This window comes from Monomorium pharaonis, chromosome 5 (assembly GCF_013373865.1).
Source record: "Monomorium pharaonis isolate MP-MQ-018 chromosome 5, ASM1337386v2, whole genome shotgun sequence".
Taxonomy (NCBI): domain Eukaryota; kingdom Metazoa; phylum Arthropoda; class Insecta; order Hymenoptera; family Formicidae; genus Monomorium; species Monomorium pharaonis.
The window spans coordinates 29,548,909-29,620,997 of record NC_050471.1 but is presented as its reverse complement, the minus strand read 5'-3'; the positions used below and the strand labels follow the sequence as shown (position 1 = coordinate 29,620,997).

Genomic DNA, 72,089 nt, shown 5'->3' with positions numbered 1-72,089 from the left:
ATATTAATGTTATGTTATATTTACATGTATCTATCGACAAATTGTTCATTTCTTCGGCGTGAAATACATGGGTAATTCTTCAGTTGGTCGCAAAATAAGAGAGCTGCCGTGCTGAATCGCGTCCATCGTTTTTACGCTTTTTACCTTCCACTTTCTGAGAATAGCAATCAGCACGATTTTCAGTTCAAGTAGAGCAAATCTCTGGCCTATGCAATTTCTCGGTCCAGCGCTGAACGGAACGTAGGCGTACGGATTCCTATGCTTTGAATTTTCCGGAAGAAAGCGATTTGGATCAAACTTCATTGGTTCAGGCCAAATCTCCGAATTTCGATGTGCTAATATAATTGGCATTGCGACATTGACACCTTTTGGAATCGTATATTTATCTAAAATAAAAGAGATAAATTAATTGTAAACTATATTTGTGTATTTATATATATAAAACACTGACTATTCTTGTCGACATAAATATTTTTATGAATATTAAACTTTTAAATATTTTAAGTGATTGTATATACATATGTACATATACATACATATATATATATATATATATATATATATATATATTACATATATAATGTTAAGTTTTATACAATAAATAAATCAGGATTAGTCAATTCTTATTTTTTGTCGCTAAAAATGAAATACGCAAATAAAATTGTTCTATTATATCATATTTTTGAATACGGTGTAAGAAATGGCTAAAATATAATGTCTTCTAGCAAGCGACACAGTGTAATACAATGAATTACTTCATTTTTGTTTAACATTGACAAACAACAAAAAAATAAATTACTGTGTTATATTATATTTTCTTAAAACGACCATAGTTAAAAAATATTGTATAATGTGATATAACAATCCCTTTTATCAGTTTATTTTTATAATATTTTTATTTTTAGAAAAAAAAAATACTCTACAAAAACATTTCCCGTATTATTACAATTAATTGCTTTACAAATTTACATGTATCCGTCCGTAATAAAAAAGGCCGGAAACACGAGAAGTTCGCTCGTGGTCGAGCGGTATTGCTGCTTTTCTGCGATGCTAATTGGTTCTCTTACTTGACTCACTACATGTTGTGAGAGTTGTAATTTGACGGTTTAGCTAATACAGGCGCGTGCGAAGCACGCACTGCATGCTAGTCCACTTTCCACTACATCCACTTTGTAAAAAGGAGATGTTACCATTATTGCTGCTTTTCCGCGATGCTGATTGGTTCTCTCACTGCGCTTACTTTGTGTTGCGAGAGTAATTGTCATTGCAATTGAATTTTGACAGCCGTTAAACACTGTCAAATTTGTATAGATTATCTATACAATTATCGTTGCAGTTTATTTTCAAAAAATAAAAAATAAAAAGTCAAATAGCGCACGCGAAGCGTTTATTCTATGGCTGCGTTCCAAAATTTACTGCCAGTACTAAAAGTTCATGTTACGTATACTATACGTTTTCAATGCTGGCAGTAAATTTCGGAACGCAGCCTATGATGTCTAGGTTCTATAAATTCTGTATAGAAAATTTTATAAAATGTTTTTATATTAAAATAAATGAAGCTATATTTTACCAAATTTTACATCTTCTTCCAGTTCTCTCGTGATTATATGTACACTTGGAAAAATCCGAAGCGTCTCCTTTATAACTCTGTCGAGATATTTTAATTGCGACAGCTCCTTCACACTGGCTGGTTTTTCCGAATCTCCAAAAACCTCTTTGAGTTCTTCGTGAACCTTTTCCTGATGCTCGAGATTATTGCCCAACAGAAAAAGTGTCCAAGTCATCGCAACCGCAGTTGTGTCGTATCCCTGTTATTATTCTCATATTATTTTACATGTACAATGTATAGATTATCGACTTAAATATTAATAAGAAAGAATTTTAACAAAAATTGGAAAATTTTTATTTGAATTTCAAACATCTCACCTCAAACATAAACGTGTCAACTTGCGCTCTTAATTCATCATCGGTCAAAGGAGCGTCATCTTTCGCATTCTGATCTAATAATAAATCTAGGAACGCTTTCCTTTTCCGGTTACCTGATACAGCAAATTCTATTAAATAAGCAAAAAAAGGAAGAAATATGTAAAAATATGTAAAATTATAATTTACAATAATACCTATATCAAATTCATCATTCTCATTTTCAACCTCTGCTGTATGATTGTTTTGCAATCGTCGTTCAGCCTTTCTCTTACTTATCACCTAGAATTTAATCCAGTATTACGGTCAAAGGAGGATGTTAAAAAAGGTCGATTTTCCGATTACAAAAGGAATCTAAAATTTGAGTTCCATAGATATTTATGAGCCGTATAAAAGAAATGGAAATGACAGTCTTTTTTTCGGGAGATCTGTGGAAAGTGTCGAAAATCTATCAAATTGATTGAAAATTGCGTCTATTCGGAGACAAGTCGAGTCTGTGGCATGGAAGAATTTTCAGTCATACCAGCTTCTGGTTAAATACTTATCCAATAGTTTTTGAGATCGCTAATAATGTTTCAATATCGGGATCCCGAAATTCAAAATGACAGATTTAATATGGCGTGGCAGAATATCAAACATCGTCACGAATACCACACTCAGCCGAACTCAGAGACACGAATGAAGACGTAGTCGTTGGTGTCTCCATTTTTTAAACTTTTGCTGTTAAAAAATTTTTTCATTTTGTTTTTAACTTTTTTGTTTTTATAATAATTATATGTTTTTATAATAATTATAAAAACAAAAAAAATAAAAACAAAATAAAAAAATTTTTAACAAAAAGAGTTTAAAAAATGGAGACAACTACCACGTCCTCGTTCGTGTCTTTGGGTTCGGTTGAGTGTGGTATTCGTAACGATATTTGATATTCTGCCACGCCATATTAAATCTGTCATTTTGAATTTCGGGATCCCGATATTGAAACATTATTAGCGATCTCAAAAACTATTGGATAAGTATTTAACCAGAAACTGGTATGGCTGAAAATTCTTCCATGCCACAGACTCGACTTGTCTCCGAATAGACGCAATTTTCAATCAATTTGATAGATTTTCGACACTTTCCACAGATCTCCCGAAAAAAGACTGTCATTTCCACTTCTTATACGGCTCATAGATATCCATGAAACTCAAATTTTAGGTTCCTTTTGTAGTCGGAAAATCGACTTTTAATTTTTAACATCCTCCTTTTTATTATATTTATTGTAGATATTTAAATTCTTTAACCAAAATAATATGAAAAATTTATAAAAATGCTGACATTATTTTAAATTTCTTTCTTTCTTCTACCTCTGTCGTAAATCCATGCAATGTATCAAGGGCTGATTTGAACTGCTTTCCTGAAGGCATTAAATAATACAACCAATTAATCCAGCACCACGGTTGAAGTAGTCGGTCCATTATTGACTTGGATGCTCTAAAAGTATTAAAATACGATTGGCATTTAATTTACTAACTTATTAACTAATTATACAGGGTGTCTGGTATTTTTTTATGGGATGTTTATGAGCAGGTAGAGCGCATGAAACTGAACAGAAAAGTCCTTACCGTTTTTCCATTTTCACAATAGTTAACAAGTTAGTGACTTGTAAAATTTTTTTGTATTAGCCCGGCCTACCGGCAAATGCAAGCGTGCTGAGCGCCCGGCTGCGGCGGCCGCTCCTCACCAGCGCTTGAACCTTGTGATTGCTAGGTGCGCGGAGGGAGTTGTTACAACAAGCGACAATGGCTACGCACAAGCGACGCGTAACGCTAAATTCTCCCTTCGAGTTATGATAGTTCCTTACGTTTTTTAATGAAAATAAAATGTTTTAACGACAAAAAGTATGTGTATACGTGTACATACATGTGTACAAAAAATATCAGTTTTAATGCTTAAAGAAGTGATTACTAAATTTATTTTTTTAATAAATAACAATTATTTTTAATAAAAAATATTTTTTTGATGATAGTCTTAAACGTCGTAAACGGTCATTATAAATTTTAAAAGAAGCTGTTATTATATGCTCGAAACAAAATTTATGCTTCTTCAAAAAACATTAGAAAATTTTATCGATTAAAATGGAAATGACAACCAAATAAAATGTTTGTTGCAACTTTATATTCTTAATTAAAAATTAAATAACTAGGATATTTATATTTTTAATAAAATTAATCCTTGTACATAACATACGCGAGCTAAAGAATAATCACTTTGTGACAGGAAAATGATTATGCCTAAGTTCCGCGATTTTATATCACTATTACTATTTACGCTGATTACTATACACGTACACGTAAAAAAATATGATTCTAGTTCTCTTAAAAAAATCAATTATTCACTTTTAATTTTATTTTTTTAAAATAATTATTTTATCTTTAATGATTGAAAAGAGTATTCTGTTGATAATAAACACCACACTTCACATAAAACAAATAATATTTAACATTTTCGCGTATATTCACACACATACACACACACACACACACACACAAATTACACACAAATTACAAACCAATTCTTGAATTAAGGAATAATCATTTTCCTGTCACAAAGTGATTATTCTTTAGCTCGTGTATGTATGTATCCCCCTCTCCCCACACACACACACACACACACACACACACACACACACACACACACACACACATTACACACTAAAATTTTCTTAAATTAAATAAATATTGTTTATAAGTTTTCAAACATTTAATAAATTCATATATTCGTAAATTTACACGGAGAAAATTTTGTAGTAAAATTATGTATGATTTTATTATTTATGATAGTAACCACGAACTGTAAGAAGAAATTTCAGATAATTATATCATATAAGTAGTTATATCATATAAATATTGTCGTAATTTGATGAAAAACATAATAAAAATTTTCATAATTCCTCCTTGGCCCGCGTTTACTACTTACCATAGTAATTTTTACCATAAAGTTTTTTCCGTGTATTATAAGTCTATCACAAGGATTAATTTTATTAAAAATATAAATATCCTAGTTATTTAATTTTTAATTAAGAATATAAAGTTGAAACAAATATTTTATTTGCTTGTCATTTCCATTTTAATAGATAAATTTTTCTAATGTTTTTTGAAGAAGCATAAATTTTGTTTCGAGCATATAATAACAGCTTCTTTTAAAATTTATAATGACCGTTTACTACGTTTAAGACTACCATCAAAAAAATATTTTTTATTAAAAATAATCGTTATTTATTAAAAAAATAAATTTAGTAATCACTTCTTTAAACATTAGAACTGATATTTTTTGTACACATGTATGTACACGTACACACATACTTTTTGTCGTTAGAAAATTTTATTTTCATTAAAAATGTAAGGAACTATCATAATTCAAAGGGAGAATTTAGCGTTACGCGTCGCTTGTGCGTAGCCATTGTCGCTTGTAACAACTCCCCCCGCGCGCCTAGCAATCTCAAGTTTCAAGCGCTAGGAAGGTGCGGCCGCTGCGGCCGGGCGCTCAGCGCGCTTGCATTTGCCGGTAGGCCGGGCTAATACAGAAAATTTTACAAGTCACTAAGTTGTTGACTATTGCGAAAATGAAAAAACGGTAAAGACTTTTCTGTTCAGTTTCATGCGCTCTACCTGCTCATAAAAATCCCATAAAAAAATACCAGACACCCTGTATAAGTATCCTATAATGTAATTAAAATATAACCCTGAAATGTCATTAAAGTTAATAATCAATTTGTTAATACTATTATGTAAGAAAATATTGGTTATTTTAATAACAATAACAATAAAAATTTGGAAACCAACATTCGTGTTGCTGATGCATATGCGGTTGTGCCTTCTTGAGCATGTAAGTTCACACCCATTGCTGTTTCTGCAAAATAATTATCCACATAGCACGGAATATTATGGTAATATCACAGTAATATTGTTCTTCCATTACAATATTACAGTGAAATATAGTATAAATACTGCAGAAATATTACAAAAATATTACTAGAATCCCAGACAACACGCTTGTCAGAATGAAAACTTTAAGAGAACTTTTTTAAGAAAACATTTAGATATCTTGGAAATGATGTCAAAATGATAACATTTACCAGAGACGTCTACTAAGAGAGGTTTTTAAGATATCACATTAAAGAGTCTTACTTAAGTTTCTTGAAAATGTTATCCTTATGACATCAGTTAAATGATATCAGCTTGATATCTCATAAAAGATATCACAATGCTGTCCGATTTTTGAGCCGTCCATGTGCGTTGTAGTTGACTCATAAATTAGATAACATTATAATATCTTGAATGAGAAATCCATTTGATATTATTTAAAAATTATCATAAAGATAATGTTTTCAAAAATAACGGTTTGCCTACAATTACTGTGCACAAAAAATGCACAAAATTTAAATTTATCATGTACTAAACAAAAACAGAATAATAAAAACCATCTAATTAACCATTTGAACGCTTCAAACTATTAATGCTAAAAATAGATCACAATTTCCATCAATTAAATTATTAAGGCTATGGAAAAAGATAAATTTAATAATATGAAATTAATAAGTAAATAAATTAATGCTATTTATTTCTAATGTTTTGCAACATTTAATTGCTTTTATAAAAAATAATATAATTGCGTCAGTTTATAACATATTGGTATTATATGTATAAGACAATAACGAGTACCCATATCGATAAGTCAAATTGGCGTAGCAGATAGAGTACAAGGTTCGTCATCCTAAGGTTCCGGGTTCAAACCTACCAGCGGCAAATAAGAATAAAATAAAATAATTTAATTTAAATTTAATTAATCAATAAAAATTTTTCCTAAATTTAGTATGTTACTGTTGATAAAAATAATGTAAAAAAAATAAATTTTTATTTTATTTTTTTATCTTTAGTTGCAGTTTAAATATATCCGATTTAAGAAATCTGTTAAAATAAACTTTGGTTTTCTTGAATACAGAGTTAAACTTTATTATATCCTTTATTGATATATATTATAGTAATGGCAGTCTTGCTGTATACACGTTTTACTTGTTTAATAAACAGAAAGAAAAATACTTGGAATTAATATCAGTTCAGTCGAGCGACTTGAAAAAAAACGTTATACAAAGCGTGGCTTTAGCCATAAGCACAAGAAGAAAGGATCGATATAATCGAGACATCGATGCGTCACGCTAGTGACTTATATATCGCCATCTTAACCGCGAAATATGAATTTTTACATTATATCCAACACTTCCCCTTAAAAATTAAAAAAAAAACTTTATAATGATGAAACTAAGAACTGAATACATTTAAGGTGCTTGCTCGCAGGCAGAGCCTTCGTGAAAATGTCTGCTATCATATTCTGCGTACATAAATATTTCAAATCAATTAAGTTGTCTTTTAACGCCTCACGCACAAAATGATGCTTAATGTCAATATGTTTTGTTCTTCCATGAAATACAGGATTTCTTGCTAGCTTTTGGGCACTTGCGCTATCGTTGAAAAGCGTTGTATCCGAAAATTCCTTCAATCCAAGCTCGAGTAGGAATTTCCTCAAGTAGATTGCCTCTTTGGTAGCCTCTGTTGATCCCATATACTCAGCTTCTGCGGATGAGAGTGCAACTGTTCTTTGTTTTCTAGATTCCCACGATATGAGGGCTTGGCTGAAAAAGAAAACAAAACCTGTATATGAACGTCTATCGTTTATACAGCTTCCCCAGTCTGCATCTACATAGCCTTTAAGATTCTCCCGACTTGGTTTGTATACAAGAGATCTATTACTGCTCCCTTTAAGATAACGCAAAATGCGTTTTGCTGCTGTCCAATGCTCTTGTCCGTATTCATTGTTGAACTGACTTAGGAAGCTTATTGCATAAGCAATATCCGGACGGGTAGTTACAGCCAAGTACATCAGACATCCGATTAACTCTCTATATGGCATGTTGTCTTCTTCTTCTTGACGTTCGTTTGGTATTATTAACTTTAGGTTTGATTCCATTGGAGTGTTAACAGGATTGGCTTCTGTCATGTTAAATCTTTCAAGTAGATTCTTGATATAGTTCTTCTGGCTCATGATTATGCTGTCATCCTTTCTTGAGAATTCGATACCAAGACAGTATTTAATTTCTCCTAAGTCCTTGATGTCAAATACTTGGTTTAGGTAGTGTTTAAACTTCTGTATCTTTTTTAAATTTGCTGAAATTATTATTATGTCATCTACATATATTATTATTAAGAAGATGTCTTCCCCTTGACCTTTGTAATAGACACAGGAATCTCCGTTTGATGCCGTTGTACCATACTTTGTTAATTCCGAATTGAGTCTTGCATGCCATTCACGACCAGCTTGCTTTAATCCATATAAAGCTTTTTGCAAATGACATACTTTGTTTCCAGTTCTTAATTGCTTCAGCATCTCGATAGCTTTAAGTTTAATATTGCTTTTATGGTTCTCAATACTTATTAACTTTTCTAGAGTTCTTTCCAAGAATTCTGGTACCTCCATATAAACTTCTTCCTTGATGGTACTATTTAAGTATGCAGTTGTAATATCGCACTGATGAATATGCATCTTGTAATGTGCTGCAATTGCCATTGCTAATCGAATCGAACTCAGTCTGGCGACAGGGGCAAAGGTTTCGTCAAAATCTACACCTGGCCGCTGATTGAATCCACGCGCCACAATCCTTGCCTTTCGTTTCTGTAGACATCCGTCAGATTGATATTTATATGTTAGTATTATACGGCTTCCAATAATATTCTTGTTATCCGGTCGATGGATCAACTTCCACACATTATTCTTTAAGATAGATCTTAATTCAGTCGCTATAGCAATATACCATTCGTTTTCTTCTGGCCCTGAAATGGCTTTTCTTATTGAGACTTCCGCAAACATACTAACTTCTGGAGCCGCCGCAGATCTTGAAGTATTATATTCCTTTCTCGGTCGACCTTTTGATCCTGTTCTGATAATTTTGGGACGACCTGGACCTCTTCTTATATGCACGTCAGGAGTTTCTTGACCTATAGCCTCTACTTCATCGTCATCGGATTGGTCCGTTGCCTCAGATTCTTCTTGAATTGAGTCTGATTCCGTTTCAATTACGTGTGGTTCTTCTTTATTTGTGTTTCGAAGAACGACTTTGATGTCATTTTGATTAACTTGAATTGTGTCATTGCCTTTCGTAGTTTCTTCCTGAGTACAATCATGTTTATTTAAAAACTTGACATCTCTACTAGTTATTATTTTATCTGTAGTCGGATCTAGTAGACGATAACCTTTTGCATCCTCGGCATAACACATAAACTTTAATTCTCTTGCCTTAACATCTAGCTTTCTTCTCATCTCCTTTGGGATGTGTGCAAAAACTCTAGATCCAAATATGGCCATATTCTTTAGATTTGGAGTAGTATTGCTCCATCTTTGCATTGGTGTAGTACCAGTTGCCTTAGTAACCAAACGGTTTTGTAAATAGTTCGCTGTATTAATGGCCTCACCCCAATATTTGTTGGGCAACCCAGCATCCATTAGTAAACATCTGGCCATTTCAAGTAGGGATCGATTTTTCCGTTCAGCCGTACCGTTTTGTTCAGGAGCGTAAGTAACGGTATATTGTGCCTCAATGCCTTCCTTCTTGAATAATGCTTGGAGTCGGTGATTGACATATTCCCTTCCTTTATCCGATCTGATTACTTTTGGTACGATATTGAACTTAGTTTTCATTGACTGTATGTATTCTTCAATTTTGTCAGGAACTTCAGATTTATTTGCCATCAAATAAATAACCGTGTAGCGACTGTAATCATCAATCATTGTCAGTATATACCTTTTCTTACCTGGCGTCATTGTTTGCATAGGGCCGCAAACATCTGTATGAACCAGATCCATAATCGTTTTAGATTGATGTGTTGATTTCTTTGGAAACGTATCCCGGGTCATCTTTCCTTTTAAACAAGTTTCGCAGACTTCTTTGATTCCACAATCTCTGATATGAATTCCTTCGACAGTTCCTTTACTTGACATTTCCTTTATTGCTTCAACATCCCTGTGACCTAATTTCCGATGCCATTGATGTTGACAGTCTTCATTGTGTCCTTTAGTGACAGCTAGAACTTTATTAGCATTCTTTAATTCATATAAATTTCCATTTAATTCAGCCACAGCAATAACGGTGTTTGCGTGTACTATATAACATTTGTCCTCTTTAAAATTGACTTGGATTTGTTTTTCTGTTAGTCTTTTTACTGATATTAAACTTTCTTTTAGACTAGGAACAAAAAGTACATCTTTGACAGTAATATTAGTACATTTTCCTTTATCATCTTGACAAATTATATTTCCTTCACCAATGCCGTGAATCTCAACATAATCACCATTAGCTAATTTTAAATTTTCATTGTTGTAACTGCGAAGGCTTTTAAAAAAACTTTTATCACTGGTCATGTGACTGGTTGCGCCAGAGTTAATATACCAAGCTTTATGATTTGCTGCATTATTATTATTTATACCAAAACAAATATCAGGATCCTTATTTTCATTTGAAACTGTATTTACCTTTTCTTTATTACTTTTCCATTTCTTATATTTGACGCAGTCCTTTTTCATATGGCCTCGCTTCCCAGCAAACACAAAGTTACATGTAACGTGCTTGTTAGTTGTAATTTCCCACTCAATAATATAATTGCAATATAACACACGTGTTATATTACAATTACATTGTTGAGTGGGAAATTACAACTAACAGGTACGTTACATGTAACTTGGTGTTTGGTGGGTTTTTACAAAAGAAACAACTGACCTCTTGAGATGTTTGTTGCATCTGCTTTTGTTGCACCGTTGACTTCTTATTAAATACCTTAAGTGCTTTGTCCTCATATTTTTCTTCATGATGCCTGGCATCTTTACGCCTGCTATCCTCGTCTAGAAGTTTTCCTTTTACTAACTGCAGCGTGAGTTCATCTTCCGATCTGGTTTCCAATGCTGTAACAAGTGTGCTGTACGAGTCAGGTAAACTACTTAAGAGCATCGCAATTATTAATTTATCTTTGAGGATTTCTCCTAGTGCAGCCAATTCATCCACTATATTCAGCATATGATTAACGTGAGCTTCCATATCACCATTTTCTGCAAGCTTCATACTGCACAACTTTTTTAATAAATAAACCTGATTCGTGAGCGAAGCTTTTTGATGATAGTCCTGTAGCGCTTTCCATGCTTCCTTAGCTGATGCAGCATCCTTTATGTGTCGCAATTGATCGTCTTCGACCAACAAACCGATAGTGGCCCTTGCTTGCCTATCGTTCTTTAACCATGCTGTGTCAGGAGCTGAAGGCCTAGCCTCGTTAACTGTCTGCCACATGTCGTCTCTTATTAACAGTAATTCCATCTTATGTTTCCATACCTGATAATTTCTGTTATTTAATTTCGTAATTGAGAAACGTGTTTCTGCCATTGTTACGGGTGAACTGGGCCCATAACCTGTTAAAATAAACTTTGGTTTTCTTGAATACAGAGTTAAACTTTATTATATCCTTTATTGATATATATTATAGTAATGGCAGTCTTGCTGTATACACGTTTTACTTGTTTAATAAACAGAAAGAAAAATACTTGGAATTAATATCAGTTCAGTCGAGCGACTTAAAAAAAAACGTTATACAAAGCGTGGCTTTAGCCATAAGCACAAGAAGAAAGGATCGATATAATCGAGACATCGATGCGTCACGCTAGTGACTTATATATCGCCATCTTAACCGCGAAATATGAATTTTTACATTATATCCAACAAAATCTTTTAGAGATCCAATTTAAGAAATTTTTTAGATATCCGATTTCAGAAATCTTTTAGATATCAGTTTTATGATATCTTTCTGTTCTCAAAAAACGGCGCATTGGTTAACATTCTGACATCATTATGTTATCTTTTAGAAGTCTCTTTATGTTATCATTTTCAGAAACAAGATATTTTTTAGAGATCTTTTTGACAACATATTGTTCACTGGGATATTAAAATGTCTGCCGAAATGGATCACAGTAATATAATGGTGATATATCACGAATGTATTACTGTAATATTTACGTAGTATTTTTGTAATATTATATTTTTATTTTTTATTTTCCTATATTTTTTTATATATTTATAATTTTCAAAAAATATTTATAAATTATATAATAATACGTATTTATAAAATAATAAAGTAATGACGTCTTAATGTTAATGATTACGTTTACACATTATCCTTAATCGGATTTAGTATTATCGGTTGTTAGCCTAGCACACATCTTTCAGAAAGCTTTGTTATGAGTGACACACTCATAACTGTAACGGTTCACCTTTCCCGATCGCCTCGGACAGGCTCGCCAGATGCCAGGATTCGGGAGAAGGGGGAAAACCAACTTACGTATACCGATATCAAATTAACAGTCCTTTATTATAAAGCTTATGCTATGTACATACTTAGTCTACGGGTAATATTATGCTAGGCCTTAACCTACGGAGAGATATTTACGAGATATATACAGGCTAGTCTAACGGTATCCGGATGGGAGCGCGCTTATGCACAGCATCGTAGTACGCGGTCGCGGTCGCGAGGTTTGCGGATTGCAGGAAACCGAAAGCCGGCGTGCGCCAGGCGGCAGAGCGGTCTGATGACCAACCCTGTCGACGAGGAATGGTCCTCGATCGTTTTTTTTTTTTTTTTTTTTTTTTTTTTTTTTTTTTTGACGTTTTCCTATGTGATGAACCACAGTACCAGGAACAAAGCCTTTAACCTGTATTTAAAATAAGCTGTATTAGGTGTTGATCTTCAGTTTATTTTATTGAACGTGCGGTTTTAGTCCAGAATATAAGTTATGGGAAAAAACTTGCAAAAAACCCTAAGCGGTCCTCAATCCGGATCGAGCTCGGCTTTTATACCCGTCGGGGCGATCCCCACGCGTTCCCAGCAGCGTGGTGGGATCGGTTTCCGACGGGGATATTAGACTTTCGGGAGGGGCGTCCGTGGACGCCGAGTCTCATATAGTGGGGCGGGTGGTCGGCCCCGGGACTTAGTGACAATCATCACATAACGATAAAAAAGGTATCAGTAGCACGATGACGTAAGTCGGTCAGCTGCAGCAGTCAGCATCGAGCGCATCGCGCGAGGTTTTGCGCAATCCGCTCGACAATTAGCGCAATGCTCCTTAGACAGCACTTGCTGTCTAAGCAATAATTTGGAATACTGACCGATTTACGCCCTCACGCAATCCTCCCCTTCTTTCGATTCAACTACTGAATTATCGGATATATGTATAAACCGGCGAAAGAAGGTGAGGAACGGGTCAATCCGAAATAGACAAACTAAGATAACACACGACACTCTGCTTTGCGGGATCGTGTATCACCGATATAAATCATTGTAAATACACAACCACGACACTCTGCCTTGCGGGGTCGCGATCTATTCACTGTAAACGAATACTATAATAAAAGTGTTTAAGACAAATAACAGTGTAAGTGACCAAATACCTCCCTCGCGAGATCTGTGGCAGCGATTCCCAATCGTACTCACAACGAGGGGTACAACAGCTTTTTGAAAGATATCTTGTAAATTAATATTGAAATATAACAATGTAATCATTTAGAAATATTTGTGAAACATTTCATTAAAATCATTTCCGACTTTTTCAGAGAAGTATTTCAGAAATATTTTGTATGTAATGTCTAAAATATATTATTGAAAGTTTTCAAAAATGTTATATTTAAAAGCTTTGTGGAAAATATCTTGAAAATTAATATTGAAATATAACGTTGTGTGCATTCAGAAATATTTGTAAAACATTTCATCAAAATTATTTCCGAATTCTTCAGTAAAATATTTCAGAAGTATTTGTATGTATAATATTTAAAATATCATTAAAAGAGAGAGAGAGAAAGAGAGAGAGAGAGAGAGAGAGAGAGAGAGTTTAAAAAAATTTTATATTTAATATGACAATCGACATTGAAATAATTCTGAATGTCATTAAAATATTTAATACAAATATTTCTTATTTGATTTCTAAAGTAAAATATAAAAAAGTTTCTAAAATATTATTAACATAACTACTTTTGCTTTACATTATTAATCTTTTTTCTCGCGTCGACGTGAGCTGAGTACAGCCCCATACAGCACATCTTTCAAAAAACTTTCTGATAGATATTTGGCAGTGTGGGAATTCATTGTTGTGTGGCAACTCATTGTCAGTAAAAAACTGTAAAATTTTATCTTATAATAATTTATAAAAATATAAATTAATTAAACATGTTTTATTCTTCTGACAACATCTATTGAAATGATCTATAACAAATTTGTGGATGCATAAACATAAAGTATTCGTGGATCATCACTACGCGTTAGGTTGCATGCGATCATCGAAGTCAAACAATATCGACCATGGCAGACACTTGGATGGGTGACCGTTTTTACATAACACTGGAAGATTTCAGGAAGTTTTCAGAAAGCTATCATTGAAATATAAAATATATCAAGATAATATTTCGGACATGTTTTGAATATATTTCAGACACATAAAGTGTCCACTTTTATGTCAGAAATGTATCTGAAATATTTCTGAAAAGTTTCAAAAATATATTTCCGATATATTTTTGAAGATTTAAAAAATATTTCAGATATATTTCTGATATTACATGAAAGCGGACATTTCATGTATCTGAAACATATCTGAAACATATCTGAAATGTTTTTTTGAAATATTTCAAATTATATTAACAGCTTTCTGAAAGATTTTTGAAATCTTTCAATGCTGTGTGGGCTGGCTAATCATAGCTATTTTATTTTTTTTTAAATGTAATTTGAAATCTAAGCACTATCGATGTCGTTAAACCTGATTAAGGTAACGTGTAAACGTATTCATTAATGACAATTTAACATTAGGATGAGTTTAAAAATAGCTGAAGTAAGCTTTAAGCCGTAAGAAATTAATCAATCACAATCAATTATTTTTCTCGTTTTTGTCTGTGATTTATCAATTTCTTATGACTTAACTTAAAGCATACTAGTTATTATACTACTTATCATAAATCCTCACTTAATTTAATGTGAGTGATATCAATTCTACCATATTGCTATTTAAAATGTAATATTGCTACAATATAACCTAATATTTTAATGTTATTTATAAACGTGTAATATGTCAATAATATTTTTGTAATATTTTACTGTAATATTGTTGATATATTACAATTTTGTTGTGATATTACTATAATATTCCGTGTTATGTGGGTACTTAATTAGTGTATTTAAATAAATGTATATATTTACATCTTTTTAATTTTTCATAAAAATGACTAATAAAATTAAAGTTGTAATGTGTAAAATGTATTGTATTAATAAATATCTTTTCGAAAAATGTTATATAAATTGAAAAAAATATAATAATTACCGCAAATAATATCAAGAGCAGCATTGACAATAAGGGGAAAAATATCAAAGGCTTTCCCAGAATCTTTCTCTATTTTTCTTGCGATACACTTTGTTAAGATCTCTGCTTTTTCAGAGAGGACTATAGCAAATTGATCTAATATACTAAAATGAAACGTTGGCCCAATCAGTTTTCTATCGTGGGTCCATTGTTTTCCTAAAGCAACATTAAAATGTAACATGCCTATGTTATAAAGATAAAAACAACTACAAAATTGATTTAAAAACATGTAGTATTGTTATCTTTTTAATTTTTAAAGCAAAAGAAGTTTTCTGTTTTTTCTGTTTATTGGCAATGGATGTTAAGGGAATCCTAAAGCTGTCTATTTTATCGACATTTTGTTCAACCATTTAGTTTTGAATTGAATTTACAGAATTGAAAATTCTTTTACACGTTTAAAGTACGTACACAAATAAACCCGAGGACGATTAAATCAAGACCAAAAATGCAAAAAATTTTTAAAGTTTATTTGTTCATAAAAATATTTGCTTCAAATTCGAATTATGTAGCTTATATACGTACAAATAAATAATACACCTCAGTTCGGAATAGATTGAGGAATAAGACTATATTCGTAAAATTACAATTACAAGCCATAAAAATAAGTTATTTATTGGATCAAATTTTGTTCATTTAAGCGCATTTACTAAGATTTTCTTCATCTGTAGTGAAAGCGCTTAAATGGACAAAATTTGATCCAATGAATAACTTATTTTTACGGCTTGTAATCGTAATTTGACGAATATAGTATTATTCTTCAACCTAGTCCGAACTACGGTGTACCATTCATTTATAAGCTACATAACTTGTATTTTGAAACAAATATTCCTATAAACAAATAAACTTTACAATTTTTCATTTAAACACTTTCACTACAAATTTCTACAGATTACTACAAAAAAATATTTAGATACCTACAATGATTGAAGTATATTTTCAGGGTTACGTTACAAATACGAAATACAAATACACATGTATATCTGTCAGACAAAAAGACCCGGGAAAAATGTTTTATATAAAAACATGTATAAAGATATATAAAGTATTCCCATGTTTATACTAGTTTTCTTTCTTTTGTAAAATTTCTATTTGATGTAAAAAAATAATAGACATACTGAAAAGATAAACTAATTTAAAAAATAATTTTAAAAAAACCAATGCAAAAATTATTTTTTAAATTAGTTTCTGTCTTTTAAAAATAACTATTATTTTTTTTTATCAAACAGAAATTTTACAAAAAAGGAAACTAGTATAAACATATATAAACATATTTTATATATATTTATATATGTTTTTATTTGAAACATTTTTTCTCGGGGAATAAAACTGTTTTTATAATGTTACAACTTATCCAATTAATCTATTATCTATTATCTATTATAAGTTAAAGTAAAGGAAATAATACTTTTACTAAAATTTTAGATGCATAAGAAATGTATAATAAGATAAACGGTTTAATTTTATTATGCATTCACCTGTAGAAGTCAAAAGTCCGTTGCCCAACCATTCTTTTATAATATTATAAGGGATCCCTTTTGTGATATTTACGGTACTCGAAAGAATAACCTGTAAATGTTTGAAAGAAACGTAATAATATTTAAAAAAAGATATAACATATTTTTAATGACAATTTATATAGTATATTAAAGGAGATCTTTGTTTATAGAGCTCAAAAAATCGAAAAAATTTTTTTCATCTTAATCGATAGTAATACTTTTCAAGAATATACAGTGGAAAAATTGTAGATCAAAATCTCATAAATTATAGAAGTTACAGTTCAGAGACTACGAGCGCATGGAGCAGGTAGCCGAAAACTCTACGATAGAACACGCTGGGAGTGACCTCTCCCTCCTTTTTTGCCTTTTTAAAATTCTCGTTTGCATTTTGTGTGTTTTCTCCTAAGCCCTTTTCTAACAAATCATCTCTCGATAAGTTTTGATAAATAGAAGTGGTGTGCTACGAAACATTTGAATTTGGGTGCAAAAATTATAAAAATCCTTGCTTTCATTGCTATTTTGCATCTTCAATGAAAGATACTTTTCTATACTAAAGATGTTGAATGAATTAAATATAAAAATTGGACAGAACACAAATTTTTTTGCTGAATCATATGATATCGCGAGAGAAGAGCGTCGCAGCTTATGCAGCACTAGGGAGGCTCGAGCAGCTCGCAAAATGGAATTAATTCTGCAAAATCAGTTTCATAAAAAAGCGGAGGGAACATTATATGTCCTTGGAATGCCTGATTAGCTTCAAATTGCTTGTAAGTTTTAAAAAACTACTACTTTTCTTTGACAAAAACTTTAAACGCGTTTTACTCGAATTCGTATTTTTCAACTTGGCGTGCGTGATAAAAAAAATTACTTGACGGATCGAGTTGAATCAAATTTATTTCAAAAAATTATTAAATTTTCTTCTAGATACACCTAAAAAATTAATAAAAGTAAGTGTTTTACATAATTTTTTACTAATAAAAATTGAAATATTGAGGCAAAAAATAATTTTATTTCAAGGACTTAAAAATTTCTTAAATTTTTAACATTTATTTAATTTTTTATTAAGGTTTATTTAGAAAGTGTTGGCATAAAGTTTGACATGTTTTTTGATTATTTGTTTTAGACCAAAATTAAAGCCGCTATCATGTACGCCAACAGATATGTCCAGCAATAAGGCGTTTCCAGATAGCACATAAAATTCAAAAAGAACTCAATTGTATGTCACCAATTATGAATTCTTTTTGAGATGCAAAAAGAATTCTTCTTACAAAAAGAATTCTTTTTGCATTTCAAAAAGAATTCATAATTGGTAACATACAATTGAGTTCTTTTTGAACTCTCTGTGCTATCTGGGTTAGGAACATCGGTTAATAAAATCAATTAAAAAAGCCTTTTTTTATTATATATACAATTTTTTGTGTAGTTAAAATATTAAGTAAAACACACTAAAAGTTTAAAATATTTATTCATTATCAAAAAAAAATTTATTAATTATAAATTGTTTTAAAAAATTGAAAAAAAAATTGTTTTTTTAAGCTTCTAAACGAGAATCCTCCCTTAAACGAAAGTCATTGAAATACCTCTTCGTTTAAGAAGAATTATGTCAATAGTGACAATTTCTTCTAATTGTAACAGAAACATAAAAAATATTTTATTAACGAATTAAAATTAGTATTTACCTCTAAATATTCTGGTTTGTACACGATAACAAAAGGCGTGCTTCCAATCTACTGTACAAATATTCCTTCTTTAGACTTCTCCATAAATTTTATAAACCATGTTATGCGTTCTAACAATTAGATGTATTAATGTTTATATTATTTTAATTAATATGCAAATTTATAAATAGCAAACTTTTGTATTCCACGTGTGCGAATACACAAATAACACTTGTAATAAAAGAGTGATACTAAAATTATACGTATACAATTCCGTACCATACTCCGACAGTGTCAGTTGCTCAAATGTCATTCCAATAAGAGGATATCCGCCGGTATGGGGAATATTTTTAAGTTTCTGTCGAAGAACATACTCATGATGAACTATCGACGAAACTGCGTAAATCACAATAATGCAAAGAGTGTATAGTGCCAAAAAGATGAAATCCATTCTCGTGATCTGTGAACACTTCAAATAATTTAAGTTACCAAATACATAAACACATTATTAATTTTGGTAAAATGGTATTAATATTATAAATATTATACCAAGAAAATTGCATCAATATAGCGTTTTTCGGTGTGTCACTGTATTCTCAATATTTATTAAAAATATTTTTCAAAGATACTTTCGCAATTACGATAAAGTCATACACAGAGAATATATTTTATATCAATAAACTTATTAATAGAATTAAGCAGTCGATAAAAATAATGAGAAATTTTTGCCAGTTATTTCAAGACTATGGTTTTTAATAAATATTTTACATTAAATAATTTAGCAATAAATATTTTATGTAACGTACTTACATTTATAGCTTTATTGTTTAACGCACATATACATACAAATGTAACTTATCAATCTCTATACTTGCTTAATAAAATCTTTCCAAAAATTAAAGTTTTTACTTTGTCTATATCAAATTTTTTTTAGTTTGTATAGATTAATTTTTATTTATCATAAATATTATAAAAATAAAATTGCCTGTCTGGACAATGGAACACATTCAAAAATTGCCTTTCAAATAAACCACTAGTATTTTTGTATGTACCTAATAGAATTCTCTTTCACCGAATCTACTAATTATCATTCTTTTATTTTATTGGCAATTAATGTTTTTAAATATTTTAATAATTCTTAGGAAGTATATCTATTGGTTATACTTATCGTCTCTATATATAGTCAAAAACGTTAGTATTTTTATGACACTTCAATATTTATCACGACGATTATCACCAAGATTATATTAAAAAATATTATTTAAAAAATTACAGAAAAGATTGTAGAGCTTATTGCCTTCTTCCATTCAAAATTCAATCGCGGAATAAGAGTACAATGTCCGCGGACTCTCCTTTTATACCTCTTCTTTATTTCATGACACTCAATTCTACAATGATAAACACTCACGCAACGATTGGACAATTAAACACTTAATATCATCTGAGATCTCCAGTATCTCTCAAGTTTTATAAATATTGTGCTATAAATAACGCTTCTATAACTGATGAGAATAAAAGCTTCTTTTAAACATTGCATTAAAAAATGCGATAATGCTTATGCTTAAGATATTATAAGAATTGAGTAGTAATTTAGTTAAAATGTTGAAAGTTATTAATGAAGTTAAAAAGTTAATAACTTTTAATTTAATTTAATTAATTATAAATTATTTAATTTTTAACTTTAACTAGTTATTTTTGAAACGTATAAACTTTAACTTATAAACTTTTTTCCTAAATTAATAATTTTATCTGGACAAAAAAAAAATAAAAATTTATTTCTGCATAAAAACAATATTATTTGTTAATTCATATAATTAATATTATAATTAAATTTATAAATAAAATATTAAATATACTGGCGCAAAAAAACGAGACAAAATTTTTGACTGAATTTTTAATCTTCAAAGTAATGCAACTTTGCGAAAAATCATCCAAATTACATGTACTTTTTTTTAATTAAAGGGAAAAGATTCTACTTTGAGAATCCCTAGGCGGAAATTTGATTTATTAAGTGTGAACCTTTTGTATCGCATGAAAACCAAACAGGTTTTTAAATTGTAAAATGCGTCAACGATGCGTATCAACTTCACATACAACGACGACTCACAAGATTATGTAAATGATGATCATGCGAGAAAAGAATCAGTGTACGATAGAATAACGTCTGCTGCAACCAGGTCAACGAAGTAAGTGCTCATCACAATTTTTTTGTCACGGTATACCTGTCAATATACCAGTTTCCCCTTTGCGACAATACGATATTTCATTTTTCAATGTCTCTTTGGTTTAGTTATTATCTCTTAATCTTTGACCCTTCATAACTCGAACACTGGCCATTTTCAGACCTAACGCTTATGAGGACTTTTGATCAGGATGTCATGAACTACCATATAAATCAGTTTCAGCCAATTTGATTGTACTCTCTTTTGCATTTGTTTTGTGCGGAGTTCTTTGTTATCACTTTTTACAAGTTTCTTATTAAAATCTAATATTAATCCAGATTCTTTCAGAAAAGTTTATTTTTTTCTAAGCAATTATAAAAAAGCATGTCGATACGATGTTTTTTGTTGATTGCACACGAGTTTGAAATTTGCACTGCATTCTAGAGTATTTTAGCGAATAAGTACGGTATTTTTTTTGAGTATCAATATGATATTGCACATTGATTTTATTTGTGTTTAACTCAATCATACTGCCGTCATCAGAGTGACCCGATGTACACCATGTGGAGTTGACGATCGGATTTTACACATCATATGAAAAGGGCCGATTTTTTAAATAACACCACGTACGTGGAGATTGACGGTCGGATTTTGCATATCATGTAGCTCTGAAATTCATCAGTGGAAATTTACATCACTTACTAATTTGAATATAACGGATAGCTGACGCGCCAATTTTACTGGAGTCAACGGAAGATTCACCATTTTAGCAGTCTATTCAGATCACATATAAATATACACATACTCAAACATAAAAAATAAAAATTCAAATTTTATTGAAAAAATCGACCCTTTTCATATGATGTGTAAAATCCAATCGTCAACTCCACATGGTACACATCGGGTCATTTTGATGACAGCGGTATGATTGAGTTAAACACGAATAAAATCAATGTGCAATATCATATTGATATTCAAAATTCATGATATTCAACAAATACCGTATTTATTCGCTAAAATATTCTAAAATGCAGTGCAAATTTCAAACTCGTGTACAATCAACAAAAAACATTGTATCGACTTTTTTTTTAATTGCTTAGAAAAGAATAAACTTTAAGAATCTGGATTAATGTTAGCAAGATTTTAACGAGAAACTTGTGAAATATGATAACAAAATTTTATTTCTTTAATTAAAAAAAACATGTTTGGTTTTTATGCGATACAAAAGGTTTACACTTAACAAATCAAACTTTCGCCTAGGGATTTTCAAAGTAGAGTCTTTGCCCTTTAATTTAAAAAAAGTACATGTAAGTGAAAAATTGACGAAAATACGACAGATAATTAAAAAATTCTTTTTTGCAATTTTTTTTAAACTTTATTTTGTTTAAATTAATTTTTACAAAATAAAACCGTATTCTTCTAAGAATAACATATACAAACAATAGACCGACTTTATGCCCTCATTATATAATGTACTATTAAAATGTGCGGACGACTAGTCACAGAACTTATTTACCATTTTATTAATTTTAAAGTAAATAAGAAGGGTAAAGAAGAATAATGTTACATGGTAGTATATATACATATATTATTTATTATTCGTTACAAGTACGTATACGTATATTATTTATTATACGTTACAAATGATTATATTATTAATATTATTATTTATTATTATATAATCCTTGCCTTTCGGCTTTAGGTGGCCTCCGGTTACATCTACCATATTATCCTCTAATAATAATATTAAAATTCATTACAAAATAAAGAAAATTGACGCTTTGCACTTGAAAACATAATGACAATATAATGCATAACACAACATAATAAAATGTAACATGGTAAAACATAAAGAAATCTAATGGTTTATCGACTTAAAAACATAAAGCCTCGTAGACTCAAAACTCAAAACTTGAAATTAAAAAAACATTACTCTCAATATTTGTCACCAATTTGGAAACTAAACTGATCTATTCTCTCTATTCCCTACATCTTTTAGCCCTGCAGCTTCTTCTCTCTCTCACTTCCAATAAACGATTATAATTTTATTAATTTTTAAAAGTCCATTTATAACTTCCTTTAATATAAGTTTACTTTTGTGGAAAATGATGTGTGTGCGTGCGTGCGTGCGTGCGTGTGCGTGCGTGCGCGCGCGCGTGTGTCTGTGCGTGTGTGTGTGTGTGTGTGCTGTGTGTGCGTGTTTTAATTAAAATTCTTGCTTTTTTTAAAATATTTATATTGTATGTATTATAAACTATTTTTCTTAAAAATAATTATAAAAAGCTTTTAAAAAAAATATTTAAAAGGATTTAAAAAGTAAGGTTAATATCGAGCTTTACAATGAGTTTTAAATCATTAAAAAGATGCTCGTGGTATATAGTGCAATCATCTGACACGTTTTTTAAAATACTTTTACATACCTTCAAATAATAATTAGTTTATTAAAAAAAAGTAAATATAAATACATTAATATTCCATAGTAACTATAAACAATTAAAATTACTATAAAATATAATGTATTTATACTTATTTCTTTTTAATAAACAAATAATTATTTAAAGATATGTAAAAATATTTTAAAAACTGTTTCAGATGATTGCACTATACAATGAGTACATTTTTAATGATTTAAAACTCATTTTGAAGCTCGATAATATAAACTTTTTTTTTTAATACTTCTAAACATTTTTTAAAATAGCTTTTTATAATTATTTTTAAGAAAAAAAGTTTATAATATATAAGATAAAAATGATTCTTTGCTTTGCCAGTGAACAATTAAAATTAAAAGTAGTATTAGATCAACCTTACTGGCCAAATTTATTCAAAAATCAATAGTCACAATTACGACGTTTCAACCCTCGATTTGTGTCCTTATCAAGTGTGAGATGTTACGATAAATTACTGTGACGCACGCAAGTTTTATGGCATGTGCTCAAGTATGTCACAATTAGCGTGTGCCAAATTGAACAAGTTTAGAATCACAAATATTGATATTTTAATATTTGTGAATCTAAACTTGTTCAATTTGGCACACGCTAATTGTGACATACTTAAGCACATGCCATAAAACTTGCGTGCGTCACAGTAATTTATCGTAACATCTCACACTTGATAAGGACACAAATCGAGGGTTGAAACGTCGTAACTGTGGCTATTGATTTTTGAATAAATTTGGCCAATGAGATTGACTTAATACTACTTTTAATTTTATAATATATGCAATATAAATATTTTTTAATGTTTAGAATCTTAATAATAACAAATGTTTCATAAATTATAGCACAAAATTAGAAACAGTAGTACCCAGTTAATCGCAGGAGACACTTTTTCATCTTTCAATGTCATAAATAATTACCTCAAATAATAAAGGGTGATTCTCCGTTAATTGCAGCCGACACCTTTTTGTTTCTCAATATTGTCACACGAGTACCATCGACGTAATGTACTTGAATTACATTTTGAGTTACCTTAAATATTATACTTTTTTATTAATCTTAAAACTTTTGATAAATCTGACTTACTACAATAAAATATAAATTAATGCAACTTCTTAAAAATATCTTATGCAAACCATAATCTTCATCCGTCATTTGTATATTCAACGGTTGTTTAGGTTTTAACAATGTTATAAGAGAATTAATGGGAGGCAATGTAGAAGGATTGTAGTGTCGAATAGCGGATGAATGTTTGTAAACTGTGGCACACAGCGTCTTCAAATTTGCTGGGGACAGTGACGTATTCATAACTAAAAACGATCTTTCGAAAATATCGTATCGCTCCTCCCAGGTATTGCAATTTTCCAGTTCCATTATAATCTATGAAATTATACATTTTTTTAAATATAAAAATTTACATTAAATCAAAGACACATAAATTACAAAATTTTAAAACAGCAAAGTAATATTAATAATAATTACCACAGAAAATACAAAAATATATCGCAAATGTACAATAAATTTTAACTTATATAATTGAGAAAACATTTATGCCTTTGTACTAGATCCTAGTGAATAAAGTTCTATAATATTAATCAAAACAGCAAACTGGAGATCCACATCGTTAAAATTTGTTGTAGAATATTTGAATATCATTCGCATTTGTTCAGGAGCACCGTCGATAAGAACCAAACGACCTTTAAAATTCAAGTCTTCCAATCTTCTTGTTAACTCAATTGCGATAATAGATCCGAAGGAGTATTCTACCATTACAAAGTCTTTTCTGTCTTTTAGTTTGGATAATACATGCTATGGGAATATTAAAGTAATTATTAAAATATTTTTTAAACTTTATGTCTTTTAAAATAAAATTATAAAAACTTTACAGAGAATATGAAATTACTCGTACGATTGCTTATATTGATAATGCGATCAGTTGTGTCCATGATGTCTGTAGCATCGATGTTATTTGTGTTATAATGCAAAGACGTTGCAGAAAATTTAATATCTGCAGCTAAATGACGAAATACCGTTCCACAACCGTCGATTCCCGGGATAAGAAACACTTCAGTCGTAGTATTCTGATTTTTAGTCGAGAGATTGCAACAGATCTCTGAAACAAAATCTTCGTCTTTTACAATACCAACTGGCAATTTTATCACATAGGCCTCTTTATCTGCATTAAGATTATTCTCATGCTGCTTATCATAATTATTGACGTTTGTATTGGATATCTTATTAAGTTTTGCAAATGTGAGATTAGCTATCTCGTGTGGAGTAAGAAAAATGTCAAAGTCTCGTTCCAAAGTTTGTTTGATTTCAACAGCCATCATGGAGTCCATTCCAAGTTCAGCCAGAGACGTATTTTAATTTACAACGTTCATGTCTTTTATATCTGTAATATAAATAAAAAGTTATTTTGACTTGAACTGTAATGTACTACCAGTAATTAGTTACGTAAAATAAAAGGAAATAAAAGATATATAGTAAGTATGTAAAAACAAAAAGTAAATATGAATTTACCTAAAATATCGACGATAACTTCCGTCGGAGTTCCATGTTCAATAGATCCCGTTTTCTTTTCTGCCACTACCATACTGCTAACAATAGGCTGGCTTTGAAGTAAAAACTTATCAAGTTCATTGAGGCAACATGAATTTTTTGTTGTAAAGTACCACCAATAATCAATTCCTTCTCATCCTTCTGCATGTCAGCGACGAGAGCCACGTCACCTACAGCTCCCTATTGAATTGCCAATCCGAGTAATCCTTCCTCTGCTCTCTTTTCACACGCTCTTTTCATAACAGAGTTAGCCATGCCATAATTCGTCTGTCCAGCATTGCCTCTACCACAGGAAACGGAAGAGAACACTACAAAATGTCTCAGAGCAAAGCTTTCTGGAAAGTTTATCCAAAATTTGTGTTGCACGAGCTTTTGACTAAAAGAACTCTACAAATGTCTCCGCGGTTTGATTCTTTAAAACGTTATCCTTCAACACCACATCGAGGTTGAATATCGCGTCCACTGGTGCTTTGTTTTTCGCAGTTTGCAAGAGGTATTTACAACTTTTGGGATCAGCGACATCGATATTCTTGATGATTGGCACATTTACACCATACGATTTCCATAGTCAAACCTTCATGCGTTGGTAACAATTTTTTCTAGTTCGTAAAACCAATACTATATTTCTGGCAACACGAAATATTAGCCAGTTGGTTAATTCCAAACCAAATCCACCCAACCCTCCCAATATAATATAACTTTTGTTCCTGAGACAATAATAGCGACGATATGCAATAATGGACTCATCTAAAAGTTTATTTCTTTCTGGAATATTTATAATAATCTGTAAACATATACATATATTGAAAATAAATATAAATTGTGTATGAAATATTTATATGCAACACTATAACAGAAAAATAAATTTTTTTGTTATTAATCAAGAGGCACGGTGCCTCGCGCCAAGTGTACGCGCAGCGAGACACCACCGTGTGCTTCTTTTACGCGAGACGTCGTTTGCGAGAAGACTGTAATTATCGGATCTCAATAACGACTGAATTGATTGATTTCTAAATAGGCTTAATGGATAGCTTATATCTGATTTATCTAATAAAAGTGTTTTTAATTTTCCGCTGTATGACTTACGAGCGGAGATATCGCAATTAGAATTTTTCGCTCAAGAGTAAATTTAGTTTAAAAAACGTCGTAGTCATTATTGTCGTCGTCGCGCCCGGCGCCTAGGACGAATAGTGGGGATTTGTACTGTTGTATCCTCGGTTAAACGTTTGACGAACAAGGATGAATGATGCACTATGCGCATGAAACGGAACGCACCCTATGTATCGTATCGTGATTGGTGATCGAGTCCGCGCCGCCGCGTGTCGATCGAGTGACATGTGACAGTTCGAAGTTAGAGACGTGTTGACGTGCGCGAGGTTAGTTGTGATTTTAGTTTTATAGCATAATTTTATCGCATATTACATCGTGAATTTCATCGTGGAGGGAATTACGGCTGTGCCTAAATTTGAAGATTAGTATAACACTGCGTTGTATAATCAGATAAATTGCACAAAATTTTTATTTTTTGTATGGAATAAGTATTCTAAGATAAGAGTAATACTTTATGTTATGTTTTATTTTTAATTATTAAAGAGAGGAAGAAACACTTGATTTAAACCAGAAGAAAAATAGAAAAAGAAAAGAGTGGATGAGTAAAATATCAAAGCTCGGAATTTACAGTGTGTGTTGCTGTTGATAAGAATACACGGAGGTTCATTTTCTTTTAAATTGAATGAACTATTATCATATAGGGAATTGGCAGAGTAATTCATAAAATCAGAAGGATATTGAAATAATATTAAAAGGATTATTTGAAGATGTACTTGCTAGTTTTTCAAGTATGCCATTATCTTATGCAGGCCAGGTAAGAGAATAGTTACAAGTGTTATATTTTTGTTTTAAAAAATATTGTATTGCAACTGTGTAGTTCTTAAATATATCGTACAACCATCTTTTTTAGATTTTGAAATAGGTGAAATATGTAAAATCTTGTCTCAAATTATTACAACATATTATATAGGCTAGTGCCTATAGCTGGCTTGCCGATGAAGTGGCCACAAGCTGAAATATTGGAGATGGATGCCAAAGATTACCTCTACGCCTGTCTATTTAGTAATTGGCATGCATTCTATGCGAGCTGGATAAGACACAGAAATATACAGATAAGGTTTTTAGCCAAATTAAAAATTAAAAAGTAAGTACTTAATACTTTGTTCCCGAAACAATTTATTCTAATTAATACAATTCTTTTCATACATTTACAAAGATCACATTTAAAATTTTTATTTATATTTTTGATCCTCTAACTTATTTTTTTGTAAATCAAGGCATACATGAGATGAAAGATTTCAAAATAACTATAAGTTGACTTTTTGGATACAGTTCCGAAAACGACTTACCTCCGATTTTTTTGAAACATATTCTTATGTATTTTGGGGCGCTGATTACGAATATGATAGTGAATATTGGCGCAAATTTGATTTTCATGATGAAAACCACAAAAAAACCATAAAAATTATGGTTTTTTTCATTTATTTCCGTAAATAATGGGAATTTCTAAAAATACTTTAAACAAAAGTTGTAGATCTTATCGAAATACATATTTTGTCTCCTATTTATTTTAACCATAAAAACAGTAGTTTTTGAGAAAAACGACGTTAAATGTTCAAAACTTTATGCAACTTATCTAACACACGCCCAGATAACCAAACGCCTATGAAGTTGCCGTCATGTTGCTGTCAACCGTTGCAACAACCAATTTCTAGGAACTCGAGACAAGGTGCTTCGACATTGTGCGTCTTAGGTTGTACGTGAATTCGACACTAGACTACAGCATGTTGACGGCAACTTGTTGATGTTGGTTTACTCTCCCGACGAATTAATTTGTGACAGCAACATGACGGCAACAAGTTGCTTAATGTTTTAAGAGTAAAAATTGTTTGCAATCAATTTGATAAATTCAACGTAATTTCACCAGTCCAGCATCGCTTAATTTCTACGATAATTTAGAGGAGAAGACACAAACTAAACATGTTTCAGCCAACCCACAGTCGTACCTGTTAGAATATGTTTAACTTATACACCCGAAAAAACGGTCACCCATCCAACTGTTAACCACCGTCGACGTTGCTTGACTTCGAAGATCGTACGCAACCTAACACTTTGTGATGATCCATGAGTACTTCATGTTTATTTATACATATTTGTTATAGATCATTTCAATAGCTGTTGTCAAAAGGATTAAACATGTATAGTTAACTCATATTTTAATAATTAAACATAAAGTTTTACAGTTTTTTACTAATTTTTACATATGCGAAATAGCTACATGTGGAATAACTTATGAAAAAATCTATTTTTGCTGTGTTCGTTAAAAATGAAGGATAGATGTCATTTCTTCTAATTTTTGAGTATTGTTAATATGCCATATTGTTTTGATAATATATATTGTCTTAATTTTCATTTTTTTTATCCGATGCTTCAATTTGTGTCTCTTAGAGGTTTCATTTATACGCTTTTAACACTCTCATTATATAGATTCACTAATCTTTTACACTTGATTTATGCTCCATAATTACCCAGATAGCCAAATAAAGGCAACGTGTTGTTATTTTGCTGTCACTTATTCCCTATTAATTTTATCAAACTAAAGCCAAGGTGTTTCTTCAAACTGTCTGTCGTTTTGACATCATATAAAATTCTACATTAGAATTCAACAAACTGACGGCAAGTTGTCAACATGCATGCACAATTGCTGTCAATGTGACAAGTTTATTATTCCTCAATGCATGCACTTATAATTTTATAAACTCATGAAGATTATTTGCTCTCTTGATGTTAACTTCGTTCCACGTTAAATTACAATGACAGCAAATTGTGGGCAAGTTCACAACATACATGCAGTGCATTAATTTGCCCGATATGCTTAATCTCGCTTGGCTATCTGGGTAGTAACGCTTCCTAACCAGAAATCAAATATTTTTTAAAATAATATTTTAAACTTTTTAAATGTGAAATAATTACTACATAAACATTAAATAAATGTTACGTAAATATTATTTTGAACAATTTAATAAAATGTTAAATTAATATTATAAAAACATCAATTAAATATTATATAAATATTTGTTATAAATTATTATTTTAGTAATTAATTATTGTAACATAAATATTAAATCACTATTAAACCAATTTTTTTTAAATATTATTTTAAACGATTTTTTGTATGTAAAATAAAAATTACATAAATATTAAATAAATACTGTTTAAATAATTTTCTTAAATTATTTTTAACAAAAAATTAATAATTTATAAATATTAAATAAACGTTAAATAAACGTTTTATAAATATTTTTTCTAATTCATTATTTAAAATAAATGATTAATAAAAAACAAATATTTAATAAATATTAAATAAATATTATTTATACAATAAATGCTAATAATGTAAAAATAGTAAAAAATAAATATTTTAATAACGTTAAAAAAATATTGTTGTTCCTTGGGCAGGAGTTGTCTGCGACAAACAGTAATTTTACAGCAACATATGCTTAAATATTAATAACGTGCATATGACATTAATACCTTGTAAACCGAATAGAAATGTGTAATAACTCACGTCAACAAAAATCGTATTTTTAATTTTCTGAATAACATATACGTTATTCAAAATTATTTATTCAAAGTATTTTTTATTTTTTAAATTTAATTCAGCAAACATAATAATTTATAAAAATAATACAATAAATAATTATTTATGTAAGTTATTTAAGTTTCTAGATTTAATAGTAAAAAATAATATAGGTACATAATTGTGTGTGTAATTTTTTTTTACGTATTTTTGTAATTTGCAAAGGTATAGACAATAAAAAATTGTGTGATTATTTTCGTGCAACATGCTACTTCGTTGTTGGCAAATTGTTGTAAACATTTAATACTTACACATTGTTTCAACTTTGTTAACAACGAGAATCAATTACAAAACTGCAACGATTGAGAACAAATATGCGACACACAAAGGAAAACATTATCTCTTTTTCGTTGTCGTCACGTTGCCATCAAAATGCTGCTGACAACCTACTGTACTAATATTGCTGACCGCTTGTTCTTAAAATTTTATTAACTAAATTTTTGTAATCACTCATGTTGCTGAATACGATTGCATTCCTAATATGATGACAACAACCAAACAACAACTATTTGGCAACTCATGCAGTGCATTAGTTTGCTTGAAATGATTAATCACGCTTGGTTATCTGGGTACTGGCGCCGACAATAATAAGGATATATTATATTTCATAAAAATCATTTTAACATTTGGAAAGTTTGTAAGAGAGTGGAGTTCCTTTGATTTGCATTCTAAATACGAAAGTGCGAAAACGAAAAGGGTACCGGGTGTGTATGGAGCTATCTTACATTATTATTTGCCATTTACCACGATTTTTCCAGAGTATCAACACGTTGACACCGTTTATATGTTCAAATACGTTTTTGCAACAAACAAAAATATTATTTTAGATAATTTTTAGATAAAATGATATACATTTTTATCTAAGATAAAGATAAAGATACTTTCTATTTTTTAATCTAAATAAAGATAAAGATAATCCGTTTCTTGATCTAGATAATCATCTAGATAATTTTATCTAGATACCAAACACTGCCCGCAGCGTATATATTGTGATAACGCAACGAATTTCGTCGGGGCGAAAATGGGAGCTCACCGAGATGCATCAATTAATCGAAAAGGAAAATCGAGAAATAATAGATGAATTTTGCATTCCGAACAATGTAAACTGGAATTTTATTCCTCCGTTATCCCCTCATATGAGAGGACGTTCACTATGGGAGGCCCGCGTGAAATCATGCAAATTTCACCTAAAGCGTGTTATCGGAGAAAGTCTGTTAACGTTCGAGGAATTAAGTACAGTATTAATACAGTTTGAGGCATGTTTGAATTTGCGTCCGATTTGTCAGTTGCCATCAACAGCCTTAGATCTTCAACCTCTTACACCGGGACATTTTTTAATAGGTGGTCTGTTGGTTGCTCTTCCAGACATCGACGTGACCGATGTGCCAATTAATCGATTCGATCGCTGGCAAGCGGCTCAGAGAATTGCGCAAGATTTTTGGAAACAATGGAGCAGAGAGTATTTGACCTCTCTGCAAGGTAAAACTAAATGGACTAGCGAGCGAAATAATTTGTCAATTGACGATATTGTTATGACACAAGACAATAATGCGCCACTATTGAGGTTGAAATTAGGAAAGGTCATCGAAACCCATAAAGAAACCGACAATAAAGTACGCATCGTAACTTTCAAAACAGCCAATGGAACTTGTAAGCGATCCATTAACAAATTGTGCAAACTTCCAGTATCCGATGCATCCGTGCATCCACGTCCATTATAAAATTGTAAGGATTAATTGTTATTAATAGTCGGCGGGATGTTGAGACTTAAACTATTAACTGTGACCTTTGAGATCACGCGCTATGTAAGTGCGAGCTATTTCCCAACAAGGTGGGAGAATTTTCGGACGCAAAGAATTTACCAATCCTTGAAGCCAGTATGCGTTGAACGTCGTTTGAATAAACAAGTCTAATATTCTGAGCCACTACCAAGCAATCGTATCATAAATTATAAGTTATGTGACACGGAGAAATCCTAAATTTTATAAATCTATTAACTATTGTATTATAAAGAAAATTTATGTAATTTGATTAGCCGTGCGGCAAATCGTCATTCGCCTCTAAATAAATTTAAATCTTTTCAAACCAGCAAAATTATACGTGTGCAAGAATTTCTCTTCTTTAATTGATAGGAGATATTGAGTGCGCGCAAAGAATTAACGTCTAACAATAGCAAAATAAAAAGATTAATTGTGTTGGTACTTTTTTCAATGTCGTTTTTTCAATTTTTATTTTTTAAAATAATTATACTTTTTAAACACTACTCGAAATCCTTTTTATCCTAATTATAGATATATTTTTTACTTTTTTAAAACTGACGGGTTTTTTAAATTTGTTAAAAATTGACGAAAATACGACAAATAATTAAAAAATTGTTTTTACAATTTTTTTAACCTTTATTTTGTTTAAATTAATATTTACAAAATAAAACCGTATTCCTCTAAGAATAACATATACAAACAATAGATCGACTTTATGCTCTCATTATATAATATAATATTAAAATGTGTAGACTAGCCACACAATTTATTTACCTTTTTATTAATTTTAAAGAAAATAAAAAGGGTAAAGAAGAATAACGTTATATTGTAGTATATACATATACATATATTATTTATTATACGTTACAAATGATTATATTATTATATTATTATCATTTATTATTATATAATCCTTGCCTTTTGGCTTCGGATGGTCTCCGATTACATCTCTCATATTATCCTCTAAGAATAACATAAAATTCAATACAGAATAAAATTAACGCTTTGCACTTGAAAACATAATGACAATATAATGCATAACACAACATAATAAAATGTAACATGGTAAAACATAAAGAAACCTAATGGCTTATCGACTAAAAAGCATAAAGCCTTGTGAACTCAAAACTCAAAACTTGAAATTAAAAAAGGACATTACTCTCAACATTTGTTACCAATTTCTTCTCTCTCACTTCCAACAAACGATTTTAATTTTATTAATTTTTAAAAGTCCATTTATACCTTCTTTTAATTCAAGTTTGCTTTTGTGGAAAATGTGTGTGTGTGTGTGTGTGTGTGTGTGTGTGTACGTGTGTGCGTGTTTCAATTAAAATACTTGTTTTTTTAAAACTGTTTATATTGTATATATTATAAACTATTTTTCTTAAAAATAATTATAAAAAGCTATTTAAAAAAATATTTAAAAGTATTTAAAAAGTAAGGTTATATTGTCCAGCTTCAGTGAGTTTTAAATCATTAAAAAAATACTTGTGATATATAGTGCAATTATCTGACACGTTTTTTAAACTTTACATATTTTCAAATAATTATTTGTTTATTAAAAAAAAGTAAACATAAATTAATTATTTATATTTTATAGTAACTATAAACAATTATTATTACTATGAAATATAATGTATTTATACTTATTTTTTTTTAATAAATAAACAAATAACTATTTGAAGATATGTAAAAGTATTTAAAAAACCGTGTCAGATGATTGTACTATACCATGAGTACCTTTATAATGATTTAAAACTCATTTTGAAGCTCGAAAATATAACCTGACATTTCAAATACTTTTAAACATTTTTTTAAATAGTCCTTTAGAATCATTTATTTTAAAAAAGTTGATAATATATGCAATATAAATATTTTTTAATGTCCAGAATCTTAATTTTATCAAATTTTTCAAAAATTAAAGCATAAAATTGTCACAATTGTCACAATATTGTCACATGAGTACCGTCGACATAATGTACTTGAACTACATTTCGAGTTACCTTAAATATTATACTTTTTTATTAATCTTAAAACTTTTGATAAATTTGACTTACTACAATAAAATATAAATTATAATGCAACTTTTTTAAAATACCTTACGCAAACCATAATCTTCATCCGTAATTGGTATATTCAACGGTTGTGTAGGTTTTAACAAGGTTATAGGAGAATTAATGGGTGGCAGAGAGAGAGAGAGAGAGAGAGAGAGGAGAGAAGCGAGAGATAGAGCGAGAGAGAGCAGAGAGATAATCTCAGAGCAGAGCGAGAGAGAGAGAGAGAGAGAGACGATAGCGACGCGCTAGCGCGGAGAGAGCGCGATGCGAGCGACGGCGATCGCGCGCTCGAGAGAGCGAGCGCGCTCCGCGCTCGCGCGCGCGCTCGCGCAGCGGCGATCGACCGGCTTCCCTCACCCCGTCCCGTGTGTCCGCGTCCACTCTTGCCCACTCTGCCCCCTCTCATTACTCTCCTGCTCATCTCCTTCCGTCCTTCGCTCGCGGTCCCTGGCGACTGAGGGAGCGTGAGATAGAGAAGGGCATTAAATATGATAAAGTCTGTGAGAGTAATATTACCAGAAGAAGAATAAGTGCAATGTTCAATATAAAAATGCTAAGTGGCGCGCGCGAAGCGCGCGCAATGTTGTGTCCTATCTAAAAAAGGAGATGTTAAATCAAATCGAATTTATTGTTGCCGCTTTTCCGAGATGCTGATTGGCTGTCTTGCTATCTCGTTGTTAAGTGCGTTGTGACTTTCTTCACTTCGTGTCATTTCCAGCTGTCAAACTACTTCGTGTCATTTTCAGCTGTCAAACTGTCACTTTTGATAGTTGATTGAAATAATTACAAAAAATCAGGGAAAAAGAAAAAAGAGCCAAATAAAAAAGAGAGAGAGAGAGAGAGAGAGAGAGAGAGAGAGAGAGAGAGAGAGAGAGAGAGAGAGAGAGAGAGAGAGTGAGTGAAGGGGGGGGGGGAGAAGTAAGAATCCTTTCTAAAAAAGGGCATGGCATCGATACTCGCATCTCTCGAAGTATTGTTGTCGCTTTTCCGCGATGCCGATTAAACGTGTGTGAAGTTAGCATCTCAAAGTTTAGCATCTCATAAAAATACTGCAGAATTACTTGCATCCAGCATAGTTCTACAGTTCTTGATAGGTATCAACAATAGTTCCGTTGAATTATCTATTTTAATTAAAATTTTATAAATGAGATGCTAACTTCCAAAATCACATAATAGCATCTCACCGTATTTCGAATATACGACCACAGAGAAGACTAAATCTATAGAGTCCTATCATTTAGAGACGTTCTATCAATAGTTCTGATGATTAAATTAATGAAAAAATAATTTTTTGTTACAAAACATACGTATATATGCGTGTACGTCTGCGCACGTGGATTTGGTGTAACTGGCATCTCAGATAGACAAAATTAATTAATTTAAAAATTTTAAAAGTATTTTTCAACAACTATCTAGATGGGAAACTTATATTTATAGGTCTAGACATGAGATACTGGTTGAATATTGATAGTTCTGTTTTTTTTAACGCAGTTCCCATATAGATACGGACGCGTACAATAGTTTTTAAAAAAGTTATGCTGTTATAATTAATAAAAACATTTTTTAAACAATTATTTTGCCCGGAAAACTTGAATTTTGAAGGCTGGACGTGAAGAGCTAATCGAATATCAACAGATTCATTTATTTTAACGCAGTTTTCATATAGTTCCGGACGCGTCCAATAATTTTCTAAAGAGTTCCAGTGATATAATTAATTAGAACATTTTTTAAACAATTATTTTTCCCGAAAAACTTGAATTTCTAAGGCTACACGTCAAGTGCTAATCGAATATCGACAGATCTATTTATTATAACGTAATTCTCATATAGTTAGGGACGCGTACAATATGTTTCTATAAAGTTCAGGTGATATAATTAATTAGAACATTTTTTAAACAATTATTTTGCCTGAAAAACTTGAATTTTAGGGCTAGACGTGAAATGTTAATTGAATATCGACAGATCTATTTATTTTAACGTAATTCTCATATAGTTCGGGACGCGTACAATATGTTTCTATAAAGTTCAGGTGATATAATTAATTAAAACATTTTTTAAACAATTATTTTGCCCAAAAAACTTGAATTTCTAAGGCTACACGTCAAGTGCTAATCGAATATCGACAGATCTATTTATTTTAACGTAATTTGCATATAGTTCGGGACGCGTATAATATGTTTCTATAAAGTTCAGGTGATATAATTAATTAAAACATTTTTTAAACAATTATTTTGCTTGAAAAACTTGAATTTTTAAGGCTTGACGTAAAGTGCTAGTCGAATATCGACAGATCTATTTATTTGAACGCAATTCTCATATAGTTCGGGACGCGTACAATATGTTTCTATAAAGTTCAGGTGATATAATTAATTAAAACATTTTTTAAACAATTATTTTACCCGAAAAACTTGAATTTTGAAAGCTGGACGTGAAGTGCTTATTGAATATCGACAGATCTATTTATTATAACGTAATTCTCATATAGTTAGGGACGCGTACAATATGTTTCTATAAAGTTCAGGTGATATAATTAATTAGAACATTTTTTAAACAATTATTTTGCCTGAAAAACTTGAATTTTAGGGCTAGACGTGAAATGTTAATTGAATATCGACAGATCTATTTATTTTAACGTAATTCTCATATAGTTCGGGACGCGTACAATATGTTTCTATAAAGTTCAGGTGATATAATTAATTAAAACATTTTTTAAACAATTATTTTGCCCAAAAAACTTGAATTTCTAAGGCTACACGTCAAGTGCTAATCGAATATCGACAGATCTATTTATTTTAACGTAATTTGCATATAGTTCGGGACGCGTATAATATGTTTCTATAAAGTTCAGGTGATATAATTAATTAAAACATTTTTTAAACAATTATTTTGCTTGAAAAACTTGAATTTTTAAGGCTTGACGTAAAGTGCTAGTCGAATATCGACAGATCTATTTATTTGAACGCAATTCTCATATAGTTCGGGACGCGTACAATATGTTTCTATAAAGTTCAGGTGATATAATTAATTAAAACATTTTTTAAACAATTATTTTACCCGAAAAACTTGAATTTTGAAAGCTGGACGTGAAGTGCTTATTGAATATCGACAGATTTATTTATTTTAACGCAGTTTTCATATAGTTCCGGACGCGTACAATAATTTTCTAAAGAGTTCGCCAGAAAGTGAAAGTTTTGAAAATTGATTGAAAATTAACAAGTAACATTACATATAATATATTGTAATTTTTAATTTATTTAAAGGGGATTAAGTATGGAGTGAAAGTATGTAAGAGTGATATTAAGAAACATGAAAATATAATATAATTACTAATTTGTGTTTAGAGAGTGAGAGAGGGGCGGAGGGTGGAGAGTGGGAGAGCGTGAGAGATAAAGACGAGGATTAAATAAGAAAGTAAAATGTAAGAGTAATATTGAACAATATGAAAATAATATAATTAATATCATTAATAATATAATTAGTAATTTAGAGAGGGGGAGAAGGAGCGTGAGATAGAGAAGGGCATTAAATATGATAAAGTGTGTGAGAGTAATATTACAGAAGAAAAAAAAGTGCAATGTTCAATATAAAAATGCTAAGTGGCGCGCGCGAAGCGCGCGCATTGTTGTGTTCTAGTAACATAATAAAAAGGACCTTGAAATAAAAGTAGCATAAATTTATTTTTTTTTTATTAATATGCATATAAAAATACAAATATAGAAATCCTTGTAGTAGTACGATTTAGGAAACTTGACAGGTTTTATAAAAATATAAATGTAATTTTTACAATGATTGTAAATATGTATATGCTACAAATTTAAAATATATTATAATAACCCCTTTTATAGAAAAATATAAAACTTTAGTGTAAAATTATATGCTTACATCATTATCACTATATACTACATATATAATTCTATATAAATAAATAAAAAGTTTATATTAGTTGTACTTAATTTTTTTAAATGTTGATAGCATGCACAAAACGAGCCATAATCTGTTAATTTTTTGTCTACATTACTGATTTCCCATTTCCTTCATACTTTAATTACTAAATATTGTTTATATTAAATAAAACTATAAAACATTGAAGAGGTATAAGGCGACCGGTACACATTCAGCAACTCTCCCCTAGTAACAATATGTAAAAATATGTAAAGTCTATTTTACAATAAACGCAATTGCAGATCGCGGATGCGGTAACCTATTAGAAGTGTCAGTGTATGTTAATGTAATTTTCAATTATTTCTTTTCCGCGTTTATTAAACGTAAAAGAAAAATAAAATGATAAGAAAACGCGCTAACTTCTTTAAAAACGCGTTCCAAATACGAGTCATGAAGTACAAAGTCATTATATAATATTATTAAGTCAATAATTCTTTTTTATAAATTTACACTTATATTTTTGTTTTTTAATAAATTTGTAAATGTATGTAAAAGAATCATGTGAAAACGGAAGAGTAAATAATGATAGCGTTACTATTAAATTTTCTAACATAATTGATTTATTTAAAAATTCCACGTGCCATTTTATTATTCTTTTACCTTTCTTTATTTAAGAAATCGTATGTGACGTAATACCTGTCAATATTATTGAAAAACTTATACATTCTTTTGTAAAGAAAATTGTATTTTAAATGTAACTCATTATAATACATAGTATGCTAAATTATCTACATATAATTAAATTTAATGCAATTAAAAAAGACTTAAAAAAATTAAACAAATATGTATTTTTATTATTTATTATATATTTTAGACGTCAAAAAAGAACAAAATAATAAGAAAACACGCTAACATCTTTACCCACATAGTACGTAATATTACTGATTGTGAGATAATATTATTGTGATATTACTGTAATTTTACGTGCTACATGAGTAGAAACGCGTTCGAAATACGGGTCATAAAGTACAAAACCATTACTTTATTAAGTCAATAATGCTTTTTAATAAATTTATACTTATTTTTACGTTCTAATAAATTTGTAGATATATGTAAAAGAATTATGCGAAAACGGAAGAGCAAAGAATGATGACGTCACTATTGAATATCTTAACATATTTGATTTTATTTAAAAATTCCACGTGCCATTTTATTAGTCTTTGACCTTTTCTTATTTAGAAAATCTTATTTGACATAATACGTATCAATATTACTGAAAAATTTACATATTCTTTTGTGAAGAAAATTGCATTTCAAAAGTAATTAATTAATACATCAAATCATCTACATATAATTAAACTCAATGACAAAAAAGACTCCAGGAAAGTCAAACGTATGTTTTCTCATTATTTATTATACATATAACGTAATGTATGCATTACTCAGATTTATATAGAAATTATAATTTTAACTCAAAACTTAAACTCTAAAATTATAAAACTAAGATTTCAAATTATAAATGATGTCTTTCCGTTGATTGCATCTGACACTTTTACGTTCTTGAAAATTATTACATGATTACCTTCCATGTAATATAGTTTTACCACATTCTCAGTTACCTTAAATAATTGTATATGTTACGTCCGGGAAACTTCACGTTTTTATTATCCGCTGACCTTTTAGAAATAAATAAATTAGACAAAACATTCTGGGACTTATTTTCGGTCGACGGGTCGCGGAGCCAAAAAACTCTGCGCTACGAAAGTATCTGGTTCTCATAATCAAAAAGAGCCAGACATTATCCATACAGCACAAAAGCTTTCAGCAACATTGCTGCAACGATACAATATTACCAGTTGCAATGTAATATTGCAGAAGCGTTTTAGAAACATGCAATATCAATATGACGCCGAAATGTTCCAGTAATGTTGCAAAAATATTATAATATTCGGAAAATATACATATTAAAAAATAAACATCAAGTGTTCCAATGTACGTGTAACTTCGTGTAAGAAGACATTTGTGACATTTTTAAATAGTTTTGTGAGATTTAAATATTTGGATTTGTGTGCAATATTTATACCAAAGATTGTAACCTTTTTGAGATTTATAATAGAACGGTAAATTAAACAATTTTTTTTTAAATTGTTGTTCAATTTACTGTTCTATAATAAAACTCAAAAAGTGCAATTTATCGACTATAAATATTAATGCTAAGAAATTTATATATATGTATTCATTAATATTATTGCTTCTGACAATAACTAAGATAATGCTACTTAATAAAAATAATGCTGCTTAGATGATAGAATATTGTGTAAATTTTTGTTTTTATATAAAATGTAATAATAATTTTCTATTATGCTTCTAATACATTTTAGATTTTAATAGGTAGACTTTAGGAATATATAAAAATATTCAAAAATAATAAAAAAAAAATTATTGTAATTCCGTAAATTCACACAATTTTTTATCCAAATTTTGGATGCAAAAAGATTATAAAGTTACACAAATTGCAACAAATTTCTTTTTATTTCTCTTGTTTTTATATATTCTCAAAGTTTATCTACTAAATTTGAAACGTTATGCATCAAATACATTGCACCGTAACATGACAATAGTTTTACATTGTACTATTTCTCAAGGCGGACATTTCAGCGTTGCCGCAAGCATGCAGTAACATTGCAGAAACATTTCGCAACGTCCATGGAATATTACAATATTTCATTGTAAGGTTTTTGCAACGTTTTTGTAATCTTTGATGCTGTATGAGAAAGAATCACTGAGAGCGATCAACTGAACAGCTTATGCGCATCATGTGTAAAACGGAACATACCCATAGTCAATGGTCCATGCAGTGTTGTTTTCGGTGATGTTTTCTTGCGCTTGCGCATTGAATCAATGGAAGTATCTATCTTATATGAGAAAGGGTGCTTTTAGAGCCCTATTCTATATCAATGTCAGTATTGTTATATATTACTAATTGTACAAGTAAATGTAATAAAAAAATTATACAACAATGTAACGTACGCTATCAAAAATTATTATTAAAAGTTACAGAATAGGTACGTTACTTCTCCGTCCATAAGCGTATTGTTATAGATACGTTATTGAATTTTATTATGACTGCATTGCGCATGAGCAAAAAAGCGGCACCGAGAACAACTGGGTTCATTCCGTCCATCGGTCCCTGTTGTAACTTGTGCTAGAGTTTCAAAAAGCGGCACCGAGAACAACTGGGTTTATTCCGTCCATTGGTCCCTGTTGTAACTTGTGCTAGAGTTTCACTGTGTATGAGACAAGTAACAAGGTAACAAGTATTATTAGAGCGTGTTACTTCGTCCTGTTCAAGACGGAAATCAACGGAAATCCATAAGTGATCTCTAAGGGCAGCAGAAGAAGGAGAAGTAACAAGTAAAGATAATAATACACATGCATTTGATTAAATATATTAATTTCATTTTCTCTTAGTTCCATAAACAATTACAATTAAGTTATTCACTTAAAAAATAATAGATATTGTTAGTGAAAGTGTATATATTGTCCTATATTACAACACCTGTATAACTTCTATACACTTACCATCGTGCTTTCGGTTTGTGTTTAATTTGATTCATATAATTATAATTTCTTTATTTAATTATAATGTAAAATAAAATACGTTTAAATACATTTTAAACAGGATATTTTATATATTAAAAATTAATGTTTTTATACACTGAAAAAAAAGTAATATATTCAATAAGATATGTTATTGCGGGCTGCCAATTACAGATATACTCAATACAATAATATATGCTATTGCAGTATCAACATTGTACTTGCATTAATAGCAAATATTGTATTGAGTATTTTATGTAGTTGGCAGCCCGCAATCACATATGTTATTGGCTATATTACATTTTTTTTCTGTGTACATAGATAATTTACATTCTTCATAATTAATTGAATAGCTAAAATGAGTAAGCGAGAAAAAAGAGGACCTTATAAAAAATATTTAATTGATAATAATATACCAATTTCTATAGCAACTTTACGATATCGTCGTTTGGCAGAAGAAAAGAAAAAAAGTAATTAATAATAATCAAAAACATTGAAAGTAATTTTTTATTTTACAACTATACATTTAAAAGTATGTAAATGTTTTACTGTTTTAAAATTTAAAGGATAATGCAGCGACAAATAAGGTAGAATCAAATTCATCTGAAAATAACAATAATCACTCTTGTACACTTAACTTTTTAGAGGAAATGGATCATGAATCTCAAACTTCTTCTGATTTTGAATATTCCAATACATCACAAGATGTAGAAAGCTGCAGTGATATCGAAATTTTAAATTACAATATTGATGGAACTGATGATGAATGTATGGAATATATTGTTGATTCTGAAACAGATAAAACAATAGATGATAGTGTTAACTCTATTGATGGAGATGAAATATTTTACAATGAAAATAATTTTAATGATTCCGAAAATGAGATAGAAATTGAAGAAAAGGTAATAAATAATATTATTTGTACTCTTTGAATATAAAAATGTGAAAGCTAAATATGTTTTGTATCTAACTAGTTTAAATGTTTGCTATCTAGTCAAAAAACAAAATAGTATTGTACATTTCTTTAAGACAAATTTAAAATAAATTAAAACACTATAAGGAAATAAGCATAACAGGATCGTGATATAAGATTTTAATAATCATTTTATTGGATTAAAGAAATATTGAACATGTGGTAAAATTACTTTCTAATAAAATTATTTCTTTAAATTTACAGAGGCACTTAACTTTATATGATGGTTGTGACATTTTTAATAAGGGAAGTGAATTGTTAATAATAGCTTATGCTTTAAGGCATAATTCAACTGATAAAGCCTTAGAAGATCAGTTAAAGTTAATCGAAACTGTTATCTTCCTCACAGCGAACATCGATCTAAATATCACTTTTTAAAATCATTCACATATCCAAAGTTCTTAGAATATTACTACTGCGTAAAATGTTTTGTAATTTTAAATTTTGAAAATGAATATTCAATTTGTGATTATTGCCAAATGCAATATTCAAAATTAAATTTAAAAGAAAGTAGCCATTATTTTATTTATATACCACTAGAAGCACAGCTTAAAAATCTGGTAAATAGTGAAGTTTTTTATCAATTCCGAAAAATTGATAATGAGGAAAACGACATCGTCAACGGAAATGTTTACAAACAACTACGTGAAAGAAACGTAATTAATGATTTTGATTTAAGTATTACATGGAATACTAATGGAGTTTCCCTACACAAATGTTCTAAGTGTAGTATGTGGCCACTTCAAGTTTGTATTAATGAATTACCTTACCGAGTAAGGAGAAAAAACATGATTCTCTGTGGTTTATTTTATAACGAAACGAAGCCAATTATGAATATTTTTTTGGAATCTTTCGTTAAAGAGCTTTTAAGTTTATGTGAAAATGGTTTTAATAGTACGACAATATATCATGAAGAACCAATAAATATTAAGGTGCATACAATATTATGCTCTGTTGATTCAGTCGCAAGACCATTAATACAAAATATAAAGCAGTACAATGGAGCTTATGGTTGTTTGTACTGTTTTCACATAGGTGAAAGAATCAATGTAGGAAGAGGGTTTGCTCGTGTTTATCGGTATAAAAAAAATATTGAAACTCGATCAAAGGATATGCATGATAAATTAGTCAAAGAAGCTGTCGAAAATAATATTATAAAGAAAGGTGTAAAAGGACCATCTATAATGTCTTTACTTCCATACCATGATATAATTCACGCATATCCTCCAGAATATATGCATGCTTGCATATTAGGAGTAGGTAAATTATTTGGAAGTGAATGGTTCAACAGTAAGAATAGTAACGAGCAATGGTATATGGGTAGAAAATGTAAAGAATTTGATGATAAAATGTTAACTATCAAACCACCTTGTGAAGTAACAAGGACGCCACAATCAATATTAAATTATACAAATTATAAAGCTAATGATTGGAAGAATTTTATTTTATATTATTCATTACCTTGCTTAAGCAATTTAATGAAACAAGAATATATAAAGCACTGGTTTCTTTTCATATATGGCCTTAGCATATTTTTAAAAACAACAATTACAGAAGAAGAATTTCAACTAGCTGAAACGGCATTACATAGTTTTGTGAAAAACACTGAAATGTTGTATGGAAAGACATTTATGAAATACAATGTGCATTTACTTCTACACTTACCTTTATTTATAAAGAACTATGGTAGTCTTTGGGCGTGGTCCGCCTTCCCATTTGAACATTACAATGGCGTACTAAAGCAATTATATCATGGAACACAATTCATACCTCAACAGATATGCAAGTTATATTATCGATTAAAATACATTCAAAATCAATCCATTATTTTTAGTGATGCTAGATGTAGTACAAAAAGTAAAAACTTGTATTTAAAGTTAATGAATGAATGTAGAGTTAAAAACTGCATTGAATATGAAGATAACTTAAGAATATTTGAAAAACCGCAACGTTTGGAATTATCAGTTGTTGAAAAACTTGTTATAGAGACCACACTAGAAGAAAGAATTAATAGTTTTGCATTAAAATATTACAGATTTATTTATAAAAATATTCTGTACCATTCATATGATTATAGACGTTTACTGAAGAGAAATAATAGCTGTATCTTAGCTGACACCAATCTATTATTAATTGTTGCACTTATAAAAGTAAAATGTTCAGTTTCAGAAGACATAAAATATGTCATATTAGGTAAAAAACTTACTCTTTTAAATGAAAATATATGTTCCAGCGCATTTTCATATATTACACAAGAAAGTACTACTCTTGTTTGTTGTAAAATTTCATCTATTGTAAGAAAATGCATAGTAGTTCCGTATGTGAGCGATAAATTATGTGTATATCCTATTGAAAATATAGTTGAAATGGATTAAATTAAAAATACAAAAGTAATTTTGAAAATAAAGTATCATAACATATCACATAGACATTATGATGTACAATTTTAATAAATAATTCTATTAAATTAAAATTTATGTTAATACACTAAAAGACATTTATTACATTTAATACATTTAATAAGACTTATATTTAAAAGTTATATTTATATAAACTTATAAAATTCTTACTATAATCTACTATTACTTTTTATAAAAAGTAAAATGTTATCATCAAGTAGGTATTTAGCTTAGTATTATTTTAATAAGTTTTATAAAAATTTAGTAAATTTTGTTACTGCATTAAGGCTATATTGTGAAGGTGTGTAAAAATACTTCTTAAAAAAGTTTTTATTGTAACAAAATTTATTAAATTTTAATTAAAAAAAATCAAAGATTCTGTTATAAACAGAAAAGTGTGTATATTTTATTTTTTACACAAGTATCAATAAATGTTATATCTAAAATGTATAGTATTGTTTCAATGCAAAGAAGAGAATTTTCATTGCCAAAGTATAAATTTATACCATTTTCAGGTTTTTTATAAGATTTTTGCATATACATATATGAAAAATGTAAAACATTTTGTAAAAATATTTTACAATTTTTACGCAGAAATGTAGCACTAATTTTACCTTCTTTGCAGATTTTTCTGTAAAATTTTACAGACGGTATATAGACAAGCGCTCACGCACGCATGCACGCGCGCACGCACACACCAACACACAAACAGGCGCAAACGTATACACAAACGCACATATGCACACAAAATACACACAATCTATATAAATTTTGCAAATAATTTTGCATCCAATTTTGCTGAAAACATTACATAAAATTCTGTAAAATATTCTGCAGAAAAATTCCGAAGGCAAAAACCTTGAACAAAAATCTGAAGTAAAACTGCAGACTATTTATGCAAAAAAATATACAATTCTTTGCAGAAATTTTACAGAAAACATTACATAAAATTCTGTAAAATATTCTGCAGAAAAATTCCAAAGGCAAAAACCTTGTATAAAAATCTGCAGCAAAACTACAAAAATTTATGCAAAAAAATATGCAATTTTTTGCAGAAATTTTGCAGAAAACAAGACATAAAATTCTGCAGAAAAATTCTGACGGCGAAAACCTTGTACAAAAATCTGCAGTAAAACTACAGAAATTTATGTAAAAAAGTATGCATTTTTTTTGTAGAAATATGTTTGCATAATTTTTTCCTACGGGTAGAGTTGATCAATATCGAAGTGAATTACGACAATCTGCAAATACATGAAATTCCCTATAAAATTTAAAACTTTGGATGCCTCGTTTTCCAAATTAAATCGCTGTTTTAATAAATGGTTTCAGAAAATTATTTCGGACTGTTTTGCCGACAGAATTGTACAATTTGTTCCAATATCCAACTTTTTATTGCATTTACAGAATTAAAAATCCTTCTTCACAATTAAAGTATAGACGATAACAATGTACGGACGTAACGATTTTATACAAAAAATAAAAAAAAATTTTTAATTGTCGCGCGTCTGACGTGGACTCGTAACAAAATATGTGCTTAATATAAAAGTTGTGCACCTAGCGTTATTCAACAAAAATTGTATAATCGTAACATAACACGTTCGTATCAATGTTATTACGGAACGATGCGTCGTAGTTGACTCAGAAATCAGACAACATTATAACATCTATTTGAATAACAGATCTATTTGATAATAAAAAAAATTATTATAAAGATAATGTTTTCAAAAATAACGGTTTGTCTACAATTACTGCGCACAAAAAATGCACAAAATCTAAATTCATCATGTGCTAAACAAAAACAGAATAATAAATGTATACTATTCAATTTTTCTTAGAATTATGGTTTATATAGTTAACCATCTAATTAATCATTTAAACGCTTCAAAGATTATAAGTAGATCGTCTCTGATAAATGTTACCATTTTGACATCATTTCCAAGATATCTAAATGTTTTCTTAAAAAAGTTCTCTTAAAGTTGAATATAATATGCTTATATAATATGCCTTACGCCTTAAATCTCATTGTAGACACCGCTTTAGACCGTGTCTAAAATACGTCTTAATGACGTCTTTATGTCCCGATTTTGGATGCGTGCTGTCTGGGAAAATAATCGTCAGATCATGACTGAACTATGACTTCAAAATGACGTCACATTGTGACGTCAATTTTAGGTCATGTAAAAAAAATGGTCATTTTGACGACATATGACCAGATATGACCATTTTGGGACGTCAAAATGACGTGGGCTTGCTACCTGGGTAGTGCTAAATAAATCGCAATTTCCATCAAATTATTAAGGTTATGGAAAAAGATAAATTTAACAATAAAATTAATAAGTAAATAAATTAATGCTATTTATTTTTAATATGTTTTGCAAAATTTAATTGCTTTTATAAAAAATAATATAGTTGCGTCAGTTTATAACATATAGGTATATGTAGACAATAACAAGTACCCATATCGATGAGTCAAATTGGCGTAGCAGGTAGAGTACAAGGTTCGTTATCCTATGGTCCCGGGTTCAAACCTACCAGCGGCAAGTAAGAATAAAATAAAATAATATAATTTAAATTTAATTAATTAATAAAAATTTGTCCTAAATTTAGTATGTGCTGTTGATAAAAATAATTTAAAAAAAATAAAATTTTTATTTTATTTTATTTTTCTTTGTAACTGGTGTGTGATGGTTAGATAACGGTAAAGGTAATTATAACATGTTATATTGCTGAGTCGGAAATTGTAACTTACGTGTAAGTTACGTGTAATTTTAGAGTAACCTGTTATATTCGTTACATTGCTGTTACACTGCTAGTATACTACTGTGTTCACTGGAAAATATCTTTTTTTTACGGCTTGTAATTGTAATTTGACGATTATAGTCTTATTCCTCAATCTATTCCAAACACCATTCATTTATACGTATAAGCTACATAACTTGTATTTTGAAGCAAATATTTTTATAAACAAATAAACTTTAAAACATTTTTTGCATTTTTGGTTTTTATCTAATTGTCCCTGGTTTTATTTGTGTATGTACTTTAAAACTGTAAAAGTATTATCAATTCTGTAAATTCAATTCGAAACTAAATGGTTGAACAGAATGTCAATAAAACACACGGCTTTAACATCCTCTTAAGAATGGAGAGGGACACTAGTTGGCGTCAGAACGCTATTGGTTCCCACATAGAAATGAAACCTCCAGTAGACGTCTAATGGACGTCTGCCATGGAAGTTTAAACTTCCAGTGGACGTCCATTAGACGTCCAATATAGAGCCATTAGAAATCCACAGTTCCGCACTGTGGACGTCTATTAGACCTTTAATAGAGGTCGTCAAAGAGGTCTATTAGACGTTGTGTGGATCATTAACAGAGGCTTCACGGAGCCTCGATGGATGACTTACGGACGTTTCGTGGATCATTAATAGAGGCTTCACGGAGCCTTGATGGATGATTGACAAAATAAAAATTTTAAATAAAAATTTTATTTCTTTTAAATTATTTTTATCAAGTACATACTAAATTTAGGACAAATTTTTATTAATTAATTAAATTTAAATTATATTATTTTATTTTATTCTTACTTGCCTCTGGTTTTGAACCCGGGACCTTAGGATTACAAACCTTGTACTCTATCTGCTATGCCAATTTGACTCATCGATATGGGTACTTGTTATTGTCTACATATACATATATGTTATAAACTGACGCAATTATATTATTTTTTATAAAAGCAATTAAATTTTGCAAAACATATTAAAAATAAATAACATTAATTTATTTACTTATTAATTTCATTGTTAAATTTATCTTTTTCCATAACCTTAATAATTTGATGGAAATTGCGATCTATTTAGCATTAATACTTTGAAGCGTTCAAATGATTAATTAGATAATTTTAACTATATAGATCATATATTCTAAGAAAAATTGAATAGTACATTTATTATTCTGTTTTTGTATTCAGTACATGATAAATTAAATTTTGTGCATTTTTTTGTGCGCAGTAATTGTAAACAAACCGTTATTTTTGAAAACATTATCTTTATGATAATTTTTCTTAATATCAAATGGATCTCTCATTCAGGATGCTATAGTGTTGTCTGATTTTTGAGTCAACTACGACGCGCATGGACGGCTCAAAAATCGGACAGCATTGTGATATCTTTTATGAGATATTAAGCTGATACCATTTAGCTGTGATATCATAAGGATAACATTTTCAAGAAACTTAAATGAAACTCTTCCATGAGATATCTCAAAGACCTCTCTTAGTAGACGTCTCTGATAAATGTTACCATTTGGACATCATTTCCAAGATATCTAAATGTTTTCTTTAAAAAGTTCTCTTAAAGTTTTCATTCTGATAAGCGTATTGTCTGGGTAACTTCTACCATGAAAATAAATGTTCCATACAGCTATGGAAGTTTAATGGATACCTAATGGACGTCTATCTAACTTTCATCATGGAAGTAAATGTTCCATAGAGCTATGGAAGTTTAATGGATCCTTAATGGACGTCTATCTAACTTCCGCCATGGAGGTAAATCTCCAATGGAATTAAGGAAGTTTACTAGACCTCTAATGGACGTCCATCTGACTTCCACCATGGATATAGACGTCCCATGGATCTATGGAGGTTTAATGGACGTCCATTGGACATCCACTGGATGCCAATTTCTATGTGGGTTTCCAAACAGTACAGACGTAAAGTGGAAGTGGAGTTTGTTTATACCCTAGTTTGACGTTTGTGTATATACCTACACTTTGTTCGATGCTAGTACAAAACAATGTTTCTATTCATCGGGATACATAAGAGATACATAAGGGAACATAGGGAACGGGGTGAGCATCGCGATGGACAAATGAGCGTTCGCTAGAAAGAGAGATATTACAGCTGCATTTACGCGAGCTGCAAAGTGTCTGTGTGTAAAGACCGTAGGACCAAACAGTGTGATGAGTGTCGCTTGGAATCTTAAAAATATTTTAATAATTTTTTTACTTTAATAGTGTATTCTGTATTTAAAAAATTAAGATTTTTTACAATTTTATAGCAAAATAAAAAGATTGATTGTGTCTGTATTTATTTTTTTTTCTTAAACTGTCATTTTTTCAATTTTTATTAGTCAAAATAATTATACTTTTTAAACCCTACTCAAAATCTTTTTTATCCTAATTATAGATATATCTTTTACTTTTCTAAAACTAATGGTTTTTTAGATTTGTTAAAAATTGACGAAAATACGACAAATGATTAAAAAATTCTTTTTTGCAATTTTTTTAAACTTTATTTTGTTTAAATTAATTTTTACAAGATAAAGCCATATTCCTTTAAAAATAACATATATAAACAATAGACCAACTTTATGCCCTCATTATATAATGTACTATTAAAATGTGCGGACGACTAGCCACACAACTTATTTACTTTTTTATTAATTTTAAGGAAAATAAAAAGGGTAAAGAAGAAACAACGTTATATTGTAATATATACGTATACATATATTATTTATTATACGTTGCAAATAATTATACTATTATTATTATTATTTATTATTATATAATCCTTGCCTTTCGGCTTTGGATGGCCTCCGGTTACATCTCCCATATTATTCTCTAATAATAACATTAAAATTCATTACAGAATAAAGAAAATTAACGCTTTGCACTTCAAAACATAATGACAATATAATGCATAACACAACATAATAAAATGTAACATGGTAAAACATAAAGAAACCATTTGGAAACTAAACTGATCTATTCTCTCTATTTCCTACATCTTTTAGCTCTGCAGCTTCTCCCTCTCACTTCCAACAAATGATTATAATTTTATTAATTTTTAAAAGTCCATTTACACCTTCTTTTAATTTAAGTTTGCTTTTGTGAAAAATGGTGTGTGTGTGTGTGTGTGTGTGTGTGTGTGTGTGTGTGTGTGTGTGTGTGTGTGTGTGTGTGTGTGTGTGTGTGTGTGTGTGTGCGTGCGTGTGTGCGTGTGTGCGTGTTTTAATTAAAATTCTAGAGTTTTTAAAAATATTTATATTGTATATATTATAAACATTTTTGCTTAAAAATAATTATAAAGAGTTATTTTATAAAATATTTAAAAGTATTTAAAAAGTAAGATTATATTATCGGGCTTCAAAATGAGTTTTAAATAATTAAAAAGATACTCGTGATATATGGTGCAATCATCTGACACCTTTTTAAAAATACTTTTACATATCTTCAAATAATTATTTGTTTATTAAAAAAAAGTAAATATAAATACATTATATTTTACAGTAACTATAAACAATTCCCAGACAGCACAAAGATATCTAAAAAACGACTACAAGACAAATTTTCGTCATGGACATCTTTTATGTAGAACTTATAGTCGACGAAAGGATGACTAAAAGACGACTTATGTCCCACAAAAAGTCTTATAGCCGATGACTAAAGTCATCTGATATTAGACATCTTTCAAAGTTCCAACAGATTATCGCGATTTTGCGATGCACGACGCGCGATATCCAATGAGAGCTGTTTTTTCAATACACAACGCGCATCACAAAATCACACTGGTCTGCCGGAATCCTTAGTCGTCTTAGCAATAGTAAAAATACGGCCATTCAAAATGGCATGACATCTCACTTTTTATAAGAATAGATTTTTCGCTCTATAAGTGAACTCTCATTCGACTGTAGTGAACAATTCACTTTTCTTGTAGCAAATCGTTCACTCAATTAAAATGAATAAATTAAAAAAATAGCGTGTGGCACTCTTCTTCCACATCGGACAGGAACAAAAAGCTCATTTTTGCTTGCCTTAACCACGCTACGGATGGTCTTTATGTAGCTAATCGCCTGCACTTTGCTCCCGAGAGAGTTAAGCCGCATACCGACGGCATCGCGCATTAATTAACGGGCAAATCTGCACGTTGCGTGTTGCTTTCGCTAACTGGTCAAACGGAAAGATATCTTTTAGTCTACTTTTTGTTTTGCCAAAAAGACAATCATAAAAAGTCGACGAAAAGACGTCTTTTTTAAGTTATCTTTTCGATAATTTTATAAAAGATGTCTTATAGTTATCTTTTAGTCTTACTTAAAAGACAATTTGAAAAAGATGTCTTTTCGTCGTCTTTCAATATTTTGTGCTGTCTGGGTTATAATCATTATAAAATATAATGTATTTATACTTATTCCTTTTTAATAAATAAACAAATAACTATTTGGAGATATGTAAAAGTATTTAAAAATCCGTGTCAGATGATTGCACTATACAATGAGTACCTTTTTACTGATTTAAAACTAGTTTTGAAGCTCGATAATATAACTTTACTGTTTAAACACTTTTAAATATTTTTTTAAATAGCCCTTTATAATCATTAAAAAAAAATTTTTAAATATGTGCAATATAAATATTTTTAAATGTCCAGAATCTTAATTATATCAAATTTTTTTACAAACTATAGCATAAAATTAGAAATAGTGGTATCCAGTTAATCGCAGAAGATACTTCTTCATCTTTCAATGTCATAAATAATTACCTTAAATAATAAAGGGTGGTTCTCCGTTAATTGCAGCCAACACCTTTTTGTTTCTCAATATCGTCACATGAGTACCATCGACGTAATGTACTTGAATTACATTTTGAGTTACCTTAAATATTATACTTTTTTATTAATCTTAAAACTTTTGATAAATCTGACTTACTACAATAAAATATAAATTATTGCTACTTTAAAAAAATACCTTATGCAAACCATAATTTTCATCCGTCATTGGTACATTCAACGGTTGTGTAGGTTTTAACAAGATTATAGGAGAATTAATGGGTGGCAATGTAGAAGGATCGTAGTGTCGAATAGCGGATAAATGTTTGTAAACAGTAGTACACAGCGTCTTTAAATTTGCTGAGGATAGTGACGTATTCATAACTAAAAACAATCTTGCAAAAATATTGTATCGTTCTTCCCAGGTATTACATTTCTCCAGTTCCATTACAATCTATCAAATTATACATTTTTTTAAATATAAGAATTTACATTATTTAAAACAAAAACCTATAAATTACGAAATTTGAAAACAGGAAGTAATATTAAAAATAATTTCCACAAAAAATACAAAAATATATCGTAAATGTACAATAAATTTTAACATATATAATTGAGAAAACATTTATACCTTTTTACTAGATCCTGGTGAATAAAGTTCTATAATATTAGTTAAAACAACCAACTGAAGATCCACATCGTTAAAATTTGATGAAGAATATTTGTATATCATTCGCATTTGTTCAGGAGCACCGTCGATAAGAACCAAACGACCTTTGAAATTCAAGTCTTCCAATCTCCTCGCTAACTCAACTGCAATAATAGATCCAAAGGAGTAACCTACCATTACAAAGTCTTTTCCATTTTTTAGTTTTGATAATACATGCTATGGAAATATTAAAGTAAATATTAAAATATTTTTTAAATTTTATGCATAAAATAAAATAATAAAAACTCTACGTAAGTATAACCCAATAAGCACAATAATGTTTGAAAAATATTTTTTAAAACGTTTGAAAAACATTTTTAAAAACATTTTTTAAAACAATTTAAATAATGGGATAAGTCCCCTTAAATTTTTCTCATGAAAAAAATGTTTATTTTACACTAAAAAAAATATTTTGTCATTATTTAATAAACATCCCACATAACATCGGACATTCTATGTATATGCATTTTTTCTCCATAATGTGAAAAAAATATCTTGTATGTTAAATGTATATACATCTCATATACATGAATTGAATATACATTATGGTATGTAATGTGTATATCCATTAATGTATTTGGTATGTATATACAGCGTATAATGTTAAATGTATATACATATTATATACATGATTCGAATATACATTATGGTATATAATATGTATATCCATTAATGTATTTGAAATGTATATACAGCGTACAATGTTAAATGTATATACATATTACATACATGATTTGAATATGCATTAATGGATATACATATTATATACTATAATGTATATTCGAATCATGTATATGAGATGTATATACATTTAATATTGTACGCTGTATATACATTCCAAATACATTAATGGATATACATATTATATATCATAATCTATATTTGAATCATGTATTGAGATGTATATACATGTAACATTGTACGCTGTATATACATTTCAAATACATTAATGAATATACATATTATATACCATAATGTATATTTGAATCATGTATATGAGATGTATATACATTTAACATTGTACGCTGTATATACAAATGGTATATAATGTGTATATCCATTAATGTACTTAGTATGTATATACAGCGCACAATGTTAAATGTATGTACATTTTATATGCAAGATGTTTTTCCTCTATAACGTGAACTTGCACGCCCACGCGCAGGGAGTAATTTTCGCAATCACCGCTAGGTGATGCAACTTAGTCCTTTCTCCGGAGTCAAGTGATGCTCTCTTGCATATATAAGGAGGTCACTTGCAACTCCAAAATCAGATATCATATCTCATTTTTATTAATTACCGTGCCTTAAATACGGTACCGCACGCAACAATCTCCCACAAATTTGTATCATGTATATTCTATGTACATATTATGTATGTGCAATAAATGATAAATGGACGTACATGATGTATATACATGCAGTATACGAATCATGTACATGTGTATATACTTCCGATGTGCAATGGATATTTTCCTTGTAACGTTTGCATATACATTTCATATCCAGTGGATGTACGGTGTATTAAAAAACCATATACATAGTATATACAATAAAAAATAAACTGTTTTGTGGGAAATACGTTAATGAATCTCATTCCGATAATATTTATATATTCTATGTCATATCCTCTATATGTACATTGTAGTAGAAAAGTGTGTACATTGATGTATATATAATGTATGTACATGACATATACCCAAATGTTTTATAGGTATATACACAGAATATGTAAATAATATACATTTCATATACATGTGTACATACAGAAGATCTTCAATGTACATCATAACGGTAACATTTGCACATTCTATGTATATCCCATCTATATACAGTGCATCACGGAAGTATATACATAGTATATGTAATATACATGGATGTATATACATTGTATATACTACGTATATCCTAATGTTTTGTGGGATTTATTTAACGTTTAAACAAATTTTTTTAAATATTTACTGAACATTTGCTTAATGTTTTAAGAGCAAAAAATTGTTTGCATTATTCAATCATTTTGATAAATTTAACGTAACCTCACCAGTCCAGCATCGCTTAATTTCTACGATAATTTCTACGATAATTAGGGGAGAAGACTAAACATGTTTCAGCCAACTCACAGTCGTACCTGTTAGAACATGTTTAATTAATAAAAATAATACACCCAAAAAAACCGTCACCTATCCAACTGTTAGGCACTGTCGACGTTGCTTGATTTCGAAGATCGTACGCAACCTAACACTTTGTGATGATCCATCACAGAGAACTTCGTGTTTATTCATACATATTTGTTATAGATCATTTCAATAGCTAGTCTAAAAAATGAAACATATATAGTTAACTCATATTTTTATAATTAAACATAAAATTTTACAGTTTTTTACTAATTTTTAAATATGCGAAATAGCTATCATGTGGAACAACTTATGAAAAGATCTATTTTTGCTGTGTGTTTGTTAAAAAAATGAAGGATAAATATTATTTGTTATAATTTTTGAGTATTATTAATATGCCATATTGTTTCGATAATATATATTATCTTAATCTCCACTTTCTTTATGTTTTGATGTTTCAATTTGTGTCTCTTAGAGATTTCATTTATACGCTTTTAACACTCTTATTATATAGATTCACTGTTGCTTTACACTTTAGATTTGTGCTCCATAATTAGTAACGCTTCCTAACCAGGAATCAAATATTTTTTAACGTAATATTTTAAACCTTTTAAATATGAAATAATTGCTACATAAAATAAATGTTACGTAAATATTATTTTAAACAATTTATTAAAATGTCAAGTTAATATTATAAAAACATCAATTAAATATTATATCAATATTTGTCCTAAATCATTATTTTAAATGATTAATTATTGTAACATAAATATTAAATCACTATTAAATCAGTATCTTTTTAAATATTATTTTAAACGATTTTTTAAATGTAAAATAAAAATTGAATAAATATTAAATAAATATTACTTAAATAATTTTTTTTAATTATAATTTTTAATAAAAAATTAATAATTTATAAATATTAAATAAACGTTAAATAAATGTTTTATAAATATTTTTTTCTAATTCATTATTAAAACTAAATAATTAATGTAAAACAAATTAATAAATATTAAATAAATATTATTTATACAATAAACGCTAATAATGTAAAAATAATAAAAAATAAATATTTAAAAAACGTTAAAAAAATTGTGTGCTCTTTAGAAATATAAAATTACTTGTGCGATTACGTACATTGATAACACGATCAGTCGTCTCCAATATGACGTTTGTAGCATCGATGTTATTTGTGTTATAATGCAAAGACATTGCTGAAAATTTAATATCTGCAGCTAAATGACGAAATACCGTTCCACAACCATCGATTCCCGGTATAAGAAATACTTCAGTAGTAGTATTCTGTTTTCCGGTCGAGAGATCCAAATAGTTCTCTAAAATAAAATCTTTGTCTTGTACAATACTAACTGGTAATTTCATGGCATAGGCCTCTTCTGTATTAAAATTATTTTCATGCTGCATATCATCATTATTGACGTTTGTATTGGACATCTTATTAAGTTTCGCAATGGTGAGACTAGACAGATCTTTTGCAGTGAGAAAAATGTTGAATTCTCGTTTCAAAGTTTGTTTGATTTCAACAGCCATCATGGAATCCATTCCAAGTTCAGCCAGAGATGTATTTTGACCTACAACTTTCATGTCTTTTATACCTGTAAATTAGTAGAAAATTATTTTGACTTGAACTATAATGTACTACTATTGGTTACGTATAAATAAAACTAAATAAATAATATAGTAAGTATGTAAAAGAAAAAAGTAAGTATACATTTACCTAAAATACTGGCGACAGCTTCTATCGGACTTCCATATCCGATAGATCCCAATTTCTTTTCGGCTACCACCATACTACCCACATAGAAATTGGCATCCAGTGGATGTCCAATGGACGTCCATTAAACCTCCATAGATCCATGGGACGTCTATATCCATGGTGGAAGTCAGATGGACGTCCATTAGAGGTCTAGTAAACTTCCTTAATTCCATTGGAGATTTACCTCCATGGCGGAAGTTAGATAGACGTCCATTAAGGATCCATTAAACTTCCATAGCTCTATGGAACATTTACTTCCATGATGAAAGTTAGATAGACGTCCATTAGGTATCCATTAAACTTCCATAGCTGTATGGAACATTTATTTTCATGGTAGAAGTTACCCAGACAATACGCTTATCAGAATGAAAACTTTAAGAGAACTTTTTAAAGAAAACATTTAGATATCTTGGAAATGATGTCCAAATGGTAACATTTATCAGAGACGTCTACTAAGAGAGGTCTTTGAGATATCTCATGGAAGAGTTTCATTTAAGTTTCTTGAAAATGTTATCCTTATGATATCACAGCTAAATGGTATCAGCTTAATATCTCATAAAAGATATCACAATGCTGTCCGATTTTTGAGCCGTCCATGCGCGTCGTAGTTGACTCAAAAATCAGACAACACTATAGCATCCTGAATGAGAGATCCATTTGATATTAAGAAAAATTATCATAAAGATAATGTTTTCAAAAATAACGGTTTGTTTACAATTACTGCGCACAAAAAAATGCACAAAATTTAATTTATCATGTACTGAATACAAAAACAGAATAATAAATGTACTATTCAATTTTTCTTAGAATATATGATCTATATAGTTAAAATTATCTAATTAATCATTTGAACGCTTCAAAGTATTAATGCTAAATAGATCGCAATTTCCATCAAATTATTAAGGTTATGGAAAAAGATAAATTTAACAATGAAATTAATAAGTAAATAAATTAATGTTATTTATTTTTAATATGTTTTGCAAAATTTAATTGCTTTTATAAAAAATAATATAATTGCGTCAGTTTATAACATATATGTATATGTAGACAATAACAAGTACCCATATCGATGAGTCAAATTGGCATAGCAGATAGAGTACAAGGTTTGTAATCCTAAGGTCCCGGGTTCAAAACCAGAGGCAAGTAAGAATAAAATAAAATAATATAATTTAAATTTAATTAATTAATAAAAATTTGTCCTAAATTTAGTATGTACTTGATAAAAATAATTTAAAAGAAATAAAATTTTTATTTAAAATTTTTATTTTGTCAATTATCCATCAAGGCTCCGTGAAGCCTCTATTAATGATCCACGAAACGTCCGTAAGTCATCCATCGAGGCTCCGTGAAGCCTCTGTTAATGATCCACACAACGTCTAATAGACCTCTTTGACGACCTCTATTAAAGGTCTAATAGACGTCCACAGTGCGGAACTGTGGATTTCTAATGGCTCTATATTGGACGTCTAATAGACGTCCACTGGAAGTTTAAACTTCCATGGCAGACGTCCATTAGACGTCTACTGGAGGTTTCATTTCTATGTGGGTACTCACAACAGGGTGGCTTTGAAGTAAAAACTTATCGAGTTCGTCAAGACAACAGGATATCTTTTGTTGTAAAGTACCACTGATAATCAATGCCTTATCGTCTTCCTGCATGTCAGCGACGAGACCCACGTCACCAACAGCTTCCCATTGAATTGCTAATCCGGGTAATCCTTCTTCAACCCTCTTTTCGCAAACTCTTTCCATAACAGAGTTGACCATGCCGTAATTAGTCTGTCCAAAGTTGCCTCTACCACAAGAAACGGAAGAGAATACTACGAAATGCCTCAGTTTAGGACAAAACATTCTGGAAAGTTTGTCCAAAGTTTGTGTCGCCTGAGCCTTTGACTTGAAGGACTCTGCGAACGTCTCCGCGGTTTGATTCTTTAAAACGTTATCCTTCAACACCACACCGAGGTTGAATATTGCGTCCACTGGTGCTTTGTTTTCTACAGTTTGCAAGAGGTATTCACAATCTTCGGGATCAGCGACATCGATATTCTTGATAATTAGCACATTTACACCATACGATTCCCATAATCGAATCTTCATGCGTTGATAACCGTTTTTTATTCCAGTTCGTGAAACCAATACTATGTTTCTGGCACCACGAAATATTAACCAGTCTGTTAACTCCAAACCAAATCCACCCAAACCACCCAATATAATATAACTTTTGTTCCTGAGACAATAATAGCGACGATATGCAATAATGGGCTCATTTAAAGGTTTATTTGTTTTCTGAATATTTATAATAATCTATAAACGTATACATATATTAAAAATAAATATAAATTATGCACAAAATATTTTTGTGCAACACTATATACAGAAAAATAAATTTCTATGTTATTAATAATCACAAACATACCTTTCCTATGTGTTTTCCACTCGCCATATATCTAAAAGCTTCTTCAATACCTGTTTTCGGGAAAACTTTTACTTGAATAGGTTTGATGGTTCTGTTCTTAAGACCATCGGTTATCATTTTGCGTAATATGAGTTTATACTTGTGGTCACCAATAAATAAATTATCTAATAAGATTCCATAAAAGCTAATACCCTTCTGAAACGCAGAAATACAAAGAGGATTGTTAGAAACAAGATCAAACTTTCCGATCTCCAAAAAACGACCATTTTGGGCCAAACAACGAATGGAGGCGATTAGCTTTTCCTCCGCCAGTGAATTTAACACGATGTCAACGCCACGACCGTTCGTTTGTTGCATTATCATTTGTTCAAAGCTGGTATCTCGAGAATTTCCAATATGTTCATCCAAAACTGTAGGAAACACTTTTTTAATAAAATTACGTTTTTCGCTCGTGCCTACAGTAGTGAACACTTCGCATCCTTCTTTGAGAGCGAGATAAATAGCTGCCTGTCCAATGCCGCCAATACCAGAGTGGATAAGTACTTTATCGCTTTTTTTCATTTTTCCATAAATGTATAAGGCGAAGTAAACTGTACTATAAACGCATGGAACCGTCGCAGCCTCTTCAAATGTCCACGCGTCCGGTACTTTCCAACATAAGTCTTTATTCTTTACAACAACGTTTGCTATACAGCTAGAAAAATTATTTCAAGTTGATTTTAATATTTTCATATTAAAAAGTATAACTAGTTTTTAAAACATTATTTACTCAGTATCATTCACTCCCATTACTCGTTGCCCGGTAGCATCGAATCCAACGTATTCCAGACCAAGAGGAATATATTCAAATAACCTTCCTTGAAAAAGCGCCATATTATGTATTAATTTACCAGTAGCAAACATTACATCTTTAAAATTAAGGGATGAATATACAACGTGTACTAAGTCTTCACGACGATATCGAATAGTTAGATTATTCTCTATCCAACAAAATGTACTCAAATCACCACAAATCTACAAAAGTCAATTATAATACAATATACATTATAATATACATATAAAACAATAATTTTAATTTAAAAAATTGTAAATAAAAATGGCAAAAATTAAAATGCGTGAACGTACATAATTTTAGTATGCACATCAATAAATCATCGATATACTTTTAAAATATTTTTGTACATACCGTTTGGCTAACATGAGCGGTAGAAACAGATTCGGCTTTCTGTTGTGGTAATCGTAAATGTCTGTACGATCCCCAGATTCTATCAGACCGTAATACATTAATAGTCATGTCTTTTTCCAATTGTTGTAAATAGAAGGGATCTTGAAGAGAAAATTTAGGAGCCTCCTTGTCTTGAATAAGCACACCCCTAACCAGTTCTCCACCTGGTTCTTTTCTCAAGCAGTTAACAAAACCCAACAGACCACACTCAGAGTCTCCCTCTCCGACAATTATGATTCTACTATCCTCCTCGAGTTTGCTTTCATCACTTACAAGCGGCTTTAAATCATCTAACCAGTTGAAATTATTATTACTTATACGAACAACAATTTGTTTTTTTACATAAACTTTCTTCTTCATAAGAACAATCATTTCTTTATCGGTGCGCTTTTCAAGAATAAGGTTTAATTTGTATTGTTGCTGATACTTGCTATAGTCATATATGTCGCACTTTTCACGCGTCAACAGATAGCCACCTTCTTTTAGAAATGCCAAAAGCCGCTCTAAAGAAGCTTGCTGTTTAGACAGAAGATTGAATCCGGCAACTATTAAGACTTTATCGTTTACAGTTGGTTTGTTTATGTCAGAGATTAAAATATTTTGTAATAAGTCTTTTAAACTGAAACGATTCGACGATGTTAATAGGGTGACATTTGTTTGTATCAATGGTATATCCTCAAAAGCTTCAATCAACAATGAAGATAAAAGATATTCTAATGTAACATCGTCCACGTCTTCTACCAGCTCAATGGCTTTCACTTTAGTGATTTGATGATCTTCCAACACGAGTTGTGCTGATATCCGAATCGCCTCATTCAAAGAAATTTCAGCGCGATCTTGATGAGATATAAATATGTGCTGCTCGATAACAGTCTGTTGGGTTAACTTCCGACGAGAAATCTGAGTAGCTTTAAGCCCTTGTATCTCTATCCCGCCAGCTATAATGGTGTCTATATCTCTGTATGTTTGTACGGGTAATATGGTGTCTAAAATATGTATATGTACACTTATATAATATCACCCAGATTTTTTGCAACATATATTGTATGTTACAAGTCATAGTTTTATTGTAAAACAAAACAATACTTACTAAACAACACCTACGTTTATGCATGTCTAACGTACCTTTCACATAATCTGCATGTTTTCGTAGCATCGAAATATGAAGTTCAGGATTGATCACCAGTTTTTGAATACTCGTAGGAACATACAAATCTCTAGTATCGTATCCGATCAGACGCATTTGTAGCATAGTATCCATAAATGTTATCCAATTTTTCCAAACGATATGTCCTTTATTGCCTGAAACGGATGCACTCTTTATTCCACGAAACCAGCCGCTATACTGATAACCGCGGAGTTTCAACTCCTTGTAGATATCTCGGGTCGTCATTTGTTCTTCATCATCATCCTCTAATAATAAATCGGTCGAAGTTATTTCTCGTTCTGGATTCGATATGTCGTACGCTGTGCCTGTTACCACAACGCTATCACCTTCGGTTATTTCAAACTTTCCATCTATAATAATTTTACATTTTTTTTTTATATTACATGCATTATTTACGATTATCCTTCAAATTACTTTATTCATAAATACCTTTTTGTATCGCAATCCTTAATGTTACATTATTATTTTTTGTCAAACGGGTAGCACAAATAAATTTTACATCTCAAAATATTATCGGTACTGTTGAAAACATTAATCCTTTCATCATGCCAATAGTTTGCCAAACAAGTACAAGATAACCTGTTGCAGGCAGCAAAATTCTCCCATCTATTACATGTCCGGTCAAATATTCGTACTCCACATCTTTTATATCAATTTCGATGTACTTTTCTCTTTCTACATACTTATCTATTTTACAATCCGGTATAAACCAATCTTCGGAATGATTCCATCTGAAATCAAATTATAAGCCTTGTTTACATATTATAAAATTTTATGTACATTTCTGTAATATATTATGCACCTGATTGATGGAGAGATCATAGGAGTTCCTCGGCTAACTGGAAATTCCACTGATGGGTACAGATTGGCGATTTGCGGTTGTAAACCATAATTGTAGAGCTTTCCAATTCCTTGTAAAAGCACTTCAATATTTTGTTCAGCGCGTCTATTTAGTACAACGTTTGCTACTTTTGTGTCCAAGGATTCTTTCAAAACGTTTTGCAAAACGCTGTCTGGTGCAATTTCGATAGTCACAGCATTACTTGGAATTAGTTGTGTGGTTTGTTCAAAAAGAACGGTGTTTAATATACTATTCGTATGATAGTCCGCCGATGATAAACTTGACGCTGAAATAGACCATTCCGTACGAGCTATTGAAGAACTAATCCACTTTAGACTCCGTTTCTTTGGCCGCGGTATTACGTTGTTCAAATTTAGGAGAAGTTGAGATCTCACGGATGCGAGATATGAACTATGATACGGTGCGTTGCAATAGATCTCTTTCACTTGAATATTATTAAGCTGATAATATAAAAATACAAAATTTATCATGTGTAGGAGTAAAGTAAGTTGTAGTTTCAGTTTGAGAAATTAATATTTTTAAAATTATTAACTTTTTTATAAATTTTTTATTTACTGGTTTAAGACAAAAGCCATTTTGTCCTACCTGTAATTTTTTTATAAATTTTTCTACAGATTCTGTAGGTCCACACACAACATTGCTGTTCCCGCTATTGCGACATATTATTTTAATATCTGCTGGACACATATTTTTTAGACTTGTGTAATTAAGACTGACGAGTGCCATAGAGCTACGAGTTTTTTTTTCCCCAACACATGCCAAACCTATAAAGTATGCTGACAAAATAGTTTGTTCAATAGTGAGACATTTATCCGCGTAGGCGCAACCGAGTTCACCAGCGGAATGACTAATCATGTAATCCGGAACAATTCCTAAGGATGTCAAGAGGTCTACTAAGCCAATCTACAAATATGTACAAATTATATTACAATCAGACATTATATGTGATTAAAAATTTTAATTAATCATAAAATAGTAAAATATAATTTAAGATATATCTTTACAAACAACATATATCTCTGAAAATAAAATATAATTTAACATATTTTAAACACAGCACACATCTTTCAAAAAGCTTTGTGTGATATGGGTAATTAGATAATATGTAGTTCAAGTAAAATATAACATGACAGAAAGTTTATATTTTGGTTTTAACAATAAATAAAATATAATTAACATTTATTTATAATACCTGAATAGCGACGATACCAAGAAAGACATATAAAGCCTTTTCACACACTTTTTCGTCTGTCCTTGTCAAAATATCTGTGACACTTATACCATATGGTTTTAAAATAATATCGCACATTCTTATAGTATTAGCAAAAACTTGAAATTTTAATAAATTTTTTCCTAATTTTAATTTAAAAATTGTATGTATTATTTTATTAGTTAAACATATATAATTAACGTATAAAGTATTAAGTATATACCCATTCCTGGCCATTGTGTGCCTAGAGCAGAAAATATAAACCAAACAGGTCTTTTCATGCTTTCACAGTTTTGAATTTCCTTTATTGGTTTTTTTTGCTGATTATTAAGTATAATAAATCCTCTCCATGGGTGACCTTTTATATTGTCTGCATGGATGTCGTGTAATAAACGGATGTATTCTTTATCTATTGGATGATTAACGACCTAAAGTAAAATATTTTTTAAGACAAAAATTATAATGCAAAAAGTAAAATTTAAGTATATGGAATAACGTTAATATTGTTTTCAAAGTGTTTACTAACGTCGTTTAGAAACAACTTCACAGATTCTTCAGTACGTCCAGATAATATCACAAGTCTGGGCAAGTCATCATTCGGTAAACCGTTGTTAATTTTCTGTTTGTGATTCCACTTTAACAATGTATGAACATTAGCTCCTCCGAAACCGAAAGAACTGATACCTATGTTACCGTTTTTAAGTGGCATCGGTTCTTGGACGACACAAACAGTTCCATTTATTAAGGCGTCTATATCATTCCGTGGTGTTGTGTAGTTAATATTTGGAGGAACAAACCCGCTTTCGAATGCTATTATTACCTTTAAAATTAATAATAGTTGTAAATTAAAATTGTTTAATACAGTACTTTATTAAAGTTAGATAGAGGAGAGAAGAGAGTTACAAATCACCATGTTGTTTTATTCAAATAACTCAATAAACATTTATGTGATACAATTTTTGTTGGTACAAGTTTGTTAAGTATAGATTTCTGCCAATCGTGTTATAAGTAGAAGTTTTTTAGATATACATAACGAATATAATTAACAATTTACTAAAAAGGGGGAAAAGGTGAGAGTTATGGAACCTGTAGAGAAATATAAAACATTAGCAACAAGTAAATATTCTCAAAGTTATTTTTATTAAAAAAAAATAAAAAATTAACGCTCTTTGGTGGATCTTGCACATTGGTATCACAAAAATATCAATATCTCCTGATAGTGTAAATAATATAAAAGAATAAAAAATATGTGTAAAAAGATCTTTGGCTCTTACGACTTTGCTTATTATAGAAGTACGTTGAAAGTATTATAGCAATTTTAGCATAGTACCATAAAAATATTACGTGCTAAGGGATTGTGAGACTCAAACTCGTGATGTATTATTTACTAATTTACTATTTGCTTATTAGAACGTTATTTTATTTTAAAAATCAGCCTTTTCAGGGCCACATGATGTACAAAATCCGACCGTCATTCTCTACGTGGTGCACATCGAGTTACTTATATTATATATAATGTGTGCATGTGCGTATGACGCACATGCACACATTATATATAATAGAAGATTTAATCATGTTATTTGAAAGCCATATTCAAGCCTATAATGAGCTACACAAAGTTAAAAAATAATACCCAGTAATAATACATATATTTCTCAAAATAAAGTAAAAGATAGACACCTATAAAACTACTTGCAATATGAATACTGAAATGCAGTTTTCATGACAACAAAACAAACACTAGTTACCAGTGGCCATTGTTATAACATCTAAACAGTATGTAAAATAGTAAAATTTGGACGGTTATTCTTAGAACTTTACACAAATTATACGAGATATTATGAATTCTATAACCCCAGTATCTAGTTCATAACTTCTTTCTTTCCTTTATTTAATCGTACATTCTTAATGTTTCGTAATATATTAATTGTAAACAAAATTTAATTATATATAAGTTTCTCGTAATTTTTTAATAAATCTTATGTTCCAATGCAATGAAACAGATAGTCAAACCAGTCTTATGTGAAATAATCTTTGTATTTTTGTATAAATGTATGTGCAACATGTGTGTAGTAAATAAATAATATATAAATGCATAAATAAGATATTACTTAAAAAATAGTACATAAAAAAAATTTGTTTTACCTCAGCAATCTGAGTGATGCCACTTGCTGCTTCAGCATGGCCAAGATTAGATTTAACAGAACCAATCATTAACGGAGTTTTTCTATTTTTACAAAAAACATTACAGATAGCCTTGACTTCCTGAGGATCGCCAACTTTGGTACCGGTATCATGTGCTTCAATGTAATCCAAACAAGATGTCGATATTCCGCACTCATTGTAAAACTCCGTTAATAGAGTACTCTGCATGGAAGGTGATGGAAATGTTATTCCTTCTTGTTTGTAACCATCGCTGTTCATTTTAATATGTGGACATATAGCATAAATCCTTTTTGCATTTTTTGCTTTTTGAAGATATATCACTGTCACCGTTTCAGCACGCACAAAACCATTTGCAGCGGAATCAAAAAGTCTGCAATAACCATTAGGTGACAAAACACCTATAAGATGAGAAATATATAAAGAAAGACATTTTTTTCACTTTATAATAAATAAGTTTATTCGTTAAAAGCATTTCAAAATTATTTGTTTTGACCATTAAAAATATTATTCAACTTTGCCAAAAATTTTATTATAATTTTTATGTATTATATTTAAAATATATTGAAAATATGTAATCCGTCAAATTATATATTTTTTTTATAAATGGGTAAGTATTTCGCTTTAATTCTTATGCGTAAGGTAGTTTTTATATACAATCGACAATAGTAATATTTTTATAAATTACCAAGATTAGTGTATAGTAGATTAAAAGTTGGACCAAGACATAGATTTGAGGTTCCAATTATCGCGTCTTCGCATACTCCTGACATAATATAGTTATAACCAAGTGCCACAGCATAAAGGCTAGAGCTGCATGCTGTATCAACTATATGTGATGGTCCTTTTAGATCCAGGTAATACGAAATCATGTTTGCCATTGTAGTTTTGTTACATCCAATAATATTTAGACCATTTAACTAAATTATAAAATATTAATCCGTAACAAAATACTAGCACATATAATAATATGTTAAATCATTTCTTTGTTACTATATTTATGTATTAATCACAACACTTTTTGTCTACCTGAGCTGTTTCATATAGAAATTTCTCTTGGATTTCAATAAAATATGTTCCCATAATTACAGCAGTATTTTTTCCTCGTAATTGCTTTGGATTGATTCCCGCGTCGATAATTGCTTCATAACAATGTTCCATTAACAGTCTTGCTTCAGGCGAGAGTGTATGAGTTTGATCAAAAGATAATTCGAAAAAATTTCGATCAAATTTGTTTACATTGGTAACTATTCCCATACGGCTTGATATATCCGGAAGAAAATCTAATAATAGAGTTTCATAAAGATGTTATATACTAGTTAACAAAATTAGCGCATACAAAGTTTTTGTCGAAATTTTGCATAATTTCAAATTAAGAGACACGGTAGTGGCTTGCGCTAAGCAAACGCGCAGCGCGAGTAAGTATAACCGCAAAAAATCGTCGCATTTTTATTTTCCAAAAAGCATTTTGAAGCTGGAACTTTCTACTTTTAAATGAATTTTGGCTATTTCAATTTTTTTTTTTTTTTTTTTACAAAACGACAAAATAATAAATTTTGATCCGACAAAATAAAAATTTTTATGCAACTTTGCTGCATTACATCTGCTGTGTGTAATGGAAAAAATCCTAAAGATTTTTTGTACTCACACCTTACAGCGGGATCTTTTCCCTTTATTTTGAGTGGTTGTTTATTACTGCGTTTATCTTTTTCTTTTTACCGAGTTATTAGGAAGAAAAAATGGTCATTTCGATTTTCATTGCTTATTATTCGTGAATAGACCAACGTACAGCTCTACAAAAAAAACTAAGAAAAACTGAAAATTTGCACTTTCAAATGTTAATTGACAAGTTGGAAAAACCACTTAGGCAAATTAGGCAACAAATTCCACAGGATATTATTGAGAAGTGCATAAACATATGAGAACATTTACAAACAATAATTGATCAAAGAACGTTAGTGTTTATTACTGGCGAGTAGTCGTACTTTAAAACTTTGTTTTAGTGATGTGATTGGATCTTTCTTTATGATAATATGAATAAATGAAAACTGTAAAATATGAACGCGAATTGTTATTAAAAAAAGTGAATCTGGAAAAAAAGTGATAGTAGCATTCAAAAATACAAACTTTTAGCTTTCCATTGTTTTTTTGCGGAGCGCTGTACAGGGTGCCTCAGCTACATACAGCTCAGTACGACGGATTGCCTCCCCCTAGGGGAAACGCGTCGGGCCGGTAATACAGGACGTATCGGTATACTATAATCATTCGCGTATCTTTGTAATAGAATTGCAGTGCACTAATCGTCACGCTGTCAATGGCTTCGCATAAGTCGAAAAACATTATATTTATAAAATATTTATAAAATATATTTAATATTTAAATGTGTTTAAATGATTGAAGGTTATAGAAACGCAGTACGAGTGCGTTCTTTTAATCATTCTTTTAATAAAAAATATGAATCGACTGCAGTCTGCTATGTTTACAATTATTCGGTCTCTGCAAACGACGCACGCATTATCGCGTGCAAGGGTCTAAATTCCTTGAAGTTCGAATTTACTAAATTAATATAAAACGCAATTTTGACAGTTTTGACACAGATATAACATAGGGCATTGGGCGTAGGACACAAATAAACAAATATTAATATTGTAATTTTTATATTATCATGATTTATCTATTTATTTATTTATAGAATATGTTCAAAGTATCCCCCATCGTTATCCTCACATAAAACTGCACGTCGCACAAAACTTTCTCTACGTAGTCTACGTAATGTTTGGGGTGTTATTTGCAAACATGCATTTTGTATTCAATTAATTAAATCGTTTCTATTCACTGGCAGTGTTTGGTATATTTGGTCTTTCAAATAATCCCAAAGAAAAAAATCTAAAGGATTAAGATCCGGAGATCGCGGCGGCCACTCCCGGAAATCACTGTAAATTCCAATCCATCTATTAGGAAATTTACGATTTAGGACAGTACGGGCGACAAGCGATGTATGGGCGGAATGACCATCTTGCTGAAAAATCATTTCGCCTCTTACAATTAAAGGCACGTCTTCTAATAGGGCTTATTTCTACCAACGTAGATTAACTTTAATCTTGGATTAACTTATTCTTTATCTCTTTTTAATTTTTGGAACTAGAATAAGATAACAAGTAAATTAAACCGAGATTAAAGTTAATCTATGTTGGTAGAAACAGGCCTAGGTCAGATAATGTATTATCCAAAAAATCAGCATAAATTTTGCCGTTGATATTAATATTTTTAGGAAAGAAATATCCCAGGTAGCAAGGTGACGTCTAATTGACGGCATTTTTTGGTCATTTTATGACGAACCAGACGTCATAATGTCAAGATAAAATGACGTCTAAATGTCGTAAAACTGACGTACATTTGTCTCATCTTAACGACGTCATATATTGACGTCAAAAATACGTCATTATTTTCATATTATTGACGTCATTTTCAAGAAGCTAGTATCGTACATTTGACGGTATTTTATTGTTATTTTTATGAAAAAACATAAGTTTTTAGGTTACATTTAATAAAGACGACATTTTAACGTCATTTTTATGACTATCCCAGGTAGTAAAAGCCGTTATTTTGACGTTTTAGAAAATATTTTGGGTACATGTCCTATATATGCAGTACTTGCATTATGAAAATATCGAAATAACATAATTATAATGTAAAAAAAAATCTACGTTGTTTCTCAACAAGCATCACGACCCACCACACCATAGTCACGTTTGGAATTGCCTAACTTCCGCGGTCACCCATCCAACTCTGAACCGCCGTCGACGTTGCTTGACTTCGAAGATCGTACGCTACTTAGCCCTTTGTGATGATCCATGAACACTTGATGATCATGAATACATATTTGTTATAGATCAGTTCAATAGATGAGAGAAACATGAAACTTGTAGTTAACTAATATTTTTATAAATAAATATAAATTTACAGTTTTTTTTCCTGATTCTTACATATGCAAAATAACATGTGGAATAACTTATAGAAATATGTTTTTGCTCTGTTCTTTTGATAAAGCTAAATTATACCTCAGACAAAACGCAATATTTATAAAATATTTATAAAATATTTATAATATTTATTTAAATATTTTATAAATATTTATCTAAATATTTTATAAATTTTTTTGTGGTTTTAGATTTGACAAATCATAAAGATTTATCATATATATTATAAAAATATTTATGAAATATTTATAAATATTTACAAAATATTACTTATACAAATCTTTATCTTTTATTTATCATAAATATTATATAAAATATTTAATTTATATTTTAATATGTTGAATAAAGATTTTTTTTTCGTATATATAAAATATGTGTAAAATATTTATATAATATTTTGAAAAAATAAATATTAATAAATATTAATAAATATTTATTATAAATATTATGTGCTGCCTGGGATGATTCTGAAATATTGATAGTATTAATTATATAAAATATTATATTAATTTTAATAATGTTGTTTATTAACCAATCTTTAAATAATGATAGTTATAGGTAGCAAGATGTCGTCCACTAGACCTCAATAATTTGTCATTTGAGGTCAAATCGTCAATTATTACAAAGAATTATAGTTAACGTCAGTAATTAGTCACTAATAAAATCTTATTAATACGTCGTAAAATGATCAATTAACTGACGTTATTAATTAGTCAAGAATATGACGTCGGAAATACGTTGTAGGATGGATAAATGACTGACGTAATTAATAGGTCAAAAAATGACGTTACTATTACGTCTTAATTTGGTAACATGACGTCTGCGACCTTAAATGACGAATTATTGATGTCGTATTAACGTCACCTTGCTACCTGGGATGGTCCAATAATCCTGTCATCGAGTATGCTCATCCAAACGTTCACGGAATATTTCTCCTGAACATGAATAATTCTTTGACAATAGGGATTCTCTTCAGCATAATGATGTTCATTATGTCTATTAATACTTCCGTCACTGTGAAATACACATTCGTCCGTCCACAAAATTTTCTTTAAAAAAGGATTATTTCCCACGTTTTCAAGATCAATCTGAAAGATAAATGACATAAATAAAATAATACGCTCATTACGTGTTTATTGCATGTTTTATCCAAGTCGCTCATACATTTACCATATCTAATATCCAATCGCAAAATGCTTTACGACGAGAAAAATCAGCAGAAAACAATCGTTGACTGGTATGCCTTTTGAATGGGTGCCATTTAAAATCTTTTTTAATAATTATGTGCACCTTCCTATAATTTAATTGTAAATCACGGCCAATGACTCGCGTACTAGTGTGCGGGTTATTTTCCAGTGCCGTCCTCACTTGATCAATTAATATTCTTGGTCTTGCTGGCAAATGTTGTCGCTTTGTTGAGGCATACAACATGCCATGCTCGATTAATCTTGTGCATAAATTGCGGAAAAAGCCGTGTCCTGGGTGTCTCCTTTCAGGGAAACGTTCCGCGTATAGGGCAGCGGCTCGTTTTTGGTTTCTTTGACACTTGCCAAAAATTAACATATCTACTAATTCTTCATTTCTATATCGCTGCACATGCTCCATTCTTAAATATTGCACAAACGATGAAATGACACGGCTGAATCTACAATATCGTCGTAACGCTGGTGATAAACAAGACACGAAATTAACAAACGACAATCGTCGCTCACCAGCGTCACAATTAATCATAGAAAGGTGCACAATAATATTAAAAAAGATCTTAGGAACCCATTCAAAAGGCACATCAGTCAACGATTGTTTCGTTGCAAAGCATGAATATTAGACATGGTAAGTGTATGAGTGACTTGAATAAAACATGCAATAAAC

At 30.0% G+C, this 72,089-nt stretch overlaps 5 protein-coding genes across 7 annotated transcripts in view; 2 read left to right on the top strand and 3 right to left on the bottom strand.

The window, feature by feature from the left end:
• LOC105828777 (cytochrome P450 4C1) overlaps positions 1-20,161 on the bottom strand; it is a 20,344-nt gene extending 183 nt beyond the window's left edge. Inside the window, 11 exon segments of the mRNA XM_036287099.1 lie at positions 1-386; positions 1,571-1,808; positions 1,927-2,039; positions 2,121-2,205; positions 3,270-3,396; positions 5,748-5,814; positions 15,352-15,546; positions 16,866-16,956; positions 18,566-18,675; positions 18,824-19,013; positions 19,818-20,161. The exon segment at positions 1-386 is cut by the window's left edge and continues 183 nt beyond it. Of these exon segments, the coding sequence (XP_036142992.1) occupies positions 46-386; positions 1,571-1,808; positions 1,927-2,039; positions 2,121-2,205; positions 3,270-3,396; positions 5,748-5,814; positions 15,352-15,546; positions 16,866-16,956; positions 18,566-18,675; positions 18,824-18,995 (1,539 nt within the window). The 5' untranslated portion in view covers positions 18,996-19,013; positions 19,818-20,161 and the 3' untranslated portion in view covers positions 1-45.
• Positions 20,162-24,997: 4,836 nt separating this feature from the next.
• Positions 24,998-25,518, bottom strand: LOC118645637. The gene has a single exon (XM_036287090.1). The coding sequence runs from the start codon at positions 25,481-25,483 to the stop codon at positions 25,013-25,015; it is 471 nt and encodes a 156-aa protein (XP_036142983.1). The 5' UTR covers positions 25,484-25,518; the 3' UTR covers positions 24,998-25,012.
• Positions 25,519-31,430: 5,912 nt separating this feature from the next.
• Positions 31,431-32,114, top strand: LOC105831720. The gene has a single exon (XM_012672068.1). It carries the CDS (start codon positions 31,431-31,433, stop codon positions 32,112-32,114), a length of 684 nt encoding a protein of 227 aa, XP_012527522.1.
• An 8,467-nt stretch (positions 32,115-40,581) lies between these two features.
• On the top strand, positions 40,582-46,025 carry LOC118645713. Of its 3 annotated transcripts, none has more exons than XM_036287396.1 (3): positions 40,582-41,506; positions 42,338-42,594; positions 42,870-46,025. In XM_036287396.1, the coding sequence occupies exon 3, from the start codon at positions 43,145-43,147 to the stop codon at positions 45,038-45,040; it is 1,896 nt and encodes a 631-aa protein (XP_036143289.1). In that variant the 5' UTR covers positions 40,582-41,506; positions 42,338-42,594; positions 42,870-43,144; the 3' UTR covers positions 45,041-46,025. The 3 variants fall into 3 exon arrangements, with proteins under 3 accessions (XP_036143289.1, XP_036143290.1, XP_036143291.1); XM_036287397.1 differs by lacking the exon at positions 40,582-41,506 and adding an exon at positions 41,946-42,162; XM_036287398.1 differs by lacking the exon at positions 40,582-41,506 and adding an exon at positions 41,946-42,162 and having other exon boundaries at positions 42,870-43,488.
• A 5,095-nt stretch (positions 46,026-51,120) lies between these two features.
• On the bottom strand, positions 51,121-71,825 carry LOC105838972 (fatty acid synthase-like). The gene is given in 21 exon segments (XM_036287534.1): positions 51,121-52,706; positions 52,800-53,054; positions 53,232-53,486; positions 56,560-57,035; positions 57,158-57,235; positions 58,747-59,500; positions 59,613-60,306; positions 60,382-60,626; positions 61,561-61,823; positions 61,963-62,355; positions 62,435-62,736; positions 62,808-63,307; positions 63,453-63,770; positions 64,060-64,220; positions 64,301-64,505; positions 64,604-64,897; positions 66,223-66,677; positions 66,929-67,160; positions 67,270-67,501; positions 71,085-71,308; positions 71,391-71,825. Coding segments are annotated over 21 exon segments (6,882 nt in total). The 3' UTR covers positions 51,121-52,595.
• Between the last annotated feature and the right edge of the window lie 264 nt (positions 71,826-72,089).

Bases quoted from the DNA above. Each gene is read 5' to 3' on its own strand.
- LOC118645637 (XM_036287090.1), bottom strand. From the start codon at position 25,483: ATGGACTCCATGATGGCTGTTGAAATCAAACAAACTTTGGAACGAGAC.
- LOC105831720 (XM_012672068.1), top strand. From the start codon at position 31,431: ATGCATCAATTAATCGAAAAGGAAAATCGAGAAATAATAGATGAATTT.
- LOC118645713 (XM_036287396.1), top strand. From the start codon at position 43,145: ATGCAATATTCAAAATTAAATTTAAAAGAAAGTAGCCATTATTTTATT.